The sequence below is a fragment of the Pyrus communis genome, chromosome 5 (genome assembly GCF_963583255.1).
Source record: "Pyrus communis chromosome 5, drPyrComm1.1, whole genome shotgun sequence".
NCBI classification, from domain to species: Eukaryota; Viridiplantae; Streptophyta; class Magnoliopsida; order Rosales; family Rosaceae; genus Pyrus; species Pyrus communis.
Genome location: NC_084807.1, coordinates 7742292 through 7814380, shown reverse-complemented (window position 1 = coordinate 7814380; position 72089 = coordinate 7742292). Strand labels below are relative to the sequence as shown.

Sequence of the window (72089 nt, the reverse complement as noted above, 5' to 3'; positions counted from 1 at the left end):
TTCCAACATATGAGCCATACATAAGGATGCCATCGTGGTTGTTTCGGGTTGAGTACTGTGCCAATACCCATTTCGCTTGCTGTACCACGACTAAAGCCCTGTTACGTTTTTATTGATAATATTTTTCCTTATTAAAGTAAAAAAAATATATAATCTAATTCCATGACATTAATTATTATGAATTATTTCATAGAGCATATGTTCTGGGTTCGATTCTTGCCAATGGTGAATTACATGATGGTGCCCAGGAAGATGTTGAAATGCTTCCGTGAGTCTTCCCAGGCCTAGAAGGTTGAACTGCTGTAGCGAAACCATCAGCTATAACTATATTTAATGAAAAAGAAATAAGGGGAGATTTCATGAAAAGGGTTTGGGTTTTAACCAAAAAAAAAAAAAAAAAGAATGCTATGACTATATTTAATGAAAAAGAATTAAATATTAATAAATAAATAAAACCCTTAAATTTTAATAAAAGAACAAAAGAACTTAAAGTTTAATGAAAATGACACAATTTTAATATAGAAAAATTAAAATAAAAAAAAAATTTAAAAAAAAAAAAGACCTGACACATGAGACCCCCCGTGTGTCCATCACAAACATTGTTTATGACACTGAACACTATTTATGAAACTTAACGGTATTACACTATTTATTGGTCTAGTTTCATAAATAGTGTCTAGTTCTTTGTCATATTTCATAAATAGTGCCTAGTCATTGGATCTAGTTTTATAAATAGAATATAGTAATTGGTACAAATTCATAAATAGTGCCTAATTCTTAGTCAAGTTTCATAAATAGTGTCTAGTTCTTGGTCCAGTTTCATAAATAGTTTCCACCATTGGTTCAGTTTTAGAAATAGTGCCTAATCCTTGGCATCGTTTCATAAATAGTGTCTACTTATTGGTCTAGTTTTCATAAATAGTGTCTAATTATTAGTCTAGTTTCATAAATAATGTCTACTTATTGGTCCTATTTTATAAATAGTGCTTAATTCTTGGTTCAGTTTCACAAGGTTTGAAACTTAAATCTTGTTTGGTCCTATAAAAGCACCCATTGCGCCAAAAATGATGAACCCATAAGTGATCCTTTAAGTCAAAGATTATGTATTTAGTAATTATATTTAAAAAGTTGTTTTCAATTACCATATTAAAATTTCCTCACAATTTTTACATACCTACAATAATTAAATGTAACTTTCCATCCAATTTCTTAAGCTTGGGTGTCATCTTGGAGAAAATTTTCCCTATGCTGGTAACACAAGTGGTACACCACATTATTATATAAGTCGTGAGAAATTTTATTTTTTATGTTATTAAATTTTTAACACAATAATCTCACTACTTGTATAGAGACACGTGGTGTACCACATCGTGTTCTAAACACATTGAAAAATCTTTTGTCATCTTGACTACTATTGGGAAACAACACCATAAAAATAAAATTGGAGAATGTAATTCAATTTGAAATCTTTTTCTTATTCTAAGCACAAATTAAAAAAAATTAAAAAAAAAAATCCCTTAATGATAGCTGACAGGGAAAAAAAGAGGAGTGTGGAGGGGAGTGGGTGTACGCGTGCCCTGTGCAGGTTGTGTTTTTTTATGTTTTATTTTTATTTTTTATTCTTCTGTCCGTATCATTTAAATAAAGTTATTACATTGTTTTTATTTATTAAAATGCAAAGATTTAAAGCTCTTTTTATTAATTTTTCCTAAAAGAAAATATAACACACAATATAATATAGGGTAAGTTTTTTTCTTGATCCTTGTGGTGAGACACTAATTTTAAATCGACCCTGTGGGGGAAAAAAGTGTTAATCTTAACCGTGTGGTGAAGTTCGATTTCGTTATCAATCGTAGTCTAAATTGAAATTTCTGTCAAAATCTCATCCACATGCAGGGGTAAAAAAGTCATTCCATTATTTTTTTCTTTTCTTTTTGCTAATTCCACTTTTTTATAATCAACAAAAATAGAAGGAAAAAAAAAGAAGAAGAAATCCCTCCCCAATCCCTACCCTTGTCAGCCACAGCCGCGATGACCACCCACCACCTTCCCCCCTCTCTCACATAACCCTAGCCATCCTGTCCGCCATTGTTCTTCTTAAAATGAAACTAAATTCAATGTTTGCATAATAACTTATATTCTAACGTAAATGTGGTGAGGTACTTTGTGATTTTTTAAATCTTGAATTTGAACTGTGACAACCCGTCCCAAATTTTACATTTTTATTAATTTTAGAAGCGTAAATTTATGAAAATGCCCTAGAGGCAAAGACTTTGACTTCCATTGATCATCGGTTAGAGTGACATATGACTTATGCTTTTGGCATATCCTCGTAGTACTTGTCACTACAAACGCATAGGCGAAAGCCGTTTGCGAGTCTGAATTCTAACGGTATAATTACGGACGTTTGAAGTTGGTTATTTAAAGGTAGTTAAATTATTTGAACTCCCACCTTGTGGGAAGACTAACTAATCAGCCTTAAGTAAAGAGGAAAAGGGCCAATCAAATTAAAAGGGATGGAGGACCAGTGAGAAATCAGAAAAAGGGAAGAAAAGAAAATAAAATAAAATAAAATAAAATAAAAGGGGGAAAAACCTGGGAGCTTTTCTCGTGGGTTTCCGTCCGTACACCTCCACGACCACCTATCTTCCAAGGCCGATTCCGGCCAACTCCGATGGAGTTTTTCGACGCCACCACCACCATCTTGAAGCCCTCATTCCCCTCTACAAAACTCAACCAAGAACCACCTTGATGAACTATGGTATGTGGCGGTTGGAGGCCACGAAAGTTGACGAAAATCAATAGTGCTCCGGCCACTCTTTTCGATTTTCCGGCAAATCGGCAAAGCGATGGCCGATGCCACCACTTGGGCTTTGTAGCCCATCATCCCAGGAGAAAAACCCAACCAACTTTGACCCCGTTGGACCACCGTAGATGATAAATCGACGTCAGGAAATTTTAGGCACCCGTCGACTTTATGGGAAAAATTGACCATCTTATGTCCACTTTTGGACTTCGTGGCAGGCGACGATAGATCGTGATGTCTCCATGTGCGTGCAAGATAATCATAGCGTGGACTCCAGGTGAGTGGTCTTTTTCTTTCATAGGCATATAATTGATAGTTCCACAAGCACTTCTATAGTGATCTATGCTTGTTACCTAAAATTAATCATTGCGAACTACGAATGGCTTGATCCCTGTTTAGGCTACGTAGGGAGTCTAACAAGACGTTAGATGCAACCATATAATAAAAGAGATTAAATAATTGAGACAATAGCCTTGTTTAATGAATTGAGCAATGTGAGGGACACTGGTGGGAAGTGTGAGATTTAGCTTTATGATTTGGTGATTAAATGTTGATCATAAATCAATGCTTGAAGAATCAAGAAATTGAAGTAAGGAAAGGTAAGTAATGATAGTTAATGTAACTAGGGTCTAATTGGGCTTATCACTGATGATTACTCTCAATAGTAAATAGTTTGGGAGTAAGGTGTTATTGATTATACATGTTACGCTGTATTATATATTTTGGGAATATCATGAAATGTTTGGGTTTAGATTGCATCATGGCATATTCATATGGATATTACCTGAACCTAACTATTGTGAATGCTTTGAAGTGCTATATGACGTCGCGGACGCCCAGGTAAGCTTCAGGTGAGTACATGTTGATGTTAATGATGGTAGTGAGTATGATTGTGTTGAGATATATTATAGCTCATAAACTTGCACCCCGGTGTTAGTGCTCCCGCCCTTGGCCAGGGCACAGTTCTTCACGTGATGTTCACCTCCCGCACCCTACGCTCACCTTGGATCCAAGGTAGGTGCACAGTCATGTCGTACATACCACTTTAGGTGGTTCCAACTCGTAGGTGACCCACGATTATTCGCACAGTCTTCACGTGATCGTAGCACTTGAGCGTATTTATTTACACACAGTCTTGTCGTACAGACCACTTTAGGTGGTTCCAACTCGTGTGCAGGTATACTTATTGAGCTATTGGCTAGCATGATTGATGAGATATGGATAAGTCATACAGGTCACTATAGGTGACTCCGACTTATATGCTAGCCAGATTGATGAGATATGGATAAGTCGTACAGGTCATTATAGGTGACTCCGACTTATATGCTAGCCTGGTCACTATAAGGTGACTCCGACTTATATGTTAGCCATGATTGATGAGATATGGATAAGTCGTACAGGTCACTGTAGGTGACTCCGACTTATATGCTAGCCATGATTGATGAGATATGGATAAGTTGTACATGTCATATTAGATGACTCCGACTGATATATCATTTTGTATTGATTAAGTTCATTTGGCCTACTTATTAATGCATAGTGGAGTTGATGGCAAACCGTTGTTTTGGCCATTTCTGAGTATGGTTTGGATATATGTATATATGTTGTATTGTCTTATGGAAAACGATACGAGTTTTACATTGAGGGGCATTACTTTTAGAGAGGTAATAACTTTGGGAAGCTTGGTTTTATTGCTCACTCACAGTCTCTGTTTGGTGCCCTCCAGGTTTTAGCTGCTGAGTTTGTATCGACAAGGATCTATGGTGAATCTTAGTATTGATGGATACTTTTGAGGGTATGATTCTTACCCACACTCATGTACCTTACTTATGCTCTGACATCGTGTGTGAAATGAGTTCGCTCCCGCTCACAACGCACTCTGGTATTTAAAATTTTTCGGTTCAAATTATTCATATTTTATACACTCTATCACATTTTATGGCTTCGTCACATTCCAGGTGTCGGCCAGCACAGCTCGATTCAGGGTCCAAATGGACTTTCTGGGTCGGGGTGTGTCATGGACTCTTGGCTCTCTTGAAATGAGAAAATCTGATAAAATGAACCTTGTAATTTTATTGTTTATTTATTCTTTTATTGTAGTTCTAAAAGTTTTTTAAATAAAAAAAATTTATGTCCATATGGCGCTTTATGATTGGTCCATAGAATCAATAAAAACAAAATTAACAATTTTACCCCGACAAATGATAGAAGAATGAGGAAAAACCCAATTTGGACTATGATTGATAACAAATTTCACCACAAGATTATAATTAATAGCTTTTTCACCACAGGGGTCTACTTAAAAGTAGGGTATCACCACAAGGATCACAAAAAAAAAAAAAAATTGGCCTATAATATAATATTGTAGTATCATTAAATACTAAAATAACACTCTTAAATTTGAAAAACAAAGAAATACAATTCCAAAATTACAAAAATAAAAAAAATATACGAGGTTGTTTCAAATTGAATGTACTATTACTATATATGGGGCGAATTCCTGGAATTTACCTGTATCCACATGCATTTTGCCCCATCTCTACCCATATTTAATCATACATATTGTGACAACATTCAACACTTGAAATGCCTGATCTCTCAAAGTTTTTTGTAACAAAAATTTGTAGTTGGAGTAGTTAGACTAGGTTTTTATAATTATAACTTTTAACTTTTGACAAGGTATGAGCGATTAAAATCCGTTGTTTCTTCAATGTACTAAATTTATTTTTACTTTTTGTTTGTTAAACGGCTTTCATATACGATTGATTCAGATTAAATGTGTCTAAACTATTTCTGTATGGCACATAAACATATACAAAAAGTAAATCTACAAATATGCGTTTAATTGTATGTTTTAGAAAACAAATTTTGTTGTATTCACTTCATTTGTACATGGATTATAAGGTTTAAAACATAATTAAGGTTGTTTTGATTATGATATTGAATTGTAGTTTAAGCCAAGTGGACATATGTGAAATTTCTGTGGAGTCCCGAAGCCCAGCATGGGCGGCCATGAAGACTGAAGATGGGCGTCGTGTGTCGGCAGTGAATATTCTTTCTGGGGAAGGTCCCATTATGTCTGTTTCATAACTCATTCTTCACGAGGACTATTTTGACCAGTGCTGAGTATCTATCCGTGTTCTTTTTTCTTTTTAAATTTTTTTGTTTTGTTTTGTTTTGTTATGTTCTTCTGAATCGTTGTATTTCGAGTTTCTTATACCGAACATATGATTAATTCCAAAGTCACGTGTGATCAAATAGTTTTCTATATTATAAACAGATATGATTATTAATTGGGTATTAGACCTTGTGGAATTCATGTTGTTATTATTTTTCATCATTAAATTATACTGGATTTTCCTTCTCTTTAAATTTTTGCATTATTTCAACCGCTAGTAAACTACACTAGAAGTATTTGAACTCCAAATGCAGTGGGTCATAAAAGTTCCCTTAGATTATTGCAACGCATTGTTATCGTCACAAAGTTATTTTCATGACGGTTTTGCAAAACAATAGTTAACATCGCAACTGCTTTGACATTAAAATTAAACAAAATATTTGAGACAAGTTTGAAGCGTCGTAGATGCTTTATTTTTACTGTAAATATAATATGTTGGAAATGACTTTTTTTTTCCGTGAAAGCGTGAGGCTGGAATTTTTAATTTAGTTACAATAATGCTAAAATCAAAAGTAAAATAATAGATGAATTAAAAGAAGGGAATTTTAACTAAAAGCTCCGGGTACTGTTCACTTATACTTATACACTAAAAAGTCAATCCTGATATTATTCACTTTACCCTTTATTTTGTCTTTATCGTTAAATTTTAAAATTTTCAAACCATTTTCATTAGTTTTCCTTTAAAAGAATTATACTTTTATTATTGCTGTCATTTTGAAAATACACCACTCATAATCCTACAAGAGTTCAATGTCAAATACGAAAAATCTTCTCCAAAATGTGGACGAACATATTTTTTATTTCAAATCCCCAAAAGAGTTCAAAATTGGAAAATAAAACTTACACAACCATCAATAAAATAAGGAAAACTAATGAAAATGATTTGAAAACTTTGAGTTTTAACGATAAGAACAAAATAAAGGGTAAAGTGAATAGTATCATATTTGACTTTTTAATGTAAAAATGTAGTTTTTCGTTAAAGTGAACGTAACACGAGCTTTTCGTTAAAATTCCCTAGATCGATGAAAAGTACAATGTTTTCTTTACAAACCTTTTATGAAAGCAATTGCTTTTATGCTTCTAGGCCTGATTAAGGTTGATGCTCATTACTCCCAAGTCTCCTCGTTGTTAGCTTGATGTATTAGAATCTATTTAAATACAATTATATTAGTTTTTTTTTTTTTTTTTGGAGGAGACAATTGTATTAGTTTAAAAACACACTAAATAAGTTAAAATAATAAATTAAAGGGTTCTTTAGAAAATGGCCCTTGAAACTCTTATTTTCCAAACAAAAACCCACATAATATTAAACTTCCAAATAAAACCCAAATTTCAAATAATGTACCATGTAGACAAATATGTAACCAATTATCATCACATATTTACAACTTATGCCACAAAACTCTAGTTATGTCAATAAATATTATTACCCACCCTAATTATGATTAGCAATTAACCCCATATGGAATTTTTACCTTTCTTGTATGATAAATATTAGGAATATATATATATATATATATAAATTTAGCTATGTTCATAAACAATTTATGGGCACATTTTTCGTTTGGAAAGAAAAATCCTTTGTACAATCAGTTATTTTGCATCAAATAATAATATTGTTTTATAAAACAACAAAAAACCAATTAATATTCTTTTATGTTGTAGGTAAATTATTTTACCTAGATTATTACATACATTAGGCATTTTTTGTTTGTTATCATATATGCTTGTTAAAAATAATTTATCTATATTTATATGTAAAATATAAGTAAATTAATTTTGAATCAAATAGTATTTATTTTGTAGGTAAATTAAAATAGTAGTTCCATTATTTTGGGAAAGTTAAACAGTGCCTAAATAATTTCGTAAAAATTAAACCAAGACAAATTATCTCCATTAAAATAAAACAGTACATATTCGAAAAAAAACTAAAATAAATAAATAAATAAAATAAAATAGTAGATACATTATTTTCTTATAAGATTAAACAATAGGTAAATTATATTGTAGGTACATTATGTTTGTAATATAAAAAAATAATTCAAATTCATAAACAAAAAGTAGTAGATATATTAATTTTTAATCAAATTTCCTTTATTTGTTGGTGAATTATTTTCATGCATTATTATATATATTAGGCATATTTTACTACTAATATATATATATATATATGTGTGTGTGTGTGTGTGTGGAAAAATTTACCTATATTATCATATAAAATATAGATAAATTTATTTTGAATCAAATAACATTTTTTATTCTATAAGTATTTTTTTTTTTTTTTTTGAATTGAAATGATAGTGATTTTATTAATGTCAAGAAGACGACATACAATAATCCAAGAGGGTACCCTGGAGTAAATTATTTTGCATGTATCATTACATATACAGGGCAAATGTATTTCTTCATCGCCCTCTGCACCTCGGAGGCGAGCTTCCACCGTGTAGGGGCCGAGCATGTGGCACTTGGTATGGATAATGGCTTTATGTCGTGCCTCATTCGAGTTAGATGGGCTATCATTCTGCCTGTGGTTCTGCTGCCTTGTGATTTTGTGGTGGTCTATGCTTCGCTTCTTGCAATAGCTGGACCGGATAATTGGCAGAGCCTGCGTCCAACGAACTTTCATTATGATCCTCCTCATGGATTGAGCATTGACCTAATTCCTAGGGCACACCCCTAGAATTACGAACATTTTCCTGGGGAAAAACCAAGTGCGAACCCTTCCCTCGAACCCAAGGCGGGAAGGTACATCAGAGCAAGGGCCAAGCCTAGATTGAACACTCCGGGATACTTTGCTTCTCGATCTGCGATCTCCTTTCTTATTTGCTGAATGGTCTTCAAGCTCATGCCTCTGATGCTGACGTCTGGTGACTACTGCTCAAACTCCCTTTGATTTGGCAAGGAGTTGATTTTGAGCACCATCCTCTGCTCGTTGAGCACCGCAGTTAGGTATGTTACTTGGAAAGAAAGAGATCCCAGATGGGTAGAAACCCCAGTGGTTTGCTTTAGCTCGAGTCAGTTAGCAAACACGTGATGCACTGCCGGCAAAGCCACTAGAGGCCGAATTGATGGGCCAAAGCCCCATGGGAGCCAGAGTTTCTAAATCAACGGGCTCGGGCCATGAAGTTTATTCAACCGAGACCATCAGTAGCGGGTAACGCCGCTCGGTAGAAGGTGGCTGAAACAATGCTTGTATTTCGGTAGGTGGTTGTCGAACTAGTGGTAGCTTCTTGGCAGAGTGGGCTGAATGTGGTGAGGCTACACCGACGACAGCTGCTGACGCTACTGCTGTTGTGGCGTCACGGCCAAAGAAGTGGCACACCGACGGTTGTCGCAGCAACCGTGACCATGATTTAAGGCATCGACGAAGTCACAACAATCTTAATTCGCTCCAATTCTTGGGTAGAAGGTGCACAGGAGGCATGACGGACAAAATCCGAATTGACGTTCTAGACAAAATCCGAATTGACGTTCTAGGGCCTCTCAGAATCCATGGCAAGTTGTTATACTTGCGGATCTTCGCGTGTCCACCATGTTATTCGTTATGAACAAAGATGATGAACGAGGAACAAAGAACACCAAAAAAAATATTTTAAAATTTTACTTTCTTCGCTCAAAACTCTTAAGCACACATGGAGTATAGCTTAAATTTCTCTCTAAAAGGAAATCAGTAATTTGTGAATTTTGTACACGGCTGATTTGACGAAATTCTACCTATAAGAGAACAAACAGCCTTATCCTAATTAATGAACACCCAAAAAAATCGAGGTGGGTGCCTGCCAAAAGGTTTCTAATGCCTATGAAAAAAAAAGTAGTCGAGAGAAAAATAGAACTTGACAGAGTTCTGATAGTAAGTGGCGATTGCTATTTCCTCTGTTTGACCTACTATTTATAGGGAAAAAAACCCTAGCAGGTAGCTATGAAGGGAGGTTGCAGAGAGTAATGGGTAGTCCTTAAGGATGCAAGCCCGACTCCACATTCCTGCTAGCTAGCAATTTTGTAGGACCTTGTTGGTAAGAGCATAATAGTGCCGGATACCTAACGGGAGACTCCGGATAGTCGATACCCTACAACCATTTGCAAAAAAAGCACAATTACCTTAGGGCAGACTACATCTCTTCCTTAGGCAGTATTGTAGTGTTAAGAGTAAAACTGTCATATTGAGCATATTGTCCAGGTGTCCTTCTCCTATTGGATGTGGTTAATTTAGGCCCTAACAATACCTTAATCAGTGACGGTAAATAGTAATAGATCAAAATCCAGTATGAATCGCCAAATACATGTTTTCATTTATCGTACACATTAGATGAGCATGACACCCTAATAGACAAAGAAGAATGGGTTTTTAATGAGGCACATAATCAATTACAACCCATCACAGTATAAAATAGGAAACTAATTCTCAAAATTTGCTCAATAGGATTGCTTCTAAAAATAGTATTCATTTAACAAAATACTAAACTATTGTAAAGGACTTCTATAAAATATCCTATCATTTCTCAAAAATCGCAAATTTCTTTCATTGTAATATATGTTTTAAGGAAATGATATTTATTACATAAACTTTAACAGTATATTAAAGACATTTACAATATAACACTGAATATAAGATAACGTGAAACAAAGCGCATAAAATCCACATTAGCCAAAACCTTAAAGTCATAATCCACAATCCTAAACCTTGACTAAATGTGGATCGAATCCATGCAGCCATAGATCTCCTCGTGTCCTACCTTGGAGATCATGTGTAACATTTGACGGATTTGTGAACTCAAACTTTCACTGATCCAATTGCGCATAAAAGTGAACAAAAAGCCAGGATTTCACTTATTATCCAAAAACATGAGTACTATCGCAATAACGTTGTAATGGAGGGACATGAAAGTTGTAATGGTGAACTCAAATTATATGAGCATACCTCATATCAAATCACCATAGGAAAATTCACCACAAAGGAACATTATTCATCCGAAGAAATTACACTAAACGAAAAGAAAAAGAGGAGGAGGGGAGGGGAGGGGAGGGGAGGAAAACAGACAGCGCTCTACCTCCTCCCCCTCCACTAGTGCCTAGGGGTTCTCTTTGGTCAACTTCAGAGTTTTTCGAGGTCTATGAGATTTTTTTCAAGATCGTATTAGTTTTTTTCAAGGTCTTTTTTTCACTGTAAAATATTTAGGCCACTGTAAAATTTTAAACACGGGGAAAAGAAAACGCAAGAATTTCATAACTTGTTACATTATACTCTATCTCAAGCAGCCAAGTATTCAATCCCAGCCTTAATTCGCTTTGGCATCTGAGTTTCATAACCATCCGATGTCGATGCCAACGCAGACGAGTGGTCAGGCGAGCGGCGCCGCTTAGGGGTAACCCTAACGGGCTCAATGCTACTCGAGCCAATCAAGTGAGGAAAATTCAGCTTGGCTTTGCAGCCACGTAGCTTAAACGCGGCTCGGTCATAAGCCAACCCCGCGTCCTCTGGCGTCTCATAAATCCCAAGCCACAGTCTCGCACCGTTCTTCGCCGGATCTCTTATCTCTGCTGCCTACTTCCCCCACGGCCTCCTTCTCACCCCTCTATAATGTTTCACAGCGTAAACCTCACGCGCCACCGCTGCTTCATTCTTTACAGCGCCATGCAAACCTCCAAAGGCAGCTTGCAAGTCATGATCAATGACTACAAACAATGACTCCCACCAATCTTCCGTTGTTAAAACTGGAAATATGACTGGAACATTATTTGGGCTAACACTCATTGCCCGTGGCTCCAAGTCATCAAGATGTTGGTGAATGGATTCAAGAAGAGCAAAATCGTCCGATTCTAGTTCTAGGGTTTCCTGTCCGTACATGTTTCTAAACTGTATATTATGTACGTATATAATGCACGAAATTGAATGAATGGGTTAGGGTTGAAGATTCTTGTGAATGATTTATATGGAGAGAGTTTTTGTGATCATGTTTTGTTTAATTTGTTACAGAAGCTATAGCTTTATTAAGCATCGCAGGCAGCTTCAATCGACTTCCAAGTTTCATGGCAGTGCGTGCAATAATTAAGAACTCTTTGTAGCATTTTTGTCACGTGCAGTAATTATGTGATACTTAATTAGTACTAATAATCCAAAATCAAATAAATTAATTGAATTATAGATCGTGTAGATTTTTATAATGTGGTATGTTGGACTCCATGATTATAAGTGACATCGCAGCCTAATAGGGTCAAAAGCTCTCTCCATCACAAGCAACCCTTTATTTGTCTTACTATACGTGTAACACATGCATTTTAATAAAATATTTTTTTTATCAGATTGAATTTGGGATTAAAGTTGGGAAATCAAGTTCCTTATTTTATTGGAAAATACCTCAAAATAGGATATTTTCTTAATCTTTGGATAGAAATAGGATTTTTTGAATATGCACATAGCATGCACACGGCATGCACAACAATATGACAAAAATATGATTTTTTCTACAACTGAAAATCACCTAATTGCCCTCGTATATAAATGTGTTATTTCCTCTCATTTTCTATTTTTTTTTCCCTCTCTCTACTCTCTCTATGTCGAAGAACCTTAACGATGCACTCACCCTCTAGCAACCCACCTCACCGGCACTAACCATTTCTCTCTCACCGATAGCCATCCTTTCACCAGTCCCCTCTCTCCTTTGTTTTCGAACTGGTGACCCAAGATTCAGATCGCATCTAACTTTTGGGTGGCAATACAATTCCCAACTCACAATCCCAAAAGCTTGGTGTTTAATGGATAATAATTCATCCACCAAAGCTCTCATGAAGGTTTCAAATGGGATTGGATGAATCATCATGAGCCAAAGCCCAGTATGAGTGATGGGGGTTTCTTTACAATATTTGGGGAATAATTTTTTTAATATTTTAAAGGTTTGTTTATGGGTTTTGATTTCAAAGTCAATATTCATGAGTATTAATTTTTGGGTTTGTATGCTTTATGGCTGCTGGGTTTCTTGGTTTTGCCTATATTTTATGATTTCGTGGTTTTATGGTTAGGGTCAAATATTTCTTGGTTTTGGCTTCAATTTTTTAGAAATTATTTCGTGCGTTTTATGGCTGGGGTCAAATATTTCTTGATTTTGGCTACAAATTTCTAGAAAATTATACACTGTGTGCACACGAGATGCGTAATGGAGGTCAAATTTGGATTTGTGCTTAATTATTTTAGTCCAATTTGAACCTATGACATCGGGTTTTGAAGACTTAAGCATGCATTGTTCATGCTTTGTGTTGTGCATCTCTTCATTTAAGAAAACAAACAGTGTTAATGTTACCAAAAACTTCTCCCTTTTCCATTTACTAATAAAAAATACATAACAACTAAATTTGCAGAAAAGTTAAGGAAAAGAAACAAATCTAGTCCTTATTAAAACCATTTAATATATCATAAAATATGTTCATTTCCTAATGCCTTTCATTCTTTATCCCTTCATTTTCTTTGCTCTTGTAAATTGTTTGGTTTTTCTTTTATCTTTGAATTTATATGATATGTACGTACGTACGTATGTATGTGTATCTACTACACTGAATTCGCAGGCTTTTAGTTTGTTTAAGTGTTGAATTTCTGTAAATTTGCATTTTCAAATGCTGAATTTTTTTTACCTAAACTTTGTTTCCCTCTTTTCCCATACAGGTTGCTCTGCTTGGGTTTAGTTTTAAGCACATTGAAAATGGAGGGGAAATTATGCCAGTGCAACTTGGGACTACGCTGAGATTCAGATTTTTCCATCCCAAAACAGGTTAGGTTTTCGCCTTCCGGTAAATTTTATTCTTTTAAGGGTATATGTTTTCTCCTCTGTTGTATTGGATTATAAAAGTTTGTTCTTTCTGTATATGCTACACTAAGTGCATTATTATTTCCCGTTGGTGATTCCTTTTGGTTGGTTATTCCATTGGAGAGTAACTACATGTTTTTTTTTTTTTTTTTTTTTTTTTTTGTGTATTAGAATTGATAAGTTACCGTTCCTCTCTTCCGACTTATAATAAATTGATAAATTATAATGATTTTTCATATTGTTGTATAGTTCCCTACCGAGTGGAAGCACGAAAGACATTATCAAAGCTGAAAACTACTTGATTATAAACAGGTTAGATTTCAAAAAACTTATTTATTAGCTTGTGCTTGCCTGGTTATTTGCATTTTTTTTTTACTTATTCTTTGCTCTTTTCTTCAATTTGGCTGGTTGTTGCATTATGCTGCGAAGAGTATATCTTTCTACTATTATAATTAGGACTAGTGTAACAACTTGCTATTTAGCTACTCTCTTACATAAGAAATTGTTGAAGTTTATGGTATGTGTATTTAGGGGATGATTGAAAAATATTTATGTATTTTGGTTGGCGTTTCTGTCGAAATTTTGCTACATAGTCTTTGAAAAGAAAGTAGCAATGCATCAGCATCGCTGCTTTTACTGCTCAATAGATTTCTCACTCATGTTCATTTTCAGAGGCTGGAGCAGGGGCTGAAGGTTGTTTGCGGTGGTTGAGGGTTGTCTAGCATGCGAGGAACTCGAGAGTAATGGTATTTGTTAGGTTCTTAGATTTAGTTATTAGTTTTTCATGGAATAAAAAATGTATTACGAATTATTTTCATTATATGTATGAATAATTTCTTGTTGATGGTATTACTATTTAAATATTTTTTTTATATATTTATCCTATTGGGCACAATAACAAACTTGTGCTAACGAAAAAGTCATCTGACATGGGTTTCAGAAAAGAGGCACAAAAATCCCTTATTTGTGCTGAGCCTTTTGGGCAACAAAGATCATATTGTGCCCTTTGACAAATGGTGACGCCCATAGAGGGCACAAACACAAAGATAGTAGCTGCATTGTTGCTATTGGTCTATGAGCACAATTGTTGGTGCTTTTTGGCCTCAAAGGGCACAAATAATTTATTGTGTGCAGTTCTCATTTTTCTTGTAGTGCGAGCCAAAATACAATACTGAAACATCATTTGAACTTCGTAATTTTTAGCATTGTGGTCCCACTGGCATGCCAAAATGTTGAACCGAAAAACTACACAACCTACTTGGCGTGCAGGCCAAGGACAAAGAGTTAACTAAGTCCTTTTGTGATTGAATATTAAAGCAGGCGTGCCAATTCTCTACTGAACTTGGTCAGGCGAATAATTCTAAATGTGATGGAATACACTTCTGACTTCTCAATCAAGCAACCTTAGCCGAGAAAAGAACACTCTCAGCCTTGACTTCTAAAACCTTAAGAGAGTGTTATGCAAATCAATGTGTAGATATGGATCTTAAATGACTAGGTTTGGCAGCTTCAACTGTACTTATAAAAATATAAGTGCGCCCAATTGGTAACAAATTGCAGGGGCACCAAAAAATTCTCAAATGTATGGTTGGCACTTGGAACTGAAAATCGAAACCAAAACACAAACCAAATCGGACCACACCAAACTGTTCGGTTTTGCGGTTTTGAAACTGAACCGCAATGTAATGAAACGGTTTGGTTTTGGTTTTGGCTTTTGAAAATTACAACAAAATTGAAACCGCACCTCAATTTAAATGTCGTGTTTTAATTTTCTGTTTTAGAGTCCATACATTTAGTATGGACTCAACCACACTAAAATGCCTAATTATATCAATACATCAACTTTATGTAGAAACTAGAAAACTAATTCGTTTATTGAGAGAGAGAGAGAGAGAGAGAGAGAGAGAGAGAGAGAGAGAGAGAGAGAGAGAGAGAGAGAGACAACAATCACTTTCACTTTTCTCTGGAAACCTCTGTGAACTTTGAAATCCCTCACATTGAAGTTGGGGAGGGGGGCAAACTGCCATGAACTCTTGTTAAAAAAGAACGTTAGGCCATTGCCACTTTTAAGCTTCTCTTTTCTTATAACAACTTCGTATAATCTTGAAAAAATGTTGTTCTTCGTATAATCTTACTACAGTTTGCTACAAGTTTGGTGCAGTTTTGCTGCAGGTCATTAATTAACGCATTGTGTGGAAAATGAGAGTGTCTTATGCATGGATAGGTGTAAATTTTAAACTGTACATCTTTTCTCAAAAACCAAATCGAAACCGTATGAACCACACGGAAATGAACCAAACGGTTTGGTTTGATTTCTATTTTGGCTTCAAAACAGCATCGCATCGAATCGCAAAATGTTTTGGTTTCAGTTTCGATTCCACTCAAAATCGCACTGAACTGAACCATGTCCACCCCTACTGAAAGGAGATGAGTGTCCTTATGGTGAAAGTGGTTCAGCCATCGATATGCCAAACTCTGAAAGTCAGTTGGGAATATCCCATCCTAGAAGACTCAACTTTGCCAAGAAAGCTAATCAAGTGACATCGTTCAACTAAAGAATAGCAAAAAAACACTTTGCCAACAAAGACTTGGGATAAATAACTAGTCAAAAATGAGAACTTGATGTTTAACCAAACGGCCGAACCACCTTCACCATAAAGATACTCATCTCCTTTGAGTATCTTACCCCTACAATTTAATACCAATTCGGTGCACCTATATTTTTAAAAATATAGTTGAAGTTGCTAAGCATGGTGTTGAAGTTTGAATTTCATAGCAAAAGGCATAACCTTGTCTTCAGGTTTAAAAAAAAAAAGCCCAGAGTGTTCCATCCTTGGTCGAGGTCCCCTATTCAGGAGTTAGGAGCGCATTCTATTACATTACTGTACTCAAAATTATTCGCACAGCCAAGCTTGGTGGCAAATTGACATGCCTGTATCAGCAATCAGTTATTGAAGTTCGTAGTTAGCTTATTCAGTTGCTCAACCTACATGCCACATAAATTTTGTAATTTTTAAAGTCAACACTAAGAAAGGCATCGTGCAATGGATCAACACTGACCGTTAAGCTTGCTTCTCCCTAATGCATTATTAGCTTGGATATTGGGAGGTTTCTCCTAGTAATAGTATTAACTTTTCATGAAATGTAAAGGTTCAAAATAATAACATGATTCTCCAACCATATCCGATTTAATATCAAAGGTTAGGATTGGAAGATCAAAGCACGACATCAAATGCAATAGCACCAGAGAGAATTCGGGGGTGTGGCCAGAAGAATCTTTACCAGTTTTTATAGAAAAGTTTTGACAGATTTATTGGATCTTGATAGGTTGAGTAATATGATTTATTTTTTTATTTTTTTGTTTAGATTGATTAAAATTGAAAAAGAATAAATACCGTTGGCCTGTCTTCCGAGTCCCAAGCAACAACTTCGTTTACAAGTATTTTCTTTTCAATCAATCGAAAATATTCGATCTGATTGATAAAGAAAAGAAAGATACTGAACTTATTGTGGAAGGACAAATGACAATAAAATTTTAGCTGCCATTAAACTAGGCTGGTGACTGCCTTGAACGTGTGTTAGACATTTCCTGTAGATCTCTATTTAAATTTATGTAATATAATATGTATGTAAAAATCAATTATTTTTATTTTATCTTCCAATAGTTTCCAATTTAATAATATAAATTTAGTAAATGTGCAATTTTCAAATTTAAAAAATCCATTTATAAGCATGTTTTTTTTTTTTTTTCAACTTTTGAATTGTTTCAGCTACTATAATACTTATAGTGCCCATTATACCTAACGAAATAATTAGTTAGTATTAGTGTTTTGGTAGTTCATATCCCCATTTTATAATTAACGAAGTGATAGTTTTTGTTCTTTAGCTTGGAAAAAAAACACAAATGATGATGAATATTATTCCATTTTAGAACCCAATAGATCAAAAGTCACCCAATTGTTATTAGAAAATTATAACCCTTTATTATTATTATTTTACATTATATATATTTTTTTCAATTATTTATTTTAGGGTAATGCTAAGGAGACTATCTATCTAAACTATAATTTATAAATCATATGACGTAGTAGTGGATAATTAGATAATTTTAAAGTGTTGATTAACATTTTTTTTTATTGGTAACATAGCACATAATTTGCAAATTTATTCTAAAAAAAATTGATCTGCATACCATTACTCTTTACTTTATATTGAGAGCATTAGCTCTGGCAATATATATATATATAGGGGTGTGATATCCACACATCTCATTTTACTTCTCACACATCTTTTTAATTTTCGGCCGTTAGATTAGATGAATTGAAGAAAATCAACGGACAGAAATTATCAAAGGTGTGTGAAAAGTAAAATGGGTTGTGTGGATAACACATTCCTATATATATATATAAGAGATGTTATTTGGTCTATTACATGGATGCATGCTAGCCACTACCGCCAAGACACCAACCAACATTGAGATACAATAATTCAGGCCAAGGATTGACCTGTACTGTGCCACCGCCCACTTGCCATGCAGCAATGTAGCCATTTGAAATCACTGTAATCGAAATATATAAAAAATAAATGATATGAGTCAGTGACAAATAGATGAATCAATTAATTAAACCCACGAAATTAGTAACTTATTTATTTAGTAAACAAATATTGTAACATGTGATGCATGTGGGAAACCTTGATCAATAATGAAGTTTCATGGAAATGATAAAAGTACTGGTAAGAAAGTTACAATTATAAGCAATACCTCATTGCCCATATATAAATACACACAACACAAGGTCTAAACCACTACAACAACAACAACTAGTATCTACAGTACTACTACCACATTCTTCAACCTCCAAAAGCCTATTCAAAACCAATTCCAGAACCCTAACAAGTAAAAATGTTTGAAGATATTTGCTTGGTGTCTGATTTTGCTCTTTTGGAGTCGATTCGGCAACACCTTCTCGACGATAATTTTGATACTACTTTGCAAGAATCATCACCAACAGCTTCAGGCAGTCCTCCCCCAATGCACTCCCAGAGTTTAAGCTTCAACACCCTCTTCTCGACGGAAAGTTGGATGGACATGCCGTGTAAAGTGGAACTGGAAGACACTAACGACATTGTTGGTTCTCTGTCTGATGGCACAGACGGGTGGAGTCCATCATCAGATCACCATCACGTTGATGTTGTTGAGACCACACCCGTGAAACCGAAGCCTTGGGAGATTGTCAGGGAAGAGATAGTGGTGGCGCGTGAGACTCACACGCCACCGTCGCGGCAGCACTTTCGAGGCGTGAGACGGAGGCCATGGGGGAAATACGCGGCGGAGATTAGGGATCCCAAGAAGAACGGGGCCAGAGTGTGGCTTGGGACTTACGAGACGGCTGAGGGTGCGGCATTGGCTTATGACCAAGCCGCTTTTAAGATGCGCGGCTCTAAAGCCAAGCTCAACTTCCCTCATCTTATTGGCTCGGAGGGATGTGAGCCCGTTCGAGTAACAGCAAAGCGGCGTGCCCCGGAGTTCTCCACTTCTTCTTCCTCGTCAGAAAGTGGGTCGCCGAAGCCGAAAAGGAGGAATATTGGACTTCGAACGGCGGCTGAAGCCGAGTCGGGTAGCACAAGCCGGGTTGAGATGAGCCAGCTAGCTGCTGTTGATCAGTGGCTAAGTGATCTTTCTTAACACAACAGTGTCCCCAATGCCACATGAATTATTGATTAGTGGTTTATGATTAATATTTAATGCTGGTTAATTGTTGCATTATTTAGAGTAATTGGAGATTCCCCAAGTGTAAAGCGTTGGATTTTTTTTTTTTATTCCACCTTTTCGTTTTGTACGTGATCGTTAATGGAGACTAAATTTTTGTTATTTATTATGTACCTTCCTTTCCTTTTGGTGGGATATTTTTCATTTTTTTTTCTTTTTACATGACAGAAGAAATAAATAATAAATAAAGTATGTAATTGATAGAAGAATGGTAGAGATCAATATAGGAGGTTTTGGTTTGATACAATAAGAAATAAAGTTAGGGATCCTTAATAGCGCATCTCACTTTTTTTTTTCTTTTCTGAACAACGATATTATCTATATTAAGAGGGTGGGGGGAATTGGTTAATCCTTACAATGACTAGCAATAATATGATTCAAATTCGTTTTTGGCGAAAATCAAATTTAAGATCTCTCACTTACCAGTGAAGATGAATACTACTATTTTATTAAAGGGAAATTTGTTATATATAAATTATAAGGATTAATATACTTCTCCCATACTGTATTTCATAATTACAAGGCACAAATAGAAATATGGGTAATGGTACAGAGACCAAACTTTTAAACCAAATGATGTGGTTGTTGATGATTGGATTATTACTGAAGTGTTAAGTAACGTGCTTATTTCTTAGAGGTATTCATCAATTTACCCCTGTTGTGACCATTGGCCAATTTCCCCCCTTAACTTTAATTTTGGCTAATTTCCCTCATCAACTCTCATAATTAGTCAATTTCTCCCCTCAACTTAAATTTTGGCCAATTTCCCCCCTCAACTCTCATAATTAGTCAATTTGCACCCTACTGTTAATTTTTTTAATTTTCCATCTACTCTTCCGTTAAGTAGGTATCCGCATGATTGCCTTTGAAGGAAAAAAAAAAAGTCAATTTGCACCCTACTGTCATTTTTTTCAATTTGCACCCTACTATCATTTTCCGTTAAGTAGGTTTCCCTACACCTTAACAGAGGTAAACGAGGCCAAAGGATGAGGTGACGGGGTGTGGGCAGCTGCAAACTGCAAAAGCAGCATATCAAATGGATTGGACTACAAACAACAGAGGAGTGAGGCATTGGTGGCAGTCACGGGCTCAGCTTCAACAAAAGGAAGAACAAGAGAAAGTTCGAAGAAAAGGAAGAAGATAGAAAGTGTAGGGAAAATGACTTTTTTGCCCTTTAAAGGCAGTCATGCGGATGTCTACTTAACGGAAGAATAGATGGAAAATTAAAAAAATTAACAGTAGGGTGCAAATTGACTAATTATGAGAGTTGAGAGGGAAAATTGGCCAAAATTAAAGTTGAAGGGGAAAATTGACTAATTATGATAGTTGAGGGGGGAAATTAGCCAATCCTTACAAGTTCAGGGGGTAAATTGATGAATACCTCTATTTCTTATTGGTGACATATCATTTGGATAAAAAATTGATCTACCTAATTATCACGCCCCGATCCCTACATACGTCCAAGATCGACACATGATGTCAACAAGTATCTGTATACCTAACAAACTTCGCCTCCGGGATATGTACGAAGCATAATTCAAGATTCAAATTGCATAGTAATTTTCGTATACTTTATGGCTGCATCTAACCTCCTTGTTAAACTGTCCACGTACCCTAAAAATGGATCAAGCCATTTGTAGTTCACCATCCACTACACCCTGACGTTTATCATAGCACGTTCAAGCAAAAAAGCATAGCATTCATCAATCATTTATTAGAACTTGAAATGCCTGAAATTACTAGATTTAAGGCTACATAACCAACCCACATGACAACCAAGATTTCCACTTCATCGATCACATAAATCACTATGTTTCAACATAATACCGTAATACATAGCATGCAACATCTCAAAGAACAATCAACGTAGCACAATATTATTCTCTCGCCACATTGGTTAACAAGTCTAATCGTAATAATAACAATCATACCCCACATCATTCCACAATCACTCCAATTAAGCAATTCCATGAATCAAAGATGTACAATATTAACATTTAACTATGTTAATCAATCAAGGAGACAACATATCAATTCACGAAATTTAATAAAGGAATTCTACATAATTCCCTACCTGGATTCCAAGTAATAACATGATAAATCTAATTTATAAACACAACTTCTACTGTGAGCAATTCCTATTCACTCGGATATAAGGTCAGACTAAACTAATGGAAATGAGCAAGAGTAGGGATTCCGGAACACTCAACGGAATCCAACCAAAATATGATCACCTATCAAAATGTACCAACTACAACTAATCATCATCACCCTTAGAATGTGTATGGTCCCCCATCCTAACTCTAGGTAGTGATCACCCATCACCTATCGCGGATATACCAAGCATAATGCAGAACCATAGGCATAATTTCATCGTGCAAGCAGCGATCACCTATCGCGGATATACCAAGCAGGACCACATCTTAACTTTAGGTAGTGATCACCCATCATGGATATACCAAGCATGATCACTCCTAGAATGTGTATGGTCCCCCATCACAGATATACCAAGCAGAACCATAAGCATAATCAAATAAAGTAGGCAGTGATCACCCATCGTGGATATACCAAGCATGATCACTCCTAATAGTCCTTCATCGTGGATATACCAAGCAGGACTACATCCTATACTCTAGGTAATGATCACCCATCGCGGATATACCAAGCATGATCACTCCTAACATGCGTATGGCCCCCCATCGCGGATATACCAAGCAGAACCATAAGCATTGTCTAATCAAGCAGGCGGTGATCACCCATCGCAGATATACCAAGCATGATCACCCCTGAAATATGTATGGTCCCCCATCGCAAATATACCAAGTAGGACCATCCATGTACCACTACTACAAGGTGCAATATATTCAACACATAACCTACCCATACCTCAACCCCTATGAGTTACAACGTAGTCACCTACACCATCAACTTTTCATGGCCACCAACTAATATGTCGCATAAGCATATAAGTTCTACATAATACTTCTAATAGGATTCTAGGATCATATTGTCATAACATTTATCATACTTATCATTCACGTTATTAAGAAGATAAATAAACACATATATATCATAATATGATGTCCCATACAAGTAAACCGATGTGTATATTATCTGGGATAACTCACTAACCAATATAGGCCCACTAAGCCCTACATAGTCTCTACTAATACTGATTTTAATATTTAAGATCAATTCGTAGCATATTGACCAAAAGTCAAGTCTCTGTCAAATGTGGGGTCCACAACCCTATACAAGTCAATCTGGAACATCCGCCTATGGATTTCTGATCCATAACTTCCTAAAGGTCTCATTTATCTTCTAGAACAATATTCTAAAATTTCGGAATGATCCAACGGTCGGATCTCTGTCAATTGCTAGAATTAGGTTGCTATCAACGTTTGGTTTTACAAACTTAGAAAATCAATTTGGGAAGATCAGTACGTCGAATTCCCAATCCATCAGTTCCTACGGTCCTCAAATATTACATACTATAATGTGTTAAGGTTTTGGTGTTGATCCAACAATGGGATCGTCAATCCATATAATGACCAAATTGCGGTCTCTAACAAAACTATGTTCAAATGACAGAATTTCGTCAATCGGACGTCACATACGGAATCAGGCATTAAAATTAGCCTAGGAAGGTTAGGTGGGGTCTCAGCCCACATGTCGCTGCTCACAGTGGCCGGTCATCCTGACTCGCCGGAAAATTCAACTATTTCAAAAAATTACCAAATTTTATAGAAATGTAGATCAAAACAAAGGGAAGAACTTTCATACTCGGTCAAAGTCCAATTGGGCTGGGAAACGCCTGAAAACACCCTCAATCCGCCGGAAACCCTTTAAATGGGTGTTCTCAATTCGACCTTAAAACGAGCTCCAACGCCTCCTCCACCACTGCTTGGGCTTTGTTCCTAAGGTTGAGGGGAGTCTATTGGTAGTGGTGGTTGAAGGAGTTACCTTCGGATTTAATGAATCGTCGCCGTACACCCATATGCACCCATCGTCGGTTTTTCACCAAAACTACAACTAATTTATTTCTAATTTTGGGTGAAAATGGAAAAAGGAAGGCTAGGAAGTTGTCTTCAGGTGATGATTTTTTGTGATTTGCCGTGAATGGCATTGGGAAAAATGGCACCGCCACCAGGTCGAGTCGAGCCAGAAACAGGTCGAAGGGAGGTCTGGTTCGCTGGCTCTCCCCTCTCATTTTCCCTCCTTCCTTCCCTTCTGATTGGTCACTCCTCCCTCATTTTCTCTCCTACAACTCTTTATTTTCCTTTCTCTCCTGCTGCCATCTGGCAGTATCTAATTTTTATTTTTATTATTATCCGTTTTAACAACTAAAACGTCTCTAATTTCTTCGTTTCAATTCCAATTCACAAACGGTTTCCGCCTACGCGCTCCTAAGATTGAGCTTTGTCCAATTGTATTTAATGTGACCTCGTAAGGTTTAATAAAACGCGCTCCTACGATTATTGACCAAAATTCAAAAATTGTAATTAGTTTAATTAAAATCTAAATTTAATAAAACTCGTATAAATTCTCGAAAATAACATAAAATCTTGTTAATACAAATACTTAGTTTTCAATAGTGAAAACCAAGAATGGAATTTCACACTAACATTACCCTAGAAGTGTGATTAGAATTTAGATCCTCCAATCAAAACATAGAAAAACACATGTGCAAAATGACTCCTTACACAAGTTAATAATCATTTATCTAAGTGGACATTTTATTTTTATATTTATATTATTTGTATTTATCAAATAGTCCATCTATCTATTATGAATCGTAAGAACTACTCCAACGCTTGGAGCAAAACTCAAATTTTAGGTTCTAAACATATCCCAACTTGCTCCAACTCTTGGACTAAAAATGAGTTTTAACCCAAAATCAATTTTGAGGCAAATTCCAGCCAGGATTCCATATTGGGTTAGTGGATTGGCCCACAGATAAAAGTGGGGGCACCTAGAAAAAGTTCAGACGTAGCGAGCTTCACTCGCCAACGCTCTCTACGTGCGATGCTCTAACACAAATAGGCACCACGTACGTGGGTCATGTCGGCCACCATAATGAGGCCCAACGACTCTTTAACAAATCGGACAGTCAGGAAATTTGGATGGTTGGTTGATCCAACGGTCTATATTCAAATTTATTTAATTTTTGGTTTTGTATTTATATATTCATGAATCTAACAGCTGAGATTTAATATGATCAAATCTAACAGTAAAAAAAATCTATTGGCCCATATTCATGGTGTTGCTTTATTGATTATCGTTTGTATTAGCTTTATGTAGTTTCATGGTGTCGGTTTATTGATTTTTCAATATTTATCGGAATATAAATATTTTTAGGTTAAAATGTTCATAAAATTTAATTAGGATGGTCTAAGTAATTTTTTTTAAAGTACTTTAAAAAAAATTAGCCTAATTTTTTTTTTAATAATCTCAGCCTAAATATTTAACCCATAAGGTTTAGTGCTGAAAAACTGTTTCTAAGTTAAAACCTAATTTTTATGCTTTAAAAATTTTAGGTTTTAACTCAAGGATTAGAGATTGTCAAAAGAGCAAAACATATCCTCGATTGAAATGTCTTTTATTGTATATAAGTGACTGATGACTCAAATTCTAATGATAAATATATAAACAGGTATTTAGAATATCTCTAAAGGAAGCTCTAAATTTTTGTTAAACTAGCAAATAAACAATGTAAAAAAGATTAAAAAAATAAACATTTTAGCTACTCAGTTTGCAAAAATGCAATTCTCAACATCTATTTGTATCAACTCTCTAATAGAGATGAGACTCACATGTGTTGGTGAACCCTACCTCTATTGGAGAGATAGTACAAGAGTGATGATACAAATAGATAATAAGTATAGCACTACTCCTCAGTTTAACATAACATCTTCAACAACACCATCTATTTGAAAAATCTCTTCATATTTTTTTACTTTTTCAAATTAAAAAGACTTTAAAAAAAGGTAAATTATTCATATCAGCTATGTTTTGTTCTAGCTTGTATAACATCTAGTTTTCCAATTGCTACTTTTGTAATCGTAGCCCAGCATCCTTTTCACCCGTTGATTTTTTTTTTTTTTTTTTTTTTTTTTTTTTTTGTAAAAGCGGTAGAGTTATTACCGAAAACATACTAAAATTTACAAAGGTTTGAGCCCATAAACAGTAAAAGGAACACAAAACCTTAAATTCCTTGCGACCGCTACCGAAAACATCTGCCCAACAAACGCCTAGAATCCAACCAAACAGTTCCACAAAAATGATGGGAAAACGACTACAACAACCTTCATAAAGCACCATAGATGTTGCAACAATAACAACGAACCAAAGGAAGCTGGTGAAAGAACTCATAAGCAACAAAGTCACCTAAGGCAACAAAGCCGTCAAAGACAAATCCATGGGGGGTGGTGGTGTGAATACCCAAACCGAAACAAAATGCACTTCCCAGTCCATGAAGGTGGTGGTGTGAACATCTGCACCAAAGCTCTACAAACATCCTGAGATTATCGCACCAAAACGCGTTCAAGGTAAGTGGCTACTAATTCGAAATCTGATGGGTTTGAGGAAATCCAAAGAGGTGGAGGATGGGAAAGATAGGGAATAGAAAATGGAATTGAATGGCATAGGATTTGAAAAGTTAAAGCACAGATCCGAGACAATCAACGGAAAAATTGCCGAGAAAACTAAATTCGATAGCCACCGACTCAGGCCTTAGGAATTACCGAGGGCAGAAGAGATGAAATCGGAAGATAACTCAGCATACAAGCTAGAAAATCTCTTACAAGGAAGGAGAGAAACTCTCACAGTCTCACAGTGGGAGAGAAAAACATACTTCACCTGTTATTAATTAAAACTCATATGCTCTTCTTCAACCTTTTTCATATTTTAAAATTATTATTCTTCAATTATAATTGAGAAGTCTTAGATTTGATTCTCGTCAAATCCAAATTCTAACCAAATTATTGTGACTGACTCATATTGAGAGAGAGGGATCCTAAAGGTTTTCTATTTTAGTGCATGAGGGAACATGGTTGGTTAGAGTTGATTTTTTTAACTTATTCCCAAGTATTTCTATGCAATAAAGTTTGAAATCCCCATGTTACATCTCTGCAAATAAAAATAAATAAAAGTCTATGCAATCAGATATACTAAATAGTTGGGATTTGAATTTTCACCTTTTTATTTCAGTTTTTATTTTTATGAAAGCTGAAAACTTTAACTAGTTTTAGTTTTCAAAAAATAAAACTTAGAAAACTAAAAACAAACAATTGAAAACGAAATGTTAACTTATTCTTTTCTGGATGCAACAATACTCTCTATATAAGCAATTCGTGATTTGTTTAATTACTTTTTTGAACTCAAAACATAAAAAATTAACTAATTTGGTTCAAACTGGGCTTATTAAATGAGCTTCTAGGTAATATTGAGGCAGATTATGTTAAAAATACGTATAGAATCCGTGAATTTTACATATATGAACAAAAATGTTTAAAAATAACGTGTAGTGTGCTAAACATAAAAAGTACATATATACGTTGTAGGACAGCCGGACAAGGCAAATGCAGCAGTAAAAATTAGATCTCCAATTAAAGAATGGAGGATCCAGGGAAATGGATCGATTTGAATCAATACTCAGACCTCGGGGTCTAAACTGTTAGATCAACGTGGTCATAGTGACCTATATGATCTGGACCGGATCGTCTAAAGGTACTATTAAAATAATAAATCTAATAGGCACCAAAACAGTAGACAAGGGCCACCATTGTAGAGACCTACTAGGCCCTCAAGGAACGTAACTCCTAATCCTACTTTGATTAGGAGAAAATCTTGGGAATTCCTATTATTATGGGAATTAGCATGTGCTCCAAGTAATCATTAGCCCAATGGAAAGAGAATATCTTCCCAGATTTCCTATTAGGATTCACCCGGCTTTAATACGGATTTCTATCCTCAGAAGGACTCTCATTGAACACTATAAATACGCCATTTAGGGTTTAATGTAAATGTATCACATTCTACACTCTATTCTACTACTTGACATTGTAAACACTGTTGTAACTTGATAGTCAAAGGGTCCTTGGTTGGTACCTCCCTGGTGCCTAGGTTCTTTTATGATCTCTTCTTCTTGTCTCGCAGGTGGTCGACAATTGTTCGTATACTAAATGGTGGTGTGCGAATTTAATTCCAAAATACGTAAATAGTACATGTACCGTATTTTGGAGTTTTAAAAACGTATGATTTAGTTTTAAAAATGTATGATTTAGCTAATCATTAAGCCATGTAAGAAATGAGAAAATATTTTAAAGAAACTACGTGAGTATATATATAATAAAGAGATATCTAAATATATATATATATATATATATTTTTTTTTTTTTTTTACACGAAATTATTGCGCACGTACATAACGAAAACATGAGCAAGAAATTAGAATTATATACATACGATTTCAAATGAAATAATTTTTTTTTATGGTTATACAACCTTAGTTTTGCGTTATACATTAATCTATTTGTGGGCTTATTAAAATTCATAATTTCGAATCTTTGATGTTATCAGTCGGCTAATATTCTCTTAGCACAATATAACATAAGTCATCGGCTAGATTGTGTGTTTAATCTTATGGAAAATCTTGTCTAAATATTTGCCTTGTCCAAAAGTTGATACACAAACATACAAAATTGTACGTTTGGGCTCTTATTTATTTATTTATTTGGTACATCGATATTTTTACATTAAGAGAATGGGTAGTTCGGCTATTCCACACAATGGGTAGCCTAATTTGATATCGAATTCGCCATCAACGAGATTCGAACCTAAGACCTCTCACTTCCAAGTAAAAATGAATACCAGCAGACCATAATACTGAATGGTGGGCCTTTATTAAGACCTTAAATATTTTTTTCACCTTAAAGATTTGAATCTTGATGTGGCAAACTTATTTTATACATGAAGATCTATACACACTTCTACAAAGATATGATTCCTTTCAAACGAAGGAAGATGGTATACGTATAGTATAATCCCAAGCAATATATTTGTGATAATCCCAAGTGGTTTTTGGCTAAAATGATTTATGAAAATGAAATAACAACTTACTTTAGTCCTTGGCAATGAAAATCAATAGAAGTAATCTCTGAGTTTGTCCACCGTAAATCATTTTAGTCATTTTATGAAAAATCAGTCAATATCCTCGTTAACTGAAAGAGTTGGTTTACAAACAAACCCTTAAAAGGGTGGTTAGGTGATCGTTTATACCACAATTTGACGAGAATATTAATAGATTTTTCATGGACCGGCCAAAATCATTTACGGTGGACAAACTCAAAGACCACTCCTATTGATTTTCATTATTTAGGTAAATTAAGGAGTTATGTAAATCTCAGTGACTATTTTTATTAAAAAGAATCATCCGCCGGCTTGTAGTTGGAGTCATTATCAAGTATGAACTGAGGGTGGTTTTGGATGGAAACAAAATTTCTTGAAAAGAGGGAATTTGTTAACTTGGGCCAGAAGGGCATGACACATTGAACAGGGCCAGACTCATCGCTCATTACTAAAACTATAAAGCCTGCAAACTAGTAACTAAAATTGGCCCAAACCTTGTCCTCTTTAGCCTTTACTATCCAAGTGACTAGAAAGGCCGAAATTTCGTAACTGTTTTTGTTTAGGTCCATTATCTTCAACCGGCTATAAGTACACCATGCAAGCCATCCGTTTTCCACAAGCAAAAGCGCAAGCTCAAACGCAAGCTAGCTATCAAGCTTTTCACTACTAGGAAAAATGATGAAGGGCATTGTGATCTCAAAGTTGGTTCTGCTAGCCATGGCTCACCTAATGGTGAAGCAAGGAGAGGCCGTCGTCTCTTGTGGCCAGGTGGACTCGAACTTAGTGCCTTGCGTTTCCTACCTGACCAAACGGGGTAATCTTGACTCGACTTACTGCACAGGGTGCAGAACATCAAGAACCTCGCCCAAACCACAGCTGATAAGCAGGCCGCTTGTGAATGTTGTAAGGCAGCGGCAAACCGCTTCCCCAGTGTTGAGGAAGTTACAGCTTCTACTCTCCCAGGCAAGTGTGGGATTGTGATGATTATCCCCATCTCAAAGACCACCAACTGCCAGCGGTGAGTGTCTTATTTTCTTACCCTAATTAACTTATATATCTCGCTTACACACACACACACACACATATATATATATATAGATATAAACTTGCTAACATGTCGCTTTTTTTTCTTGGACCAGCATCAGCTAAGATGGAGGTGATCAAGGCCAGGAAATAAAGCAAGAGAAAGCTTTGAGTGTTATATGATCATTCCTTGTATTAATAAACATCTCTGTATTATTTCCTGTTGAAATAACGATTATTTATGCATGATTTGAGAGACCTAGTTAAATAAATTCATTTCTGAGATATTTATAAAGATGTTCGTGTTGTTTATCCTCTTTAATTCAATACGTGTGCGCTGATTAGGCCGCGTGAAATTTGGTATAGATTTGCCTGCTACAGAAGCAAAGTACTGATGGTGTTGATCAAGAACTTGTTAAAACCAAGTAATGATCATGCACAGATTAAAAATTGAGGCTCATGACAATCTTTTATTCTGTAATCGGATAAACAAAGTTCCAACGAACATATAATAGTATTCAAGCTATGAAGAGGGAACACAAGCTCAGTAGCAAAAGCTGCTACTTCATGAGCAACCCTATTGAATTTCATAACATATTTAAAAGAGATAAACTGGAACATATTTAAAAGAGATAAACTGGCTGAAAGAGGCAGCTAATGGCACACATGGATCCCTTGGAGTTTGAATACAACTATCAATTTAATCAATCCCATGCAGTTTGTAAGTCACTAACTCTACATCATTTTCATTGCAGACTACTTTCGTTTACGCCAATATACTATTGTAGCTCCGTAAGTTGAAAACTGAAACGTGCAACCTTCAAGTGTCTGACCTTTCGGTCTTGAAACGAAACAGTGACTATGACATGGAGTAAAAGAAAATTCATGTAACTTGTACCGACTCCATAGTGCATTTTCCAGTTGCACACTTGCATTTCTCATTCCTGAATTATGTATTGTAAATACTTCAACCACTTTGAACCCTTTGTCTAACAGATCTTTTATTTTAACCATAGCAGTTATCTCAAAGAAGAATGAAGTTTCTGTTTGAGGATCATTATCAAAATCAAATTCAGAGAACTCTGCAGAGAGATTGCAAACTGAAGAAAAACACACAGCAAAAAGAGGCAGGAAATGTAAAGGGTGGTAACCAGAATTTCATTGCAAAGGAACAAATTTAAAAGCCATTCAAGAGACTCGGACACATTAATTAACAAAACGATGTCATAAGAAACCAATGTATTAAAAGCGTGAGGCGTGGGCGAGGCGTCCGAGGCGAAGCCTAGCCTAGGCGTGAGGCGTGAGGCGTGAGGCGAAGCCTTACAGGATTTAATTTTTTTTTTATATATATGTTTTATATATTATACATATAATTGTATAAAAAATAATACTATGTAAAATAAACATCCATTCTCAATTTTTCATTCAAATCCATAGTCATTCAAAAGATAATATCATTTAAATTCATCATTCAAAGGTAATATCACCTAAATTCATCATTCAAAAGGTAATACAAACAAAGAAAACAATCATTCATCCAAATCATCTTCATATAAATCAAAATACAAACAAAGATATAAATCATTCATCTAAATCCTCTTCATCTAAATAAAAGGCAACATCATCCTCTTCATTGCCAACTCTAGATGAACTTGTCGGGCATCTCATCATTTCATCAAAAGAATCTTCCGAATCATATTCCACATTTCTTCTAGTTCTACTTGAGGATTCTTCATTACCCCGTTTTCTTTTGTATGTAATAGGACCCCGAGGTTGAGTAGGCTCACGAGGAGAAGGAGGAGGAGTAGGCTCACAAGGAGGAGGAGTAGGCTCACGAGGAGGAGGAGTAGGCTCACGAGGAGGAGGAGAAGACTCTCTAGGCTCTCGAATGTATGAGCCACCTTCATAAACCGGGGTTGGCACATTCCTTACGGCCTCAACATTATACAATAACTCATCCTCAAGCCATGTAGGATCTTCGGGAAGAACGGGATCTTCTATCTCTGTTATCCATTCATCATCGGAGGCAATTTCTTCCACAACAATAGGATCATACTTCTCCATCCTTTTCTTACTTCTTTGTTGTAAAGCCAAATTGTACTTGACATAGGCTAAAGCATTAAGCCTTTTGTGTTCAAGCCTATTCCTTCGTTTTGTATGAATCTACAAATAAATCAATTCTATTATTCAAGTCTAAACATTTTAAGCAAAAATGACACTTAAGATACTAATAATATATTTACTTACCATTGAAAATGTGCTCCAATTCCTTTCACATCCCGATGCACTACAAGTAAGGCTTAGAACTCGGATAGCAAATTTCGTTAACTCGGGTGTTTTATGCCCAAAGCGCTCCCACCAAGCCGCTAAAAAAACAATATTAATAAGGTAAGTAATTTAAAGGTTAATGATAAAAAGATATTAACAATTAACTAATTAAATCTTACTTGGTGTTCGCTTTTTCCTAGTTTGCATAGCCATAGAATCCGCAAATGGACCACGCTTATTAGTAAATAAATCCAATTGAACATCGGCCTCTTCACGTTCTTTCCCTTTCCCAAGCATCCTATCCATGCAAGCAAACAACCCATTTCGCACTTCATCAGTATCTGAGAAATTATCCTCATATCGAAATTGTGGGTTTAAGTAATAGCCCGCCGCATGTAGTGGTTGATGAAGTTGATCGTCCCATCTACGATCTATCTTTCTCCAAATAGGCATATATTTTTTTCTCCACTTTGTTAAGATTGCTTGCAATTTTCTCTTTTGCGGCATCCATCAACTCATATATAAAACCCATGGGGGGTCTCTCCTCCGAATCAACCTCTCTCAAAACACAAACAAGAGGAAGAACGCCCTTAATGCAAAAGGAAACTCGACCCCAAAACTCACGATCATATAACACATGATGCTTAGCCAACTTTGCTTCACGGGATTTTGCATAGGTACTTTCCGACCATTCTTGAGAGGTAAACAAAGCAACAAGATTTTCCTTTTGCTTTTGTAAGCTTTGTAGTGTAAGGAAAGAAGTGGCAAACCTAGTGACCGCCGGACGAAGAATTTCCGAATTGTTAGTGTACTTTCTCATCAAAGCTAGTACCCATTGATGCCCATATAGATACTTTGAAATACACCTAGCACGTTTGAGTGTGTCATCAAACCATGCCATCTTAGAAATATCTTCTAGCATCAAATCAATGCAATGAGCCGCACATGGAGTCCACCACACCTTCTCTTTCCTCTCCATAAGTTTTGCCCCGGCATTCTTGTAGTTCGAAGCATTGTCAGATATAACTTGAACCACATTCTCCTCCCCAATTTCTTGAATAACGTCATCCAAATAGCCATACAACAAATCTCCATTCTTAATAGAGGCCGATGCATCAACCGATTTCAAGAACCAAGTACCTTGAGGGCTATTGACAAGAAAGTTGATTAAACATCTACTTTTGCCATCCGACCATCCATCCGACATAATAGTGCATCCATATCTCTTCCAAGCCTTTTGATGTTCTTTCATCATACTTTGTACATCATCAACTTCTTCTTTGAGCATCCAAGTTCTATATTCATGGCTTGTAGGAGCATCAAAGCCGGGACCAAAATTGGACACCAATTTCATTGCATTAACATAATATTCATTGTTTGCCGCATTGAATGGAATGGCACTAGTGTAGAACCATCGAGCCAATGCTCGGGATGCTTGTCTTCTTTCCTCTTTTTTGAAAGGTGTATTCAACGTGGTTTGACGAGCTTCTGATGTAACATACCTATCAAGTGGTCCCCTTGACCTAGGTGGTAGAAAAGAACCAATTTGTTGTGAATGTGTGGCACTCGCACTCCCACTCCCACTACTTACATATGTTGTCCTTGTTGTGCCCATATCGACACTTGCACTTTCTTCTTCACCACCACGACACAACTCATGACTAGCTTTCCTCTTTTCTTTAGTTCCCATAACATTAGCAAAACATTCTTCCTTCACATTGGGTGGGACTTTTTTACAACTTATCATTCCTCCCGAACTTACACCACCCAAGTGATGTTTGAATCTAGAAATTGAACCCGTGCATTTGTGGTTACAAAAAACACAATAGAAGTGCTTAGTGACAGGATCCAAATCTTTTGTCCATTGCCAAGCAAAATCTTTCTTAGAAGAAGAAGCCATATTCTTCAATACCCTAAACAATAAACAATAGATGCATGCATACAATTAATGAACCAACAATTTATTAATTAATTTATAAATTAATCCCTTAGTGCCAATTTCTAACAATTTCTAACAATTAACCCTTAATTCATTTCTAACAATTTCTAACAATTAATAAATTTCTAACAATTTATTAATTAATTTATAAATTAATCCTTTAATTAATTTATTAATAATTAACCCTTTAGTGCACATGAACACAATTTATGGCAGTGCACAATTGCACATGAACACAATTTATGGCAGACTGGCAGTGCACATGAAACCGTGGGCTCTATAAGAGTATAAGACTATAAATTTAAAACAGTTTGGCAGCCACAGAGATAAAACCGTGGGCTCCTCTGTCCCTGTTTTCTATTCTGCTTCTTCCTCTCTCTCTCTGTCTCTCTCTCTGTCCCTCCCCTGTTTTTTGCTTCGGCCTTCCCCAGAAAACACCGGCCCCAGAGAACTATAAACTGTTACAGAGGACTTTTCTTTAAGATCCTCGCTAGAAAACTAAATCCCCATTAACCCCAGAGAAATATTAACCCCTTCCCCAGAAAATAAATCCGTAATTTCAGAAACCCTAACCTTTGGGATCTTGCGGACGGCGCTGGGGCTGGGCTGATGGCGCTGAGGTGATTGCGGCGGGGTGATGGCGGCGTGGCGGCGTCGCAGAAGGCAAGGCAGAGGCAGAGTCGCAGAAGGCAAAAAATGGAGTAGAAGAAGCAAGTTGCAGAAGGCAAAAGGCAGAGGCAGAAAAATGGGTCGAATTCGAAGGTATGGTGGGTGATGAAGACTGAAAATCCTTACCTAAATGACGTCGTTTTGGGTTTGGATAGTTTTTTTAAAAAAAAAAAAAAAAAAAAAAAAAACGTCCAGACGCCTTGAGGCGCGCCTCCGCCGCCTCGGCGTCTCCGGCGAAGCATTTCGCCTACTCCAGCAAAACTGAGGCGTTTGCCTCTCCGCCCAGCCTCAAGGGCGCCCTAGGCGCGCCTCGAGGCGAGTTCTTTAAAACATTGTAACAAACACACAAAATATAAAAATATGTTGTCTTGTTGAACAAAGCATGAAAACACAAAATTGTGGAAAAGTAGACTTACATTAATTTGAATGAATAAGCAGTTTACATCTAAGCCAAAATACATAAACATCTCAAACGAATTATACATCATTATTCCTGAGCATCATCTTAACTTTCCAATAATTTCAAGGTCTCTGCTGCCACCATGGTGGTGGGTGTTGAATAATTGGCCAAGTGGCCAAGTGGACAAATGTCCAAGAAAACTTTAGGTGATTAAACAAAACAAAAGAAAGAAAGTTGGAACACATTTCCTTGTTTTGGGGAAGAAAAAAGGGAAAGGTGTTTGTTGCTTTTGGAAAAGATGTGATGAGTGCTCATGATTCGGTTTAAAGAGAGAGAGGGAGAGAAGAAAGAGGGCTGAGTTCGGTTGTGGCAAGAAACAAGAGAGAAAAGAAAAGTTCTTCTTGCAGAGAGCAAGGGAGAGTTGCAGAGAGGAAGGGAAAGTTGCAGAGAGCAAAGGAGAAGTTGTTGCTTCAATCATCAACCAAAGTAATTGTTGTTGTAATAGCTTTGAGCTATATGTATAGAGAAGAAATTATTCTTTATATTTCTTTCTCTATTTGTTTCTTTGGTGTGTGTGAGCTATTGGGTGTATTGGGCTTTTGGGTTGTGAGATTGCCAACACTTTGTAAACTCCCATTTGGTTGATAGTGGATTATTGGGTGAGCTCCTACTGCTCCGAGGACGTACTCCAGTTACACTGACTGTGGAGGAACCTCGTTAAAATCTTTGTGTCTTTTATATTTTGTTCTTGCATTTTCATTTGATAAAATTTTCTGTGGGTTAGCTTGATTTGGTTCCGCGTGGTTTGGTGCTATCCTAGCACAACAATTGGTATCAGAGCACTGGTTGCTCTTGGGTACTGTCTAATTGCCAAAAATGTCAGACGGGCAAGATGAGAATCCTTTTGGAAGCAGCTCCGGATTTGCAAGAACTATGGTGCAAAATGCAAAGTTCGAAGTTGAAAAGTTTGATGGCACAAACAACTTTGGGATGTGGCAATGTGAGGTCAAAGATGTGTTGGCTCAACAAGATCTACTTGCCGCTTTGGGAGAGAAGCCGGAAGCTATGTCGAAGGCGGAATGGGAGAAATTAAATTTGTGGGCTTGCTCTTCAATTCGGTTGTGCCTTGCAAAAACTCAGAAGTATTTTGTGATGCGGGAGACATTGGCAAGTGTGTTGTGACAAAAATTGGAAGACAAGTATATGACGAAGAGTGCCGAGAACCGGCTACACTTGAAGAAAAAGCTCTACCGCTTCCAATACAAAGAAGGTACAAAAATGATTAGACACCTTGATGCTTTTAATAAGTTGATTGCCGACTTGTTAAATTTAGATGAGGATATTAAGGATGAAGATAAGGCCTTAATATTGTTGAATTCCTTGCCGGACTCTTATGAGCATTTTGTTACCACTATTATGCATGGTAAAGAAACTGTGAAATTTGAAGATGTGTCAAATGCCTTGATGAATTATGAAATGAGGCATAGAGATAAAAATCATGATAGTACCTCATAAGCTTTATTTGTTAGAGGTAGATCATCGGAGAGAAGATCATCTTCTAGTAGGAAAAAATCACAGTCTCGAACTAGAGGAAACTCTAAAGGTAGAAAACCTTTGGAAATGGATGAATGTGCCTTTTGTCGTAATAAGGGCCATTGGAAGAAAGATTGTCCTAAATTGAAGACCAAAGGTAAAGAAAGTTCTGAAGCTAATGTTGCTGAAGTTGAAACAGATTTTCCTGATTTTGCTTTAACCACTTCCTCATCATTTGATTGTGCTACTAAATGGGTGTTGGATACGGGTTGTACTCATCATATGACTCCTCACAAGGATTGGTTTGTTTGAATCAAGGATCTCCTTTTCGGTTTTTATTTCTATTTTTATTTATAAAAAAAATGTAAAAAAAAAAAATTAAAGAAAAATAGAAATTGAATTTTGAATTTGAGAAATAAAAGTATACCGTTGCAATTAATTGGCATTGCTGCTGCCATCGACTTTCCACTTTAAATCTTGCGCGGCCAAACCCTAATTTTTCCAAATTAAATCCCAAATAAAACGGGGAAGAATTCGCTGTTGGCAGTGTGGGCAACTTGGAAGAATTTGGTTTGCACCAAAAGCCGAACCGGTTGAATAAATTCTATGGGCCAATGACCCAAATTACCCTCTCAAGTCCCAAAAAAAGGAATTTAACATGTCCAAATTTGCAACTCTATTTTTTCCCTTCCATTTCGATTGCGGATTAATAAACATGCAATTAGAGTAATCACAATATGTATTCTTCCCCTTTTGATCCAAGAATTGTCCTATTAATACTTACGTTTGTATACTTCTACTTTCGATTATCATTGTGGTTACCTCAAATAAATTCCAGGGCTCTTATTACATTTGAAGTCCTGCTATGCATGATATTGAGACATTCCGGGATCCAACACAGGTTCACAACTTCGTGTGGTATAGACGTATAACTAAGCCAAGTGAACAACGGTTTAACGTTTGCTCAAGTCCCTTACTTTGTTGATTTTTCGGTAGCAAACTGGATACTTGAAACGCAAGTATATACTATTTACAGTTCACACACCTCTTCTTTATCATATGTAAATTTTACGACACGTTTCCTCTAACTCTTTGTTGGTTAGTAATGGATGGCTCTATGTTAATGGAGTTACAAAGAAGGAAGATTTGGTTGCAGAATCGCCCACTTATGTATTGAATTTAACTGAGAGCATCGGACCAACTATTTTTCAAGTTTAGTATTTTTCCATTTTTTTTGTTAGTATTCTCCATTCAATTCAACTTCTACAACGAACTTGACCCTATCAAAAATAAATTTCTCACATTATTCGTCTCACATACATAATTTGCCATGTCTTGTATGATAAGGGAACCCCTTTCCATCAAAAACATCATTGGAAGATATGTAACATGGTTACCATAGACCTCCACTCAGTTGAGTCGATGCTCGAAGCTGGGGTACAGGAGGCAGTTAAAACTTCATTAATTTGAATGAAGAATCAGTTAACAAATATTAAGCCAGAATACGTAATCTCGGAAATGATTAATACATCATCAATCAGTATATGAATGAAAATATGATGACGGAGTGCTAAAGATAGTATGCTGTCCTCTTGAACAATGCATGAAAACACAAAATTGTGGACTTGTAAACTTTCATTAATTCGAATGAAATTAGTTTACATCTAAACCAAGATACATAAACATCTCAAATGAACAATACATCATTAATCATAAACATCTTTTTAATTTCTCAAAATTTTAAGGTCTCTGTATGCAAAGTTTGGGAGGATGATTTGTGCAAGGAAGGTGTTTGATGAAATGACGCACACGAGTCGAGTGTCGTGGACAGCTCTTATTTGTGGGTATGCAAGGTCTGGAGACGTGGGTAATGCAAGAAGGCTTTTTGATCAAATGCCTGACAAGGACTCAGCTGCATTTAACGCGATGATTGATCGTTATGTCAAACTGGGAGATATGGGCTCGGCTCGCAGTTTGTTTAATGAGATGGCGGATAGGAATGCGGTGTCTTGGACCAGTATGATTTCTGGTTACTCCCATCACGGTGACATACATTCTGCTAGATCACTCTTTAATGCCATGCCTAAGAAGAATCTTTTTTCTTGGAATGCGATGATTGGAGGTTATAGTCAAAACAACCAACCCATGAAGCCTTGAAGTTATTTCAGGAAATGCAGTCAACTACATCGCTCGAATTGGATGGTGCAACTGTTGTGAGCATTCTTCCAGCTATTGCACATTTGGGAGCCTTGGATTTAGTGTTGTTGGGTTGACAAGGTCGTATGGAGGAAGAAGCTTGATAGGATAACTAATGTTGGCACTGCGGTTGTTGATATGTACGCAAAATGTGGTGAAATTAGAAAGGCCAAGAGACTTTTTGATGAGATGCCTGAAAAAGAAACAGCTTCCTGGAATGCTCTGATAAATGGGTGTGCAGTCAATGGCCATGGCGAGGAGGCACTGGAGATATTTTTGGATATGCAGAAACAGATTTTTAAGCCAAATAATATTACGTTTACTGTGGTCTGGTAGAGGAAGGGAAAAGGTGGTTTAAAGCAATGGAGGGCTTCGGGCTCATCCCACAGATTGAGCATTATGGTTGCATGGTAGATCTGTTGGGAAGGGCGGGATGCTTGGAAGAAGTTGAGAAATTGATCAAAGCCATGCTTTATGATGCTAATGGAATAATTTTGAGTTCTTTTCTTTTTGCATGCGGCCATTATGGGGATGTCACAAGAGCGAACGAAGTTTTGAAGAAGGTGGCCAAGCTGGAGCCAGGGAATGATGGAAACTATGTAATGCTTAGAAATTTGTATGCCAGAAGGAGAAGGTGGAGTGATGCGGAGGAAATTAAGAGGTTGATGAGGAAGAATCAAGCAAATAAGGAGATTGGTTGCTTATCAAGTTATACAGGAAAGCATACAATGGCGAGCAAAGACACCTCCATTTTAGCCGCGACTTCCATAACTTTTTTGTAAACTCATTCACCAAACAGCTCGTTTATTGAGCAAGAAAGAAGGAATATTTAGGCAACTATAAGATAGGGAACAACTTCAGTTGCCTGTCCTAAGGTAGCAATTGTCCAAACTTCCAAGCTAAAAAGCAGATTTCGAATAAGGATGAAAATTGGAAAGCCTAAGATCAGATGCCTTGCTTGCACCTACTAAACTGGACATTCACTAAGCCCTCAAACCGCTCTGTCTTCTCTCTCTCTCTCTCTCAATACATATGTACACACACACACACACACATTGTTTTGGACCTGCTGGTACCGGGATTCTAAAGAATGGGATTGTCTATGAGTTTCATGGGATTGGGAGGAGGTTGGTTCTTTTTCTTTTTCATGTTATAGTCTGCATTCGGAGTTTTTAGTTTCGTGTTTGTTTTCATTTCTCAAATTCTTTTTGCAGTAGTTTTTTCTTTCTTTTGTTGATGATACTATGTTGAATAATTTTATACAATTCTTCTAACGATCTTGAGCTGTTTATAGGGCTGCCATCCGGCCAGATGCTAAACATTTTAATGGCAACGCTGTACGATCAGTTCATCAAGAAAGATATCCAAAATTTTGAGGAATTCCAGTTCGCCATTCTCGATATCTTCAAGTAAGCTTATTATACAAGTACAGCGAGAAGTAAAATACGTGATTTTGAATAATAATATACAAGACTGAACTCAAATCACCTAAACACTATTACTTCAAAAGCCCTGTTAACTGTTGTCAGCATTAGCAACCAAATTAGCCTTTTTTCAGAACTAAACCAGCAACCATTTTAGTCACTCATAATGGTTTCCAGTTTTTACATGATCGTACTTGAGAAAAATGAAAACTTCTCTGTTTTAGGCTAAAGCATATTGTTATAAACATAGCATCTAATACTTTGCCATTAGATTTCCTAAATCTCTACTAAGTGTCTTTTTCTTTTTAATTAGCCTTAATCATATTCTTGCATAAATATTATGACCCAAATTTCATTAGATTTCCTAAATTTTGGACAAAGAATATCAAGTTATAAATATGCCTGTTCTTTTTACAATTACGAGTTTCTTGTATGTGTTTCTGCATCGAATGTACCATCACACAAAGCATCTAATACTTTGCTCTTGATACAATCTTACCCAGCACTTTTAATTCTTCTCTGCCCGGTAAACACTACGAAGTGCCGTTGCGCAAGGAAATCGAGGTCAGTTCAAATTAACAGTGCGTCTTCACTTGCCAAGCTTCTCTTCACTAACACACTAACTATTAGCAGGATATGTTCGTAAGTTGGAAAAATGCTAAAGTGCAAGACAGGAGGGGCATCTTCATCCAATTCATGAAGGATAATGTAAGGCTAAGCAAGGTCGATAACGCTACCGTGATAACAGGAGTTGTAACGCCGCCAGTAGCCATGGCTGCTAAAAGAGAAGGGGAGAGAGTGCCCCAGCTGAAAATGATCAAGGCCATTCCTGACGTCTTTTTCGTGCCATCAGCGACAGTGTTGGCTCTCATTTCTGTTAAGATTTCCAGAAGAATTTTCACTGCAAAAAGAGCATCTTTGACACACTCCGAACCTGATATCCAGATGAAGACCGAAAACATTGGCGAAGCCAGGGCACCGCAAGGAGGTGAGCCCGCACCGCAAGGAGGTGCGCCCGCACCTTTGGTCATCGGAAATTCCCATGAGCAGCGAGAAATACGCCCCTCTAACCTGCACAGAAGACCTTCGGTCACTGGAAATTCCCATGGGGAGCAAGAAATACGCCCCTCCAATCCGAACAGAAGGTGGTGTTTGACGAAATGCCTAAATGAAGACTGCATCTACTGCGCACGACCTTGTAGCTTTGAATCATGAATGTTTCACCCTGCAATTTCTTTCTAACTTTGGATAATATATATGCGTGGTTTAACTACTTACGCCATTTCATTTACTTTTACCATTTACAGTCTAAGAATTATTGAAGTATGAACATATATAGAGTATCTTAACAAATAAGTTGTAACGATTTGAGTGCTTTTGGTTCTAACGTATTCGTGTTGAAGTTGTTGAGAATGAATAATCTGCCAGAAATTTTTGTAGTATGAGCGTTGGTGCGCGACTCAAATGAGTAGATGCATATTGTAGGAATGACCTACAGAAATTTGCAAATTGCAGCCTTTTCTTGACCAAAACTCGGTAAAATACCAAAGTTATTTCGATCTTTTGGTCCGGGATCGGAATTGAGCCTTCAACCCCAATTTGTTGGGCTTTTTTATTTTATATGGATTTTGGGCTGAAATTTGGAGCCGATGGATGAGTAACTAATTTTGAGCCCAATCCATACCAATTTAATTAGCCCAATACATGCAAATTCTATTTATCGCCACAGTTCTTTACACAAGTTATAATTTTATACTAACAAACTAGTAGCAAATCATGTTCATCATTTTATCAATGTATCATTAGTAATATACTAGCAAACCACTTAAATTTAAAAAAAAAAAAAAAAAAAAGAAAGAAGACATGCAATCAAAATAAAATAAGTTAAGTTACAAATCAAAAAGCAAAAAATAAGTTACAAACTTAAGTTCCAAGTGAATTTAAAATTATTTGTTCAAACTTGAAAGTACAAGTTCATGAAGATTGCCCCCTGCATCATCGGAAGCCACAAAGATTGAGTGCATTCGAATCAATATGTTTCACTAAGGATTTATAGGTACATATAGAATGCATGTTATCAGGTACTTTAAAGGAAGAGATCTCACTTTTTTTTTTTTTTTTTTCAAAAAATAGGGATTAGTTGTGGAATTTACTGAACTTTAACAATCTGAACTGTATATTTTGTAAGTTTCTATTTATAGATCATCCTTACAAAAATTCGATTCAATCCGAAACTATTTGCTTATTTAATTATCACAAAGAAATTTCATTGTTTCTTATAGAAATAAGTGTTCGTCAATTTATTTGAACTCAATTAGATATCTTAATTATTAGATTTGGCTAATAATTTGTAAGAATGATCTAAGAGGTGCAACTTGAAAAATAGACGGTTCGGATCGTTGGAAGTTCGATGTGGTGTGAGCTCCACAACAAATCCCCATTTAAAAAAAAAATTGAAAATCCATTCCTTTAAAGGTCTCCTCCATATTATGTATGTACAGTTCACTGATGAGAGCACTTGAAACACCAAATATTTATTCAGGATTGGAGATCAAAAAGCTTATCGAGAGATGATCGCCTTTGTGATGTTTACTTTTGTGCTTATCCTTTGTCTTCTTTTCTAAGGCACAATAGCATATCAATGTCAATGTGATAAGTAACTTCCCATAAAGAAGCTCAATTTACATCATTATTCAACTAAAAACATTCCAATTTAGTACGAGTACATGCAGAGATATATTCTACCATGAACAAGCTATGTGTATAAATTTACGCTTAAGTACTACAATCACTTCAAGCTCACACTAAGCGCATTACACCCGTCTAATGCAAACTAGTACAGGCTTGCACTAAATGGATCCATTCTGAGTGTAAGTGCATGAGTTTGAACATACACGTGAAGCTCATTCCGACTACAGAATAAGTACTAACACAAATGAATGCATGGCATGATAACACAATATTTCATATAAACACTTTCGGAAATCATATATCATATATAGGTTGGAAACAAAAGCCAACTCATTGATATAATTCGTAACTACCTTGCCCTGCTTGACCTTTGAAATCCTTGAGATTAGTCTCCTATATTAGAAACCACTATATTGATCATTATACTACTCAAAACTCATAATCACTAAGGAAAAGGCTCTAAGTTTCCTTGTTTGCTCGTGTCAGGTGTTAAAAGTGCTTGAAAAAAAAAGCTCACATGCCGCCATGCGCCGGTGGTCAGTCGTCATCACCGGTGGTGCACTTGTCGTTGGATTTTTTTTTTATTCCACCCTTTTGTTTTGTACATGATCGTTAATGAAGGCTAAATTTTTGTTATTTATTATGTACCTTCCCTTTCTTTTGGCAAAATTAGAATCCCCTGCAACTTTTTAATAATTTTTAGATCAAACATTTGTTTCTTTTTAAGATTTGATTAAGACGCTTAAACGAACAACCACGTCAGCATTTGTTGTTTATTTAAATTACATATTTTTTAACCTAAAATTCTAATTATCGGTTTACAAATATGTCCTTTTAAGAGGTTTTTTTGGGTAAATCTCAGTTTACTACCCTCAAGTTTCGTGGTTTTCAACGTGTAGTACATGAAGTTTTTTCGTCCCAGAGTCATACCTAAAGTGTTAATTTTGAGACAATCTCATACATCTATTAGTCTGGCTATTAAGTCTTCCATTAACTGATGATGTGGCACCCATGTGGACAACAACTGGGCGTCGCATGTCATTGAGGGGTCCACATGGAAATTAAAATTTTAAAAAAAAATCTCACCCAAATTTAAAATATTTAATTAATTAATTAAATAAAGGTATTAAAATATAAAAATAAAAATAAAAAGAACCCCTTCAACCTGACACCACCCTTCCCCTTCCCTGATACCCACCCCTACCACCAAGCCTTTTCTCCTTCCCCAAAAACCCAGCTCCTTCCCTTCCTCAAAAACCCCAAAATTCCCTCCCTCCCTTTGCACTGGGGGCTTCACAGAGTGATGGGTCCGATTGGGGGCGGAGGGCAAGTGATTTGGCTGAGACTACGAGTGCGACCAGAATCAGCGAGCTTAACCAGAGAAATGGGGTTTTTGGGCTCTCGGAGTTCGTTATATTTTGGGTTCTCCCTAGCTTGGTGAACATGGAGGTTCGGATGGCGGAGGAGGTGAAGAAGAATCGCTGTGAGGAACGGCGGAGGCGAGAGAACCACGACACCATGGCCATGGCGATCTAGGAGGTACAGAGATGGAGGGGTGTCGGGCTGGATTTTTGGGGCTGTGAGGAACGGCGAAAGGGAATAGGCTGGATTTTTGGGGAATGAGAAAAGGCTTGGTGGTAGGGGTGGGTATCAGTAGCCCTGGCAAACGGGTCGTGTCTGTCGTGTTCATGTCGTTTTCGTGTAACACCTGTTATCTTAACGGGTCGTGTCGTGTCACACCCGTTATCTTAACGGGTCCTTAACAGGTCGGGTCACTTTACCCAACGGGTAAAGTGACCCGACCCGTTATAACCCGTTATGACCCGTTAAGAAAAAAATATTTTTTTTTAAATTTGCACATATCACACATTGCCACATAAATATTACTTCAAAACATTAAAACATTTGTCGTTTAAGTACTATATCTACATTCGAAAATAAGAGCCTAATAAAAAAATAATACATACACTACTAATCTATTACAAATATTAAATGTGCAAGGATATGCAAAATGAAAGAGTTTTTGTTTTCAAGATTGTAAGTCTTTCTCAAAAGTTTACACCTCTATCTACAAAATCTTCAATTTACATCGATCATCATGAAATTGTATTGAAACTTTGGCTTCATCTATTGCCTTGAAGAGTTATGTTGAAGATGTTTTCAGTAAGGTTTTCCACGTCAGAACTCTCTTCCGCATAAACTAAGTATAGAAAAACCAAACATTAAAAATCATTCAAATTATGAGAAGTTTACCAAAATAATTATGAAAAGAAATAAAATAATAATACTATACCATATAAAAATATATTAAAATAACCGTTAAATCGTGATTTTTCGTATATAACCGTCGAAAAGCTTTGTTCCATTCCTTGATCTCTGAATGTTTGTTTTTTGTGATTTTTTGTTGATGTGATCTCCAAGCATATACAAACAAGTTTGACGGTTTGGATCGTTGAAATTAGTTTTGGAGAATTCGTATCCCAACAAAACGATAGATTGACTAACACTTAGAGTTTATTTATACTTTCATTGAGTACAACATAAGATTTTGTGGTATCCACTTGTGTAAATATTTTAAATTGAAGATCGAATTCATTCATTGTATTCATATAGGGTCAAGGAGTGTACCTGTAAAAAATCATCAAAATCGGAGTTAAAATAACCGTTAAATCGTGATTTTTCGTTTATAACCGTCGAAAAGCTTTGTTCCGTTACTTGATCTTTGAATGTTTGTTTTTTGTGATTTTTTGTTGATGTGATCTCCAAGCATATACAAACAAGTTTGACGGTTTGGATCGTTAAAATTAGTTTTCGAGAATTTGTATCCCAACAAAACGATAGATTAACTAACACTTAGAGTTTATTTATACTTTCATTGAGTACAACATAAGATTTTGTGGTATCCACTTTTATAAATATTTTAAATTGAAGATCAAATTCATTCATTGTATTCATATAGGGTCAAGGAGTGTACCTGTAAAAAATCATCAAAATCAGAGTTAAAATAACCGTTAGATCGTGATTTTTCGTTTATAACCGTCGAAAAGCTTTGTCCCGTTACTTGATCTCTGAATGTTTGTTTTTTGTGATTTTTTGCTAATGTGATCTCCAAGCATATACAAACAAGTTTTACGGTTTGGATCGTTGAAATTAGTTTTGGAGAATTCGTATCCCATCAAAACGATAGATTGACTAACACTTAGGGGGCGTTTGTTGCGCTGGACTATCTCGGACTGGATTAGCTTCAATGATTAAGCTGGACTGGCTTAGACTAGACTAAACTGGACTAACTTAGTGAAGCGTTTGGTGCAGTATTGGACTAAGAAGCTAGATAATAACAAATTATAATATTATATTATTTAATATATAAATTATTAATATTTTATTATGATCTTATCTTTTTCTTCATTTTTTCCTACCATTTCCTCGTTAAATTGGATGAAGTTAGCACCGCCAAAAAATTCATCACCATCCCTGGACCGAGATCTTAGCTTTGAATGCTCGAATCTGTCATGGATTTGAAGAAGCCCAAACAGGCCGAGACTTCCAGGCCATTTTCCAGCCACATTCGACCACATTTTGGCCTCGATTCAAGTAAAATCGTAATCTTGTCACTCCCAGCTTCAATTTGGTATATTTTGTATGAAAGTTAGTTGTGAAATGGATCTGAAAGAGAGTCGGAAAGTTAATGATTGATCTAGGTGACCGGAGATGACGAGGAGTCTGTCGAGAGTGGTCGTTGAGCATGACAAGGATGAGAAAGAGAAGATAGTCTTAGCTAGTCCCATGGTTATTGGGGGGTCTCACTAAGACCTCTTAGTGAAGGGTTTTGTCCATGCTAGTCCCCTTTAGTCTCATTAATGTTAGTTCCAGCATGGAACAAACACAGTATTGGACTAATAGCTAGTCCAGTCCAGTCCAGTCCAACTTAGTGAGGGCAAACAAACGCCCCCTTAGAGTTTATTTATACTTTCATTAAGTATAACATAAGATTTTGTGGTATCCACTTGTGTAAATATTTTAAATTGAAGATCGAATTCATTCATTGTATTCATATAGGGTCAAGGAATGTACCTGTAAAAAATCATCAAAATCGGAGTTAAAATAACCGTTAAATAGTGATTTTTCGTTTATAACCGTCGAAAAGCTTTTTCCCGTTACTTGATCTCTGAATGTTTGTTTTTTGTGATTTTTTTTTTATGTGATCTCCAAGCATATACAAACAAGTTTGACGGTTTGGATCGTTGAAATTAGTTTTGGAGAATTCGTATCCCAACAAAATGATAGATTGACTAACACTTAGAGTTTATTTATACTTTCATTGAGTACAACATAAGATTTTGTGGTATCCACTTGTGTAAATATTTTAAATTGAAGATCGAATTCATTCATTGTATTCATATAGGATCAAGGAGTGTACCTGTAAAAAAATCATCAAAATCAGAGTTAAAATAACCGTTAGATCGTGATTTTTCGTTTATAACCGTCGAAAAGTTTTGTCCCGTTACTTGATCTCTGAATGTTTGTTTTTTGTGATTTTTTGCTGATGTGATCTCCAAGCATATACAAACAAGTTTGACGGTTTGGATCGTTGAAATTAGTTTTGGAGAATTCGTATCCCATCAAAACGATAGATTGACTAACACTTAGAGTTTATTTATACTTTCATTAAGTATAACATAAGATTTTGTGGTATCCACTTGTGTAAATATTTTAAATTGAAGATCGAATTCATTCATTGTATTCATATAGGGTCAAGGAATGTACGTGTAAAAAATCATCAAAATCGGAGTTAAAATAACCGTTAAATCGTGATTTTTCGTTTATAACCGTCGAAAAGCTTTGTCCCGTTACTTGATCTCTGAATGTTTGTTTTTTGTGATTTTTTGTTGATGTGATCTCCAAGCATGTACAAACAAGTTTGGCGGTTTGGATCGTTGAAATTAGTTTTGGAGAATTCGTATCCCAACAAAACGATAGATTGACTAACACTTAGAGTTTATTTATACTTTCATTAAGTATAACATAAGATTTTGTGGTATCCACTTGTGTAAATATTTTAAATTTAAGATCGAATTCATTCATTGTATTCATATAGGGTCAAGGAATGTACCTGTAAAAAATCATCAAAATCGAAGTTAAAATAACCGTTAAATCGTGATTTTTCGTTTGTAACCGTCGAAAAGCTTTTTCCCGTTACTTGATATCTGAATGTTTGTTTTTTGTGATTTTTTTTTTTTGATGTGATCTCCAAGCATATACAAACAAGTTTGACGGTTTGGATCGTTGAAATTAGTTTTGGAGAATTTGTATCCCAACAAAACGATAGATTGACTAACACTTAAAGTTTATTTATACTTTCATTAAGTAGAACATAAGATTTTGTGGTATCCACTTGTGTAAATATTTTAAATTGAATATCGTATTCATTCATTGTATTCATATAGGGTCAAGGAGTGTACCTGTAAAAAATCATCAAAATCGGAGTTAAAATAACCGTTAAATCATGATTTTTCGTTTATAACCGTCGAAAAGCTTTGTCCCGTTACTTGATCTCTGAATGTTTGTTTTTTGTGATTTTTTGTTAATGTGATCTCCAAGCATATACAAACAAGTTTGATGGTTTGGATCGTTGAAATTAGTTTTGGAGAATTCGTATCCCATCAAAACGATAGATTGACTAATACTTAGAGTTTATTTATACTTTCATTAAGTATAACATAAGATTTTGTGGTATCCATTTGTGTAAATATTTTAAATTGAAGATCGAATTCATTCATTGTATTCATATAGGGTGAAGGAATGTACCTGTAAAGAGTCATCAAAATCGGAGTTAAAATAACCGTTAAATCGTGATTTTTTGTTTATAACAGTCGAAAAGCTTTGTCCCGTTACTTGATCTCTGAATGTTTGTTTTTTGTGATTTTTTGTTGATGTGATCTCCAAGCATATACAAACAAGTTTGACGGTTTGGATCGTTGAAATTAGTTTTGGAGAATTCGTATCCCAACAAAACAATAGATTGACTAACACTTAGAGTTTATTTATACTTTCATTAAGTAAAACAATAGATTTTTTGGTATCCACTTGTGTAAATATTTTAAATTGAAGATCGAATTCATTCATTGTATTCATATAGGGTCAAGGAATGTACCTGTAAAAAATCATCAAAATCAGAGTTAAAATAGCCGTTAAATCGTAATTTTTTGTTTATAACCGTCGAAAAGCTTTGTCCCATTACTTGGTCTCTGAATGTTTGTTTTTTGTGATTTTTTGTTAATGTGATCTCCAAGCATATACAAACAAGTTTGACGGTTTGGATCATTGAAATTAGTTTTGGAGAATTCATATCCCAACAAAACGATAGATTGACTAACACTTAAGAGTTTATTTATACTTTCATTAAGTATAACATAAGATTTTGTGGTATCCACTTGTGTAAATATTTTAAATTGAAGATCGAATTCATTCATTGTATTCATATAGGGTCAAGGAGTGTACCTGTAAAAAATCATCAAAATCGGAGTTAAAATAACCGTTAGATCGTGATTTTTTGTTTATAACCGTCGAAAAGGTTTGTCCCGTTACTTGATCTCTGAATGTTTGTTTTTTGTGATTTTTTGCTGATGTGATCTCAAAGCATATACAAACAAGTTTGATGGTTGGGATCGTTGAAATTAGTTTAAGAGAATTCGTATCCCATAAAAACAATAGATTAACTAACACTTAGAGTTTATTTATACTTTCATCAAGTATAACATAATATTTTGTAGTATCCACTTCTGTAAATATTTTAAATTGAAGATCAAATTCATTCATTGTATTCATATAGGGTCAAGGAGTGTACCTGTAAAAAATCATCAAAATCGGAGTTAAAATAACCGTTAGATCGTGATTTTTTGTTTATAACCGTCGAAAAGGTTTGTCCCGTTACTTGATCTCTGAATGTTTGTTTTTTGTGATTTTTTGCTGATGTGATCTCAAAGCATATACAAACAAGTTTGATGGTTGGGATCGTTGAAATTAGTTTAAGAGAATTCGTATCCCATCAAGTTCCAATGGTGTACATATATATACATATATATATATTTATTTATTTATTAAGTAGATTTAAATCTATTTATTTTGTACGTATAATTGACTGGTACACGGAGTAGTATATCACATGTATCATTATAAAAATAGTGAGATATGTCATATGTGTGATAAAAAGTTAATAACTTAAAAAAAAATAAATAAAAAAATTTCTCACCACTTCTATTAATTTTCATTTTTCCCTCTCTTTTTTGTTTCCTTTTCAACTTTTCTTATAATTTTCACTTTTCCCTCTAGCATCTTTCCTTAATTCCCTCACTTTTTTGTTTCATTTTCAACTTTTCTTATCATTTTCATTTTCCCTCTATTTTTCTTCAAAAAGGGCGGCAGGAATGGAATGGAATGGAATCAAATCAATGGTTGCATCATGCATATTAATTAATAATTATTATAGTTTTTATAAAATTTAATTCAAAATTAAATATATATATATATAATTATATAATTATTATAGATAGTTAATATTTTGGGGGTATAATTATTATAGTATATATAATTATTTTAATTATTATAGACTTTATAGTTAATTTAATATATATATATATATATTTATTTATTATAGTTTTTAGGGGTATAAAATTGTTATTATCTTAACAGGTGCTTATCGGGTTACCCGATAACGACCCGAACACCTGTTAATTTCGTGTCGTGTCGGGTCGGGTTATCGGGTCGTGTCAGGAATTGCCAAGCCTAGGTATCAGGGAAAGGGAAGGGTGTCGATGGGTGAGGGGTGGAGGGGATGGAGGGGTGGAAGGGGTGGAAAGGGTAGAAGGGGTTCTGGGTTTTTTTTTTTCAAAACTTTTATTTAATTAATTATTTTAATATTTTAAATTCAGGTGAGAAATTTTTTTTTTTTTGCACTTTAAATTTCCACGTGGACCCCTTAATGACACATGGCGCTCAGTCATTGTCCACATGGGCGCCACATCATCAATTAACGGAAGACTTAACAGCCAGACTAACATATGTATGAGACTGTCCCAAAATTAACACTTTAGGTATGAATCTAGAACGAAAAAAAACTTCATGTAATAAATGTTGAAAACCACGAAATTTGAGGATAGTAAACTAAATTTACCCTTTTTTTTAATGTGCCTTTTTTTAGGGGAATATTTTTTGCTTGTTGATAATGTTTGGAAATTAATCTTCACGTTTGAAATTTATGGTCTCCCATGTTTGAGACTCGAATGGAATTTTTCATTTTAATTAGTGGTTGTTTTTACAAATTTATATTGTTCCTGTTTGACAATAAGAGAGGATCTTGTGTTTGCTTGACTTCACATCGGTGTTATTGGAGCTTGATTTAAAGAGTGCAATTAATATGAATAATGCACATGGAGAATGTTTTTCTGCAGCAAGCTGTATTTTGGAAGAGATTGGTTTCGAAGCATAAGCTGTATTTTGGAAGAGATTGGTTTCGAAGTTTTAATTCTGCTTGGCAGCAATTAGATAGCAACCAAGCAACTCATCAGGTTGTGAAGAAAAGGAATTGTGACTTTCTTTCGTGGATTCAGGATCCTCCAGTATGGCTGGTACATTTTCTTGATACATATATGGTTTTTCCTAAATGATTGTTTGAGAATGGAGTGCGAATTTGGTTCGTGTGCTGCAAAAAACACAAACAATATTTGGTACGTTCTCAGATTTATTTTTCCCTGCAATTTTTTCGTTGATTGTCTCCGATCTGTGCTTTAACTTTTCAAAGCCTATGCCATCAATTTCAAAATTCTATTCCCCATCTTTCCCATCCTCCTCCTCTTTGGCTTCCCTCAAACCCATCAGATTTTAGATCAATAGCTACTTACCTTGAATGCATTTTGATGCGATAATCTCGGGATGTTCGTAGAGCTTTGGTGCAGATGTTCACACCACCACCTCTCATGGATCAGGAAGTGCATTTTGTCCCAGTTCGGGTGTTCATTTCGACCCAGGCCTTAGCATGGACTGAGGGCAGAAGAGATGAAATCAGAAGATGGCTCAGCATACAGGCTAGAAAATCTCTCACAGAGAAGGAGAGAGACTCACAGTGGGAGAGAAAAACATACTTCATCTGTTATTAACTAATGCTCATATGCTCTTCTCCAACCTCTCATATTTCAAAAATATTATTCGTTAAAAATAAATTCTAACCAAATTATTATGAGTACTGAGAGAGGGATCCTTGAGGTTTTCTATTTTAGTGCATGAGGAAGCATGGTTGGTTAGAGTTGATTTTTCTAACCTCCCATCAGTATTTCTACGCAATAAAGTTTGAAATCCCCATATTTCCTCCCTAAAAATAAAAAATAAAAAAATAAAAGTCTATGCAATCAGATAGACTCAATAGTTGGGATTTAAATTTTCACTTTTTAATTTCAGTTTTTATTTTTATGAATATAAGCAATTCGTGATTTTTTAATTACTTTTTGAAATCAAAACATAAAAAATTAACTAATCTGTTCAAACTGGGCTTATTAAATGAGCTTCTAGGTAATATTGAGGGAGATTATGTTAAAAATACGTATAAAATCCGTGAATTTTACATATATTAACAAAAATATTTAAGAATAACGTGTAGTGTACTAAACATAAAAGTACATATATATGTTGTGGGACCCTCATTTTCGTATCGCCGTACAAGGCAAATGAAGCAATGAAGACCGGATCTCCAATTAAAGAATGGAGGAATCAAGACTCGGACCTCGGGGTCTAAGCTGTTAGATCAACATGGTTATAATGACCTATACGATTTGGACCGGATCGTCTAAAGGTACCATCAAAATAATCAATCTAATAGGCACCAAAACAGTAGACAAGGGCCACCATTGTAGAGACCTACTAGGCCTTCAAGGAACGTAACTCCTAATCCTACTTTGATTAGAAGAAAATCCTGGGAATTCCTATTATTATGAGAATTAGTGTGTGCTCCAAGTAATCATTAGCCTAATGGAAAGGGAATATCTTCTTAGATTTCCTATTAGGATTCTCCCGGCTTTAATGCGGATTTTTATCCTCATAAGGACTCTCATTGAACCCTATAAATACGTCATTTAGGGTTTAAGGTAAAGGTATCACATTCTACACTCTATTCTACTACTTGACACTATAAACACTTTCGTAACTTGATAGTCACAGGGTCCTTAGTCAGTACCTCCCTGGTGCCTAGGTTCTTTTATGATCTCTTCTTCTTGTCTTGTAGGTGGCCGATGATTGTTTGTATACTAAATGATGGTGTGCAAATTTGATTCCAAAATACGTGAATAGTATGTATACCATATTTTGGAGTCTTTAAAATGTATGATTTAGCTAATCATTAAGCCATGTAAGAAATGAGAAAATATTTTAAAGAAACTACGTGAGTATATATATAATAAAGAGATATGTAAATATATATTCTACACCAAATTATTGGCAACGATGCTAATTATACAATAGAATTGCGCGGTTGCTGCCGATCGACGCGTAGAAGTACAAGGCTTACTGAAAAAAATAGAGCGCGCACGTACATAACGAAAACACGAGCAAGAAATTAGAATTATATGTATAAAAAAGTTTTTCGGTTATACAACCTTAGTTTTGCGTTATATATATATATATAATCTATTTGTGGGCTTATTAAAATACATTATTTCGAATCTTTGATGTCATCAGTCGGCTAATATTCCCTTAGCACAATATAACATAAATCATCGGCTAGATTGTGAGTTTAATCATATGGTACTTCTTGTCTAAATATTTGCCTTGTTCAAAAGTTGTACACAAACATACAAAATTGTACGTTTGGTCACTTTTTTTTTTGAGTACATTGATATTTTTTCATTAAGGAGAGGGAGAGTTCGGCTAAGTCACACATTGGACAACCTAATTTGGTATCAAATTCACCATCCACGAGATTCGAACCTAAGACCTATCACTTTCAAGTGAACAGGAATACTACCAGACCGTTTTGCTGAATGACCAACCCTTATTAAAGACCTTAAATATTTTTTCGCCTTAATGATTTGAATCTTGATGTGGCAAACTTATTTTATACATGAAGATCTATACACACTTCTAAAAAGATATGATTCCCTTCAAACGAAGGAACTTGATATATGTATAATCCCAGGCAATATATTTGTGATAATTCCAAGTGGCTTCTGGCTAAAATGATTTCTGAAAATGGAATAACAACTTACTTTAGTCTCTGATAATGAAAATCGATAGAAGTGGTCCTTAAGTTTGCCCATCGTAAATTATTTTAGTCATTTCATGAAAAATCGGTCAATATCCTCGTTAACTGAAAGAGTTAGTTTGACAAACATACCCTTAAAAATGTGGCCATATGGTTGTTTACGTGACAATTTAACGAGAATATTGATAGATTTTTCATAGACCGACCAAAATAATTTACGGTGGACAAACTTAATGACCACTTCTATTGATTTTCATTGTTCAAGAAAATTGAGAAGTTATGCAAATCTCAGTGATCATTTTTATTAAAAAAGAAAAATCATCCGCCGGCTTCTAGTTGGAGTCATTATCAAGTATGCTGCCACCAAGACACCAACTTACTTTGAGATACAATAATTCAGGCCAAGGAAATGACCTGTGCTGTGTCATTGCCCGGTGTCATTTCCCGGAGCCTGGTCTCCATCCACTTTGGATCTCGATAAAAACCTTGTCAAGACTTTCAACCCAGTTCAAGGGAAAAAGAGAGTCTCATACCTCTAAATTAAATAGAAATACTATCCTCAAAACGCAAATAAGAAATTATATCAGGAGATTCTTCAAACCATGAAGCTTGAGTATCCAAAGTTAATCCCAATCTCACGAGCCGATGTGCAATCTTTTTCGTCTCACGTCGACCAAACATAGCCTTCCAATTCTGAAAAGACTGCAACATTTGCCTGGCGTCAAGCAAAACATTACCAAACATACCACTGCATAGCGCTACCTTGTCACTCTGCAAAGCATTAATAACCATCATTGCATCCCGCTGCACTTCTAGTTGCGTCACTCCCAGATTACGCGCAAATAGAACTGCTGCCCGAGCAGCCATGATTTCTGCCAAAATTGCCGAGCTAACTCCTCCTCATCTCGCACCACGACACCAACACCCCCCTCTTTCGCCTATTTCATCCCACGCCCCATCAAAGTTACATTGAACCCATCCCACACCAGGTTTCTCCCATTTATGAGGGGTTGTCCGACTGCTGCCCTGCTTCGAATCATGGCATTTCCTAAATTCCTGCAACCACGCTTGTGATTTGCAAACAATTTGCACCTGATTCAATGCCCTTCCATTCCATAAAAAAGAGTTGCGTTCTTTCCAGATACTCCATATTAGAATCAAAGCTAGATCAAAACTTTGACTGTAAGTAACCCTGCCACCTCCACCAACCACATACGGAAACCACCATGGAATTGTCGGTCCGTTCGCAAGCATAGAGGCCATTTGAAATCACTGTTTTCGAAATATATAAAAAAAATAAATGATATATATGAGTCACTGACAAATGGATGAATCAATTAATTAAACCCAAGAAATTAGTAACTTAATTATTTAGTAAACAAATATTGTGACATTTAATGCATGTGGGAAACCTTAATCAATAATGAAGTTCCATGGAAATGATAACAGTACTGTTAAGAAAGTTACAAATCTGAGCATGCCTCATTGCCCACATATAAACACACACAACACAAGGCCTAAACCACAACAACACTGCTCCATCCTTCAACCTCCAAATGCCTAATCAAAACCAGCTCGAAAACCCTAATGAGTAAAAATGTATCAAGATATTTGCTTCGATTTTGATTTTGCTCTTTTGGAAAACGACTACAACAACCTTCATAAAGCACCATAGATGTTGCAATAATAACAATGAACCAAAGGAAGCTGGTGGGAGAACTTATAAGAAAAAAAGTCAGCGAAGGCAACAAAGTTGTCAAAGATAAGTTCATGGAAGGTGGTGGTGTGAACACCCGAACCAGAACAAAATGCACTTCCCGATCCATGAGAGATGGTTGTGTGAACATTTGCACTGAAGCTCTACTCACATCCCGAGATTATCGCATCAAAACACGTTCAAAGTAATTGGCTAAGGATCAGAAATCTGGTGGGTTTAAGGAAAGCCGAAGAGGTGGAGGACGGGAAAGATGGGGAATATAAAATGGAATTGATGGCATAAAAATTGAAAGCTAAAGCACATATCGGAGACAATCAATGGAAAAATTGTAGGGAAAACTAAATCTGAGAGCTACCGACCTAGGCCTTAGCAGGGACCGACGGTAGAATAGATGAAATTGAATGACGGCTCAGCATACAAGCTAGAAGATCTCTCACAATGAGAGAGAAAAACTCTCATAGTGGGAGAGAGACTCTCACAATGGAAGGGAAAGATGTACTTCACCCGTTGTTAACTAATGCTCATAAGCTCTTCTCCAAACTCTCTCATATTTCAAAATTATTATTTTTCGATTATAAGTGAGAGATCTTAAATTTGATTTTCATCGAAGATAAATTCTAACTAAATTATTGTGGCTGACTCATACTAAGAAAGAGAGATAGAGAAATCCTAGAGATTTTCTATTTTAGTGCATGAGGGAACATGGTTGGTTAGAGTTGATTTTTCTAACGTATCCCCAAGTATTTATAAGCAATAAAGTTTGAAATCCCCATCATGTTTCCTCTCTACAAATAAAAAAGGATAAAAGTCTACGCAATCAGATATGCTCAATAGTTGGGATTTGAATTTCCACCTTTTGATTTCAGTATTTATAAAAGCTGAAAACTTTAACTATATTTTTCTGTGGATCCAACAATACTCTTTATATAAGCAATTCGTGATTTGCTTAATTATATTTTTGAACTCAAAACATAAAAAAATTAACTAATTTGGTTCAAACTGGGCCTATTAAATGAGCTTCTAGGTAATATTAATGGAGAATATGTTAAAAATACATATAGAATCGAGAAATTTATATATATTAACAAAAATGTTTAAAAATGACGTATGTTAGATATAAGAAGTACATATGTATGTTGTGGGACCCTGATTTTTGTACCACCGTACCAAGGCAAATGAAGCAGTGAAGACTGGATCTCCAATTAAAGAATGGAGGATCCAGGGAAGTGGATTGATTCGAATCAAAACTCCGACCTCAGGGTCTAAAATGTTAGATCAGCATGGTCATAATGACCTATATATATGATCTGGACCGGATCGTATAAAGGTACTATCAAAATAAGTCAATCTAATAGGCAGTAGAACTGTCGACATGGGCCGCCATTGTAGAGACCTGCTAGGCTCTCAAGGCACGTAACTCCTAATCCTACTTTGATTAGGAGAAAATCTTGGGAATTCCTATTATTATGGGAATTAGTATGTGTTCCATGTAATCATTAGCCTAATGGAAAAGGAAATATCTTTCTAGGTTTCCCAATTAGGACTCTCCCGACTTTAATACATATTTCTATCCTCATAAGAACTCTAATTGAATACTATGAATATGCCCTTTATAGGATTTGAGGTAAATGTATGACATTCTACACTTTATTCTACTACTTGTTCTACTACTTGACACTGTAAATGCTGTCATAACTTGATCGTCAAAGTGTCCTTGGTCGGTACCTCCCTGGTGCCTAAGGTCTTTTATGATCTCTTCTTCTTGTCTTATAGGTGGCCGACGATTGTACATATACTAAATGGTGGTGTGCGAATTTGATTTCAATATATGTGAATAGTATATGTACTGTATTTTGGAGTTTTAAAAATGTATGATTTAGCTAATCATTAAGACATGCAAAAAATGAGAAAATATTTTAAAAAAATTACGTAAGTATATATATAATAATTATGTATAATATATATTCTACACGAAATTATCGGCTATGATACTAATTATACAATAGAGTATCTGCATGCCTGGTTGCTGCCAACCCATGTGTAGCGGTACAAGGCTTACTAAGAAATAAAAAATAGAGCAAGCACGTACATAACAAAAACATGAGCAAGAAATTAGAATTATATACATACGATTTCAATTTAAATAACAAGTTTTATGTGTTAGACAAATAAGGAATATGGTTGGAGTCCTTGTGTAATTGTATATAATATTATTCACTATTGGAAGTATAAGCCGTCCTATAAGCCGTCCTACCTACAAAGTATAAGCCGTCCTATAAGCCGTCCTACCTACAAAGTATAAGCCGTCCTACCTACACACTTGTATCCCTTAATTTAGGGTGATTTGATCTTGTTACTTGTAGTCATGTATATAAATCCTTGTAACCTTGTAGAGAAAGATAATGAGAAAAAAAGCATTCTCTTCCATTTTTTTTCCACATTCACGTATCAATAACAAATATATTTTTTAGCCTACATACCTTTTTCTACATGGTATACAGAGCAGGTTTATAACCCTAGCCCTAATTTTTTTTTTCGGCAGCTTTCTCTGCCGTTCCCATGGCTGACTCTTCTTCTTCCGATGGTGTTTTTTCTCTTCATCATTCCGACCACCCGAATCTTGTCCTTGTATCCAAGAAGTTGAATGGTGATAACTACACATCCTGGGCCCATGGCATGCAGCTTTCCTTGAGTGCCAAGAATAAACTTGGTTTCATCACTGGCGATATCCAAGAACCTTCTTCCTCCGACGACCCTGATGCTCACGCGGCTTGGCATCGTTGCAATGACATGATTCTCTCTTGGCTTCTGCATTCCTTGGAACCTGACCTTCAAGAATCTGTGCTTTTTTCCACCTCTGTCCAAGCTGTATGGGATGATCTTCGCGAACGCTTCTCTCAGAGTAATGCTCCACGCATCTTCCAACTCAACCGGGAACTTGCTACAATTTCTCAAGGTTCTTCTTCTATCTCCGCCTATTTTACTCGCCTGAAAGCTCTCTGGGATGAGCTTGCTTCTTATAATGATGGCTGCACGTGCTCTTGCAACGCCAAGCATGACCGTCAACAACTCATGCAATTTTTAATGGGCCTCAACGAATCCTTTGCTGCTGTTCGTGACCAGATTCTTTTAATGAATCCCCTTGCCACTGTTCGTCAGGCATGTTCCTCGGTGTCTCAAGCTGAAAAACAACGCTCCCTGGGCGTCCTTCGCTCTGTCGATCAACCTGCTGCCATGGCTGTTCGTGGCCCGTCCCGTCCCTCCTCTGTTCGTCCTCCCCTCCACTGCACCTATTGCAATTTTGATTATCATACCCAAGACACCTGCCATAAACTTCATGGCTATCCCGTTGGCCATCCCCTCCATGGCCAACCGTGGCGACCACCGCGCCGTGCCACTGCTTCCAGTTCTTCCCGCAGCCATGCACCTTCCAGTCCTCCCCGGCAGCCACGGTTTTCTGCTTCCCGGCCCCATAATTTCACCTAGGCCCATCACGTGCAAGGCACCCAGGCCCTCGCCTCCTCTTCTACTTCAGCGACCCACCAAGTGCACTGGGCCCAGCCCACTTTGCATGACTTGCAGCTTGCTATGCCTGACCTCTCTGCCGAGCAGCACTCCCATGTTTTAGCTGCTCTACGTGACACCACCACCCCTCCTCAGGCCAATGTCGTGCTCACTACTGATTTTGCTCAAGGTTTATTACCTGTCACCTCTCGTCATGGTCAATGGATTCTTGACAGTGGTGCTACGGATCATATTACTTCTTCCGCTTCATGTTTGGTTAATCGTTCTCCTTCACATTTGCTGCCTGTTTCTTTGCCTAGTGGTGCTTCCGCTCCCATTACTTTTACCAGCACTCTTCCTTTAAATTCATCAGTTACTTTGAAGGATGTTTTATGTGTCCCTAATTTCCGAGTGGACCTTTTATCGGTTGGTAAACTTACAGATGGATTATCGTGTTCCATAACCTTCTTTCCTTCTTGGTGTGTTTTGCAGGACTTGGTTTCGAAGGCGATGATTGGTGTGGGTAAGCGACGTGGCGATTTGTATTACCTTGTGGCCCTTACCTCTTCTCTCCCCACCCGTCAACCTCTCTGCAACATCATTACCATCCCCTCCTCCCTCTGGCATAGGCGTCTTGGTCACCCCTCCTCCACTCGTTTGCAAGCTTTAGCATCTAGCTCTCTTAATTGTACTTTTGCTTCTAGTCATATTTGTGATGTTTGTCCGTTGGCAAAACAAACTCGTCAACCTTTTCTTTTGAGTTCAATTTCATCAACTTTCCCTTTTGCTTTAATTCATTGTGATATTTGGGGCCCGAATCGTCAATCTTCTCTTTCTGGTGCTCATTATTTCTTAACCATTGTGGATGATTTTTCTCGCTTTACGTGGGTCTTCCTCATGAAACATAAATCCGACACTCAACAATTAATTAAGGATTTTTTTGCTTATGTCACTACCCAATTCCGCACTACCATCCAATGCATTCTTACTGACAATGGTGGTGAATTTTTATCTCTTCGTAGTTTTTTCTCTGATCATGGGGTGCTTTTACAAACTTCTTATGTTTATACCCCCCAACAAAATGGCGTTGTTGAAAGAAAACATCGTCATCTTCTTGAAACCGCTCGCGCCCTTCGTTTTCAATCCCATCTTCCTATCAAGTTTTGGGGGGAATGTGTTCTTACCGCTACTTATCTCATCAATCGTCTCCCTACCCGTCTTCTCCATCATAAATCCCCATTTGAGGTTCTCTTTTCGAAAACCCCATCTTATGACCACTTCCGCGTCTTTGGTTGTCTGGCATATGCCACCTCTGTCACTCCCACCACCAAATTTTCCCCTCGGGCTCGTCGTTGCATTTTTCTCGGTTATCCTCATGGACAAAAGGCCTTTACGATCTCGACAATCACCGCATTTTCACTAGTCGAGACGTCATCTTTCACGAAACTACTTTCCCTTATGCCGTTTCTCACCCTCCTATCCCATCCTCTTCGCCTACCCTACCCATCCCACCCTCTCTAGACTTTACATATAACCCACCCCTTCCTGCCCCGACGCCTCACCTTCCTCCACCTTCCTCCCCTTCCACGCCTCCCACAGATTCCCTTGCTGCCCCATTACCCGTTCCTCCCCATGCCCCTGCCCTCTCGGCATCCCCTCCTTCCCCCCCCTCCCCCCCCGCTACTTCCTTACCTTTCACCCTTTTACCCACGGACATCCCTACCCCCCCACTACCTACCAATCCTCCCCTTCCCCGCACCTCTTCCCGTACCCATAAACCTCCATCCTATTTAAAAGACTACGTTTGCTCGCAGGTGATTCTGCCATCCCACCCATCTTCGACTTCACAACCCGGTTCTACACAAGGTACGCGATATCCACTTTGTAATTTTCTCTCTTATCACCGTTACTCTCCCAGGCATTTTTCTTACATTAACTCTGTCAGTCGGACTGTGGAGTCTTCCTCCTTTGCCGAGGCTGCCACTGACCCCAATTGGCAACGTGCTATGACTGAGGAGCTTCAAGCTTTACATGCTAATGGTACTTGAACTTTAACTTCCTTGCCCCCTGGCAAAATTCCCATTGGTTATAAGTGGGTGTACAAACTCAAGCACAATTCTGACGGCTCTATTGACCGCTACAAAGCTCGTTTGGTTGCTAAAGGCTTCACTCAGGCTGAAGGTATTGATTATCATGACACTTTTTCTCCTACTGCTAAGATGATTACGGTGCGTTGTCTTCTTGCTCTTGCTGCTAGTCAGTCTTGGTCTCTTCATCAGCTTGATGTTAATAATGCTTTCTTACATGGTGACTTACATGAAGAAATCTATATGTCTCCTCCTCCTGGTCTTCGGCGACAGGGGGAGAATCTTGTGTGTCGCCTTCACAAGTCACTTTATGGTCTTAAGCAGGCTTCTCGCCAATGGTTTGCCAAATTCACTAGTGCCATCATTTCTGCCGGTTTTCAACAATCCAAAGCTGACTATTCATTGTTCACTAAAAAGTCTGGTATTTCTTTCACAGCTTTGCTCATTTATGTGGATGATATTGTGATTACAGGCAATGATGCTAGTGCCATTAATTCTCTGAAGTCTTTTCTCCGTGATCATTTTCGGATAAAAGACCTTGGTGATTTAAAATATTTTTTGGGTATTGAGGTTTCTCGTTCCAAACAAGGGATTTATATTTCTCAACGCAAGTATGCATTAGAGATTCTCAAGGACTATGGTTTTTTGGGAGCACAACCCATTGCTTTTCCTATGGATGACACAAAATTATTTGATAAAGGAGAACTTCTCAAGGATCCTGAAAAGTATCGACGATTAGTAGGTCGGTTAATATATCTCACTATCACTCGGCCGGATATCACCTATTCTGTGCATGTTCTAAGCCGTTTTATGCACGAGCCAAGGATATCTCATATGGATGCTGCGCTTCGTATTGTTCGTTATTTGAAGGCTACTCCAGGTTAAGGTTTATTATTTCGTTCTGACAACCAGACCAAGTTAACTGCGTTTTGTGATTCTGATTGGGCAGGTTGCCTTATCACTCGCCGTTCAACTACTGGGTATTGTGTATCCTTGGGTGGTTCTTTGATTTCTTGGCGGACGAAACGACAGAAAACCGTTTCGCTCTCTTCAGCAGAGGCGGAATATAGGGCCATGGCAGGTGCTTATTGCGAGATAGTTTGGCTTCGTTTTTTGTTGAAGGATTTGAACATTCCTTTGGATGGTCCTTCTATTTTATTTTGTGATAATCAAGTAGCGTTACATATAGCTGCCAATCCTGTTTTTCATGAACGAACTCGTCACATTGAGATGGATTGTCACTTTATACGAGATAAGATTGTAGATGGCACAATAGAGACCAAGCATGTGGGTACGGCACAACAGTTGGCAGACTTGTTTACCAAACCTCTTGGGAAAGAAAAGTTTTCGGGTATGTTACGCAAGTTGGGAGTTCTTGACATCCACTCTCCAACTTGAGGGGGAGTGTTAGACAAATAAGGAATATGGTTGGAGTCCTTGTGTAATTGTATATAATATTATTCACTATTGGAAGTATAAGCCGTCCTATAAGTCGTCCTACCTACAAAGTATAAGCCGTCCTACCTACAAAGTATAAGCCGTCCTATAAGTCGTCCTACCTACAAAGTATAAGCCGTCCTACCTACACACTTGTATCCCTTAATTTAGGGTGATTTGATCTTGTTACTTGTAGTCATGTATATAAATCCTTGTAACCTTGTAGAGAAAGATAATGAGAAAAAAAGCATTCTCTTCCATTTTTTTCCACATTCACGTATCAATAACAAATATATTTTTTAGCCTACATACATTTTTCTACATTATGGTTATACAACCTTAGTTTTGCGTTACATATTAATCTATTTGTGGGCTTATTAAAATATATAACTTCGAATCTTTGATGTCATCGGTCAGCTAATATTCTCTTAGCACAATATAACATAAATCATCGTTGGGGGTTTTGAATACAACGATCAATTTAATCGATCCCACGCAGTTTGTAAGTAACTAAATCTACATCATTTTCATTGGAGACTAATTTAGCTTATGCCAATATACTATTGTAGCTCCATAGGTTGAACACTGAAATGTGCAACCGGGCAACCTTCAAGTGTCTGACCTTTCAGTCATAAAATGAAACGGTGACTACGACATGGAGTAAAAAAAAAAATTCAAGTAACTTGTACCGACTCCATAATATGTTTTCCGATTGCATACTTGCATATCTCATTCCTAAATCATACCTCAACCATTTTGGGCCATTTGTCTAATAAATCTTTTATTTTAACCATATTCCAGTAGACCCCCTTGTACTTTTACTACCTGTAAAAGTAGGGACAAAAACACTTAAAAGTACTTACAAGAGTACAAGGTTATCGTAGTATAGCAACTCAAGTAAGGTCGTTTTCCACAGGGATTGAATGAATAATTTATTTAAATACTGAATCTTAATTAATTATTTGAAAACAAAGATTGGAAAAGGTTGATTTTGAATTTAAAAATAATAAAAACAAATTTAATTAAAAACAATTAAAGAAATTAACTAGAGAACAATATAAAGAAAATCAATTTGTAAAAGTCTAGGGTTCCGCCGTCCCCTTAACAATCCTATGCAATTTTACCAATTACTTATGAATTTCTACATACATGCTTTGAAGATTAGGTTTTCCTAATACATATGTTCCTCGTAATGTTCAAGCGAAAACGTATATCTAACATGCAATCCGTTTGTGATGTTCAGATCAAATATAAACATGCAAGACTCATTAAGCTTTGTAAAATTACTAATCACAAAAAGTCCTCCTCAATTTCAGGGTGATGTTGTCACATCCCAGCCTGGGGCGGATCACTTCCCAGGCCCTGCTCCACCACCGTTAGCACGATATTGTCCGCTTTGGGTTTACCATTCCCTCACGGTTTTATTTTTGGGAACTCACGAGCAATTTCCCAGTGGGTCACCCATCATGGGATTGCTCTAGCCCCCTTCTCGCTTAACATCGGAGTTCCTACAGAATCCGAAGCCAGTGAGCTCCCAAAAGGCCTCGTGCTAGGTAGAGATGAGAATATACATATAAAGATCACTCCCCTGGGCGATATTGTCCGCTTTGGGCTTACCATTCCCTCACGGTTTTGTTTTTGGGAACTCACGAGCAACTTCCCAGTGGGTTACCCATCATGGGATTGCTCTCGCGCGCTACTTGCTTAACTTCGGAGTTCTCATGGAACCCGAAGCCAGTGAGCTCCCAAAAGGCCTCGTGCTAGGTAGATATGGGAATATACATATAAGGATCACTCCCTTGGGTGATGTGGGATGTCACAGATGTTCCAACAGAAATTGCATCAAATTACTTGTCTAAAAACCCTAATGGTTGCGAATCATTAAGACAAGTAGATAGTTTAATCGTGGTGATTAATAATTCAAAGCAAGCATGCATCCATTCATAAGCAAATTAATAAAATCACATATTCATGCTAAGGCTCAAGGCTTCGCCCTAGCAAAAGAACTAGTTACAAACAATCATAGTAAAATATTATTAAGAACAAGAATAGAAAACACCTGACAAATAAACTTGAATTGTCAAAGGCTTATGCGTGCATTTCCACCTCTCCTTCCTTTCTAACCCTAATGGCTAAAAAGTCTTATTTATATTACTACAAAATAAAACCCTAAAAAGTCTTAGAATAAAACTAGTAAACATAATCAAATAATAAAACAGAAAATTAAAGGTTTCCCATTTAAACTGAAATTCAGACTTCTCAAAAAATCAGACTTTTGACCGACCAAATCAACTCCGATTTTGTCCAAAAATGTCTCTTTTGAAAGCTGGAGACGTCCCTACAAATCCTCAGAAGGAATATTTCTCAAAATATGACATCTTGACCTCCAAAATACCCAAAACATCCAGAAACGTCAATCTGGGAAAGCTATGCGCTGGGCCTTTATTTCATCGCCACAGTCAAGCGACTTGGTAGAAAAATCTGAAACTTTGATATAATCATCTTAAAAGAATCACGAACATCCTCCATTTGGAAACAATCTAAAATTCATCCGTTTGATCACTTTTTAATCCAGAGGAAGTCGTATGTCCTACATTGAAAATATATAACAAAGTATCAAAATTCTACCAAAATAACCAATAAACTATAACTAAGAATAGGGTGAAATATATGGTATAATATGGATTCATCACCCCCTGTATTTTTATTTTAACAATGCACATGTCTAACACAAAATTTCCAGAGTGAGTAAGCGATTATCTCGAAGAAGGATGAAGTTTCTGTTTGAGGGTCATTGTCAAAATCAAATTCAGAGAACTCTGCAGAGAGATTGAAAACTGAAGAAACACACACAGCAAAAAGAGGCGGGAAGTGTAAAGGGTGGTAACCATAATTTCATTGCAAGGGAACTAATTTAATAAGCCATTCAAGAGACGAACGCATATTAACTAACAAAACGATTTCATAACAAACAAACAAAATATACGACAAAATATAAAATTATGTTGTCTTGTTGAAGTTGAAGAAAGCATGAAAACACAAAATTGTGGAAAAGGAAAACTTTTATTAATTTGAATGAATAAGCAGTTTACATCTAAGCCAAAATACATGAACATCTCAAATGAATTATGCATCATTACTCCTAAACCTCATCTTAAATTTCAAATAATTTCAAGGCCTCTGTTGCCACCGCAGTGGCGGGCTAATCTGAATGATGGAGTCATCAAGCACCTTGTTCCTACAAACAGGGCACTGCATCTCAGAAGCGAAGGTGAGTCAGGGCTGTGTAGTCGATGGACAACAGGTGAATATTCCTGTACTACCCCTTGTTGGTCCAGAGGGACGGAGGCGATCAGGTGAGTAACGCGTAAGAACCTGCCCTTGGGAGGGGAACAACAGCTGGAAACGGCTGCTAATACCTTGTAGGCTGAGGAGCAAAAGGAGGAATCTGCCCGAGAAGGGGCTCACGTCTGATTAGCTAGTTGGTGAGGCAATAGCTTACCAAGGCAAGTACAACCACTTGTTCAAACAATCCCCACAAAACAAATGACCACATTGAGTCACCACCGGCTCTCTAGCCATCTTCACACACAGATTGCAGTCGAAATACTCTGCAAGTCTCGGGTGGCTAATTCGGACTACTCACAGAGCATAATAAAGCTTTGTCATCATAAGTCTTATGTTCAAGTTCACTTTCATGAGAAGAAGATGAATCACAGGCTGAATGACCGAAGCAGAGGCATCATCAGCATTACAATGACTATGGAAATGCTTGATTTGAGAACCATAAAAGTAATCATATTCTTGTTCTGGTTCTGGAAAGTAAGGTTCTCCGTAATCGTTTTCTTCTGGTTCTGGATAAATAACTTCATGGTATTCAGGTTTACAGTCATCATCCTCTAAATCATCATCAAAATGACAGAATTCCTCATGATCACCGTCAAGTTGAGAGCTTTCGCAATCATGATCGTGACAGATTTCGTCGTGCTAATATTCTGATAAGATCCAAATCTCTAACCCCTTAATCAACCTGCAAGTCACAGAGGATAGAGAGGGAGAGGGAATGAAGAGAGAGAGAGAGCAGAGCTCTTGAATTGTTTTTTGGTTTTGTATTTCTGTTTCTAAATTTCAATCCCCTACATTTGAAGAACTGGGCTCCTTTTATACAGCCATTACACTTTTAAATGCCAGCTGGCGTATTAACAATTCCTCATAGTAATAAAGCATAAAACCTCAGTAATAATTTGGGTCATAACATATTCTTGTTGTGGTTCTGGTCCCAAGTTACATAACCTGAATGATCAGGAGAACAAGCACAACCAACACTTTGCGGACTGTATGCCTTGTACTCAAAAGGGTCATCGTCACGCTTAATTTCAGAACAGAAGAAGAAGAAAAGTGTTGAGATTCTTCTTGTGCGAGATTTCTGAAGCGGAAACGCTTAATTTTCTTGGAACCACGCATCCGAGGATTGGTGGGTTTAAAGGCACACTTGACTTTCGGTGGTATTATGCTTTTATGGTTGGAACTGGATGCCATTGATTCAAACAATGCAGAGAATTAATGCAACGAAATCGAAGAAGAACGAAGAACGTGACACCCAGTATCCAGAGAACGCAAAGCAATTGAAGAAAGAGAAGACTATGCGAAAAAAAGGTCGATTCAAGAGAAGGAAGAAGAAACTGGAAACTGAGAGCATGGAATTTTGACGGCTGAATTCCTAATTCTACTAGGACTAGGGAGGCGTGGTCCGCAAGCTTTCTCCTTTTCGGTTTTTACTTCTATTCTATTTATTAGAAAGAATATAAATTGAATTTTGAATTTTGAATTTGAGAAATAAAATGGGGAATAAATCGCTGTCGGTAATGTGCCGACTTGGGAGAATTTGGTTTGCACCAAAACCCCAACAGGTTCAATAAATTTTATGGGCCAATGACCCAAATTACCCTCCCAAATCACAAAGAATTTCCTAAACATGTCCAAAATTGCGACTATTTTTTTCCTCCCATTTCGATTGCGAATTAATAAGCAAGCCATTTGAGTAATCACAATCTATCTTCTTACCCTTTTGATCCAATAATTGTCCATATTTCTAGTTTATTGTCCCGATTAATACTTACGTTTGTATACTTCTACTTTCGATTAATGTTGTCGTTACCTTAAATAAATTTCAAGCCTCCTATTGCAAGAAGTCCTGCTATGCATGATATTGTGACGTTCCAATATCCAACATAGGTTTGCTCACAATTTGTATGGTAAAGACATATAATTAAGCCAAGTCTCGGGGGAAACAATGGTTTAACTTTTACTCAAGTCTTTACTTTGTTGATTTTTTGGTAGCAAACTAGATATATGAAACGAAAGTATATACTATTTACAGTTCACACACCTCGTCATTAGCACATGTTAATTTTATGACACATTTCCTCCAACTCCATGATGGTTAGTAACGGATGGCTCTATGTCAATGGAGTTGCACTAAAGGAAGATTTGATCGCACAACTGCCCACATGTATTGAATTTAACTGTGAGCACCAGACAAACTAGTTATTAGGTTTACTATTTTTCCATTTTTTGGTTAGTGTTCTCCATTCAATTCAACTTCTACTACGAACTTGAGTAGGTAGTGACCACCCACCGTAGATGCACCAAGCAAAACCGTATCCTAACTCTAGGAAGTGATTACCCATCGTGGATATACCAAACATGATCACCCCATTGCGGATAAACCAAACAAAACCATAGGCATAGTTTAATAACGTACACAGTGATCATCCATCGTGGATATACCAAGCATGATCACCCCTAACATTTGCACAGTCCCCCATCACAAATAACCCAAGCAGGACCATCCCTATACCATAGCTACATCGTGCAACCATATCATCACACATCTTTCCTTTCACCTACGCACTTATGATTTACAACGTGAGCACAAACATTATGAATTTCATATGACAAATAAATACCTTGTCATATAGGCATACAAGTTCTACTAAATACTTCTAATAAGGATCTAGGCTCATATTTTCATACTAGTAATCATACATAAGATTCATATCATCTAGAAGTTCATTAAACATGTATATCACAGTAAGGTGCCATTTATACGTGAACCCAAATATACATCAACTGGGATAGCTCGCTAACCAAAATAGGCCCACTAGGCTCTACCGAGTCTCGAGTAATACTAACTTTAGTATTCAAGAATGATTCGGAAGAAGTTGAGAAATTGATCGAAGCCATGCCTTATGATGCTAATGGAATAATTTTGAGTTCTTTTCTTTTTGCATGCGGCCATTATGGGGATGTCACAAGAGTGAATGAAGTTTTAAAGAAGGTGGCCAAGCTGGAGCCAGGGAATGATGGAAACTATGTAATGCTAAAAAATTTGTATGCCAGAAAGAGAAGGTGGAGTGATGCGAAGGAAATTAAGAGGTTGATGAGGAAGAATCAAGCACATAAGGAGATTGGTTGTAGTGTCATAAAGGTTGATTGTAGAATCGAGGAGTTTATGGCTGGGCACAACAGGGTACATACGCATTCAGAAGCGACACATTTAACCTTGCTGCAGTGTTTGAACCATATGATGGGGGAAGGTTCATATTGATTTTATCATTTTATAGAAACGGGGTGAATTGCTTATGACTATATTAGTACAGAGAAAAAAACATGGAAATATCACTACCAACCCGTGCCATGCCAGTTTATCATGTATACAGGGAGGTTAAGAGTTTATCAAGTAATACAGTAAAGCATACAACGGAGAGCAAAGACTTCTCCATTTTAGCAGCGACTTCCATAACTTTTTTGTAAACTCATTCTCCAAACAGCTCGCTTATTAAGCAAGAAAGAAGGAATATATAGGCAACTGCAAGATAGGGAACAACTTCAGATGCCTGTCCTAAGGTAGTAGTTGTCCAAACTTCCAAGCTAAGAAGCAAATTTCAAACGAGGATGGAAATTGGAAAGCCTAAAGATCAGATACCTTGCTTGCACCTACTAAACTGGACATTCACTAAGCCCTCAAACCGCTCTGTCCTCTCTCTCTCTCTCTCTCTCAATACATATATACATACACACATTGTTTTGGACCTGCTGGTACCGAGATTCTAATGAATGGGACAGTCTATGAGTTTCATGGGATTGGGAGGAGGTTGGTGATGAAGATAAGAATGATGGAGATAACAATTGAGCAAAGTTTTCAATTATGGATACAAAGTCAAGCAAACAAGATCAAGCAAAATCATACTTTGTGATTACAAAGTCAAGGGTCTATTGTATAGGCACTCATTGTTGTATAGCCTAGCTTTTATTACATGTAGTTGGATGTAGTTGGGAGCTGCTGCCTTTATTGCATGAGACTCCAGCACTCCTATATAAGGAGTTTCTTGTACCATTTCTAAGTGAGACAGATAAACAGATTATTTCTCCAAAACAGAGTTTAATTATAAGTTTTCAAATACCATTCTCTTCATGGTATCAAGAGCCATTTGTCTAACGACAAACCTCTAACTGTAGTTTTTTTTTTTTTTTTCCTCTTTTGCCTTACCATCTTCTCAACTTTTCTTCAGCTTCCATGGCCGCTTCTTCTCTTCTTACAGGCTCCCTTCCTAATATTTCCTATTTGGTTTCCATCAAACTTGATCGAACCAATTACATGTTGTGGCTTGCCCAATTTAATCCCTTACTGAAAAGTAATGATCTTGTTGGCTATGTTGATGGTACAAAAACATGTCCAACAAAGTTTCTTGAGGATGCTACTACTCTCAATCCCGAGTACGTGACTTGGCAGCGACAAGACCAATAATTGTTGAGTTGGATTAACTTAACTTTGACACCAAATGTGTTTTCCATCGTCGCAACTTGTGACACGTCCCGAGCTATTTGGGATACTTTGAAAACACGATTTGCTTCTCAATCTCACACCCATGTTCTTCAACTTAAGCACTAGATGCAGTCCACTAAAAGAGGTAACATGTCCATTACAGAGTATGATGATGATATTATGGAGCTGATTTTAAATGGTGTTGGTCCTGCTTTCGAAAGTACCGTTACTTCAGTTAAAGCAAGAGAAAATCCTATGAGTCTTGATGATATGGTTGTTTTGCTCTTGAGCGCTAAAAGTTGTATGGAAGACTATAGCACTACTTTCAGTCCTGATCACACTACTACATCTTTCTTTGCACCTTCTGGCTCCTCTACAAATCATGGTCATGGAACCACACTTCACCGTGGTAATGGTCGTACGTCCTCATTCCGTCGTGGTGGTTTTCAAGGTCTTGGCTCCTTTCATGGTCGCGGTGTTGGTAATCATTTTGTTAGTCGTGGTGGTGGTTCAAATAGCGGGTTGTTTCATGGTGGATCCAGTCGTGGCTCATTTCAAAGTCGAGGAATTCTTCCTACACCTGCTGCTGTTTTTACTCGCTCTTCCTATCTTCGTAACTATGTTGCGGTTACTCCTTCATCTTCTGGATATCGTAACATTGGTTCTTCCTTTAATGGTTGTTATTATTGTGGTGATCATCGTCATTCTACTACAAACTGTTTCAAGTCTCCTTTTTTCGAAGGCCAATATCCGTCTTCACAATCTCATGCTATGATGGCTGCCTCTCCTGTGGGCAATGAACGGTCATTTACATGGTATACCGACACTGGTGCATCGTCACACACCACTGATGCGAGAATTATACGCACACAAATTAACCCTCTTGTTGTCAAATTGTAGTAAGGATGCAAGTAGGGATCGTTCTAGACCGGGGATTAGGAGGGCTTGCTAAAACCTCTAACCTGACTCAAAAACATAAAAACAAAGTTAAAAACGTTCACAAAGACTCAAAGGACTCAAAACAAGTTCAAAAGACTTAAAACTGCCTAAAAACACTAACTAGGCAGTTTCTGACCTTAAACCCAATGTTGGACGAATTTAAGATTATGGCTTGATTCAAAACACTTTAAAACATAAACTAAACAGATTCTAAGCACTAAAGAACAAGAAAGTAAAGAGGGGTTTTGATTTGACGAGAATTGAATTAACAAAACAAGTTGTGAAACTATGCAGATTGTTAAACGAATTTGTTGAAAACAAGATAATGGATGATGGAATAGTTAAGGGGTTCTTTCTCCACACATGTTACACTTGCATACAAAATGATTTTCAGTTGGTCTTTCGATAAATTATGAAACTCAACACCCCGGGTTAATTAGGTCCGCTTAAATTAACCGTCAAGTTCTCCTTTAAGTTAATGAATTGGATGGGTTTGCGCAACGCAAT

General features: G+C 36.6%; 4 protein-coding genes and 1 pseudogene across 4 annotated transcripts; 3 read left to right on the top strand and 2 right to left on the bottom strand.

Moving 5' to 3' along the window:
* Window positions 1-11232: 11232 nt before the first annotated feature.
* Window positions 11233-11829, bottom strand: LOC137734228 (uncharacterized). Its single transcript, XM_068473526.1, has 2 exons — window positions 11554-11829; window positions 11233-11457 (listed from the first exon to the last, which is right to left on the bottom strand). The coding sequence occupies exons 1-2, from the start codon at window positions 11827-11829 to the stop codon at window positions 11233-11235; spliced, it is 501 nt and encodes a 166-aa protein (XP_068329627.1).
* A 6793-nt stretch (window positions 11830-18622) lies between these two features.
* Window positions 18623-19565, top strand: LOC137733301 (ethylene-responsive transcription factor 2-like). The gene has a single exon (XM_068472455.1). The coding sequence runs from the start codon at window positions 18684-18686 to the stop codon at window positions 19464-19466; it is 783 nt and encodes a 260-aa protein (XP_068328556.1). The 5' UTR covers window positions 18623-18683; the 3' UTR covers window positions 19467-19565.
* An 11446-nt stretch (window positions 19566-31011) lies between these two features.
* Window positions 31012-33446, bottom strand: LOC137735648 (uncharacterized). Its single transcript, XM_068475091.1, has 3 exons — window positions 32150-33446; window positions 31950-32068; window positions 31012-31865 (listed from the first exon to the last, which is right to left on the bottom strand). The coding sequence occupies exons 1-3, from the start codon at window positions 32475-32477 to the stop codon at window positions 31284-31286; spliced, it is 1029 nt and encodes a 342-aa protein (XP_068331192.1). The 5' UTR covers window positions 32478-33446; the 3' UTR covers window positions 31012-31283.
* Window positions 33447-34546: 1100 nt separating this feature from the next.
* Window positions 34547-70625, top strand: LOC137734227 (pentatricopeptide repeat-containing protein At2g44880-like; annotated as a pseudogene).
* On the top strand, window positions 40010-41455 carry LOC137735616 (uncharacterized). The gene is made up of 3 exons (XM_068475062.1): window positions 40010-40116; window positions 40635-40695; window positions 40765-41455. Exons 1-3 carry the CDS (start codon window positions 40019-40021, stop codon window positions 41344-41346), a joined length of 741 nt encoding a protein of 246 aa, XP_068331163.1. The 5' UTR covers window positions 40010-40018; the 3' UTR covers window positions 41347-41455.
* Window positions 70626-72089: the final 1464 nt, after the last annotated feature.

Coding starts and splice junctions, on each gene's coding strand:
- LOC137734228 (XM_068473526.1), bottom strand. CDS start 11,829: ATGTACGGACAGGAAACCCTAGAACTAGAATCGGACGATTTTGCTCTT. Junction 11,458..11,553: donor CTGTGAAACATTATAGAGGG/GTGAGAAGGAGG, acceptor GAGACGCCAGAG/GACGCGGGGTTGGCTTATGA.
- LOC137733301 (XM_068472455.1), top strand. CDS start 18,684: ATGTTTGAAGATATTTGCTTGGTGTCTGATTTTGCTCTTTTGGAGTCG.
- LOC137735648 (XM_068475091.1), bottom strand. CDS start 32,477: ATGCCGCAAAAGAGAAAATTGCAAGCAATCTTAACAAAGTGGAGAAAA. Junction 32,069..32,149: donor TAGGAAAAAGCGAACACCAA/GTAAGATTTAAT, acceptor TTGTTTTTTTAG/CGGCTTGGTGGGAGCGCTTT. Junction 31,866..31,949: donor ATTGGAGCACATTTTCAATG/GTAAGTAAATAT, acceptor ATTTATTTGTAG/ATTCATACAAAACGAAGGAA.
- LOC137735616 (XM_068475062.1), top strand. CDS start 40,019: ATGCTAAACATTTTAATGGCAACGCTGTACGATCAGTTCATCAAGAAA. Junction 40,117..40,634: donor GCCATTCTCGATATCTTCAA/GTAAGCTTATTA, acceptor AATCTTACCCAG/CACTTTTAATTCTTCTCTGC. Junction 40,696..40,764: donor CGTTGCGCAAGGAAATCGAG/GTCAGTTCAAAT, acceptor AACTATTAGCAG/GATATGTTCGTAAGTTGGAA.